General features: G+C 49.0%; 4 protein-coding genes and 1 long non-coding RNA gene across 6 annotated transcripts in view; 1 reads left to right on the top strand and 4 right to left on the bottom strand.

Moving 5' to 3' along the window:
- Positions 1-4,986, bottom strand: part of LOC149341001 (membrane metallo-endopeptidase-like 1) — a 6,384-nt gene extending 1,398 nt beyond the window's left edge. Inside the window, exon 1 of the mRNA XM_089547479.1 lies at positions 1-4,986. This exon is cut by the window's left edge and continues 1,398 nt beyond it. Within this exon, the coding sequence (XP_089403605.1) occupies positions 1,272-3,236 (1,965 nt within the window). The 5' untranslated portion in view covers positions 3,237-4,986 and the 3' untranslated portion in view covers positions 1-1,271.
- A 5,015-nt stretch (positions 4,987-10,001) lies between these two features.
- Positions 10,002-27,061, top strand: LOC149341000 (acetylcholinesterase-like). Of its 2 annotated transcripts, none has more exons than XM_089549958.1 (9): positions 10,002-10,103; positions 10,414-10,561; positions 12,489-12,630; positions 13,059-13,505; positions 16,374-16,531; positions 18,135-18,390; positions 21,838-22,001; positions 23,352-23,657; positions 25,811-27,061. In XM_089549958.1, the coding sequence occupies exons 2-9, from the start codon at positions 10,485-10,487 to the stop codon at positions 26,037-26,039; spliced, it is 1,779 nt and encodes a 592-aa protein (XP_089406084.1). In that variant the 5' UTR covers positions 10,002-10,103; positions 10,414-10,484; the 3' UTR covers positions 26,040-27,061. The 2 variants fall into 2 exon arrangements, with proteins under 2 accessions (XP_089406084.1, XP_089406085.1); XM_089549959.1 differs by having other exon boundaries at positions 10,010-10,109.
- Positions 27,062-27,128: 67 nt separating this feature from the next.
- On the bottom strand, positions 27,129-45,104 carry LOC149340999 (alpha-tocopherol transfer protein-like). Its single transcript, XM_089549955.1, has 6 exons — positions 44,746-45,104; positions 41,065-41,304; positions 31,436-31,629; positions 30,848-30,958; positions 28,663-30,148; positions 27,129-27,625 (listed from the first exon to the last, which is right to left on the bottom strand). Exons 1-5 carry the CDS (start codon positions 44,900-44,902, stop codon positions 29,918-29,920), a joined length of 933 nt encoding a protein of 310 aa, XP_089406081.1. The 5' UTR covers positions 44,903-45,104; the 3' UTR covers positions 27,129-27,625; positions 28,663-29,917.
- Positions 45,105-47,880: 2,776 nt separating this feature from the next.
- Positions 47,881-63,613, bottom strand: LOC149340998 (alpha-tocopherol transfer protein-like). Its single transcript, XM_089549957.1, has 5 exons — positions 61,732-63,613; positions 58,560-58,799; positions 55,203-55,396; positions 49,988-50,098; positions 47,881-49,297 (listed from the first exon to the last, which is right to left on the bottom strand). The coding sequence occupies exons 1-5, from the start codon at positions 61,886-61,888 to the stop codon at positions 49,067-49,069; spliced, it is 933 nt and encodes a 310-aa protein (XP_089406083.1). The 5' UTR covers positions 61,889-63,613; the 3' UTR covers positions 47,881-49,066.
- Positions 63,614-63,755: 142 nt separating this feature from the next.
- Positions 63,756-69,027, bottom strand: LOC149340997 (uncharacterized). The gene is made up of 3 exons (XR_016283686.1): positions 68,560-69,027; positions 67,987-68,139; positions 63,756-64,371 (listed from the first exon to the last, which is right to left on the bottom strand). It is a non-coding gene; the product is annotated as an uncharacterized LOC149340997 (long non-coding RNA).
- Between the last annotated feature and the right edge of the window lie 1,135 nt (positions 69,028-70,162).

Genomic DNA, 70,162 nt, shown 5'->3' with positions numbered 1-70,162 from the left:
TAAAAGAGAGATGGGAATGTATCCGACATCAGCAGTGCGCCTAGTCACAAATGCGAGTCTGCATTGTTTGTAGGGCTTCCCGACACCCCGGCCAAGCGTCATTGCAAGGCCTTCCAAGAGTGGCCTGTCCTCGAAACGCGCAAAAGAAATGGCTAGCAAAGTCTTTCGCGTACCGCAAGTAGTATACAAGTTCCGCAGTTAAAGAAGTGCAGAAAGACACCTGCAAACAGCTGTTGCATTACGACCACTTGGGGACAAACTAGCTGCGTAGCTTTATTCGCTCACAGATCACTTTTCAGAATAATAAACAAACCAAAGAAGTTAAAGACCTGGAGAACGAGCGTTCGGATAATACGAATGCACCATGTTAGGTGAAGTCAGCTACTGGCTGTTGCCACGTCCAAGCTTGTACGGCCTTGTAGCAGTCACGACCCCGGCGTGCAGGCGGTCCGACTCCACGCGTAAGCTAAAGAGCTAATTCTGTGTACGTTTTAGGCCATGAGCACCAATACGCATGTCGCATCGCCTATGCTCCGCTGTCCTCTTGTCTTCATACTCTTCATCCTTTCTTTTCCCAGCGCAACGCAGCCATATACAGAATGATGAAGGAGACGCCATTAATCTTGCCAAAGGTGAGTATGGAGACATGAGGACAAGATGCATGGCAACGGATTTAATGACGAAAACTGTTTAATTATCAATTACTTTATCCGTGCTGTATATTTCCAATAAAGTGCGTAACTGGGCAAGTTGGAATGGTTGCGAGAAGTGAAGTACAAAATACGCGACCTACTCTTTAACGAGCCCAGTTTTCTCATAAAACTTCAGTTTCTAGAAGCACCGCTGTTTGTCATCTTCACAACATTATATTGTTAATTCACGCACTGTATCACTGAGACCAATGGAGGTGCAGGACCGAGATCATGCACGTAAACGTATCTGCAAATTCTTTTCTAGACATTTATAACTCGTGTGCTCGAAGCGTCAAGCTCAGTGCTGGTCGTTTAAGTCACTTCGAGTTTCCATTATATTTGAAAGATCGCTGCGTGAGAGGGGACGAGGTCACACAACGGCGCAGGAAAACGCAGGACTTGCAGCTGCACGTTTCTGCGCCTCACCGCCTGCAGCATCATGTTCTCTTCAACTATGAACCAACCATCCTAACACCAAAGCATTACTATTGCCACTATTATAGGTTACAGTGAAGTTCATACGGGTACCACATTTGCTCATTTTATCACACGATCTATCGCGTAAATACGTCATAAACTTTACCAGAATGAACACCTGGATGGTTGCATCATGCTAGAATTCCAGAGGCAGCCGAAGGCATCCTTAAAGGCCTCCATGTTCTTGAGCGGAATCACGCAACGGTCCCTCCACGGCGCGTAATTCGCGACCGAAACGTTTCCAAGAGTGGCGCACCACTTGAGGCATGTGGAAACGAAGAACAGCCTCTGTGCGCTTTGCTCGAATCCTGCCACCATTACTTGTTCTTCCTTCTTTCGAAGCCCCACGTAGGCAGCGTGCGCCGAGACCACGCCCGCGAAGTCCGCCATGTTCTCCGAGTCTGCGACGTCCCGCGTCGAGCCGTGAGAGCTTCGAAGGCACGTCAGCTTGTTGTTGTAAAGCAGTCTAGACGACTTGGACCACCAGTCGCGCCACTTGCCACTGCCGTCCCACATGCTGCCCTGACCGTCGAATGTGTGCGTCATTTCGTGTCCGATGACGGAACCTAGACCTCCGTAGTTGTAGGCCGTGGGCGCACCCTGCACGAACACCGGGGGTCGCAGTATCGTCGCCGGTAGAATCAACTTGTTACGCATAGGGAAGTAAGCCGCGTTCGTGGTCCGCAAGGAAAACTTGAAGCTGCTGTTCCTCATCTCCCACTCGATGCTGAGCTTCATTGCGGACAGCCATGGAGTGAGGAAGTGGCCGGATACTTCGGGGTAGCGCTCGAACACTTCATCTAGCTCCCCGTCATTGCCAAAGAATTTCGGGTATCCTACGTGAGCTTGAAGCGTGCGCATCTTGTCGAGAGCTGCAGACCTAGTTGTATTGTCCAGCCAGTCAGCATGAAGAATCTCTTCGGCGACAGATCGTCGCATGTGCTCCACCATTGTCTCTGCGGAGGCAACAGTGCTCTCAGGAACGGCTTTGTACAAATAGTGCGAAATAAGCGGCATCTCCATGGCTCTCACTGCAGACCTAAGGCAGAGTAGCTGGAAATACCGCACACGTTTCGCCAAGTGAGGCGACGACAAGGGCGCTAAGGTGCGCATAAGCTCCCACGCCGTCAGTAGACTCGTGCCTGCCTCGCCGAGATTCGAGTGGACCTTGTCGAAGTATGCCAGAGCGCTGACGCTGATTTGAACCTTGTGATTCTTCTGAAAGTGGTTGTCGCTGTGTGTCGAAATGAGAGTGGCCCAGAGGCCGGGACGAACACTAGGCGTATGAATGCCTAGGTCGCCGACAGTCGAGAAAACCATTCTGGTGGCTTCTTCTAGCGTTTCTTTCGTCAGGAGGCTGATGGCTGTGTTCTCAGACATGGCTATTTCTATGGCTATTCTCAAGGATTCATCGCTATGTTGAACCAGGCCCACTGCGTCCAGGTGTGAAGGGTAGAAGCCTGTCAATAGTTCCGAATCTCGTTGACGAAACCAGGACAGCTGGTCGGTGTTAAGCGCAACTTTGATCTCCCGCATACCGTTGTCGAGTTGCGAGTCCTCCAATGACAAGCTGAGCAGAGTGAGAAGATTGTACTTGAAGAACAGCAGCAGAACCTTGTCCAAGGCCTCTACCTCTGGGCGAAGGGGCAGGGCGAGTCCGACGCTTTTGATGAACTGCCTTAGGGCCGTCGAGTCGTCGACGCGTCCTTCGCGCACTTTCAGGCAGTTGTGGTACAAGGCGGCAGCCTTCTGCGCAGCACTCTGCCCTTGCTCCGGATACTGGACAGACGACAGGATGCCGTACATCTCGTCTTGCATCTGCGCTATGGTCTGTCCAGAAGGGTTCTTGTAGGCGCCGCAGGCGTATGCGTAAAAATTGTGACATGGCTCAGCCGAGGTATCAACGAAAGAATTAATAGCGCTCCAGGTGCTGGATTCGAGGTTCGTCCCTTCGCTTGAAGCGATTGCAGAGGCCTGGCCGCTGCCTTTGGTGGAAGCTGAGATCGTTTTGATGCCCTCCTCGCTTTCACTAGGAGCTATGGGGATGAGCAAAGAGGCGACGACCATGCCGAGAAGCAAGCCGACGAGGACGCCGCAGAACAGGGTCTTTTTAACACGGTCGCTGTCAACTGCCTTCCGGTAGGACGAGCTGTCTTTGTAGTCCTGTGCAAGAAAAAGAGCACATCTGTGTATGCAGATTCCCAACTACGTCGCGTGTATTCAACGATAGTCTGGACATCATGTTTTGAACTGCTTCATTTATAACGGCACTTAGACCATTCATAACAGCGCTGAGACTAATTAGAGTCGGCCTCACTTGGTTTGCCCCTTCTGAGGCAGTTATGGCGCAGTGATTTCTGGGCGACGCGCAGGCACACTGCCTTGAGGTGAAGAAACTGTTTACATTTCGTCGTCGAGTTATAGCTGGCAGTTGAGGCGGCTAGGCCTTTACAAGGTCCGCCCGTAGTGCCAATTTATAAGACTTTCGAAACACACACAAAGTCCCACTGCGTCATTTATCACTCTTTAAAAAGGATGCAGCGAAGCTTAGCATGAATGCATGGACCTAACTAACCACACATCTTTTAAGAATATACACTTTTTTCCTCATCAATTTTATACCAATTGTTATCCAGGTACTACGATTTGAAAGTGACGCACGTAATTTTCGAGTTCTCAAGCTTCGTCCATCACTTTAGAGGGCTCAAACAGTCTGTGGGAAAGGTTAGTATGAAGTTATGCACTTATTTTAGTTTCCGAAAACAAACAAAATGTTCCCTCTTGACTATTGCCAAACAGAAGCGATTCTGGGATCTCAAACATCAAGGCTTTATGCTGCATTACGAGAATAGCAGAAATTGAAGTTACTTCCAAACACGTACAATACGAATTCAAAACGGCGGCGGCAGACATTCATTCACAGCTGTGCTTTCATAAACTTAATTGAGCATGGTTGTTGAGACGGGATCTGCCAGACGGGAGTGAAGGCGGGTAGGGTCGAGCCGGGCTATATACCCTCCGGAATGGCAAAGATTCGACACTACAGCAAAAGGTAAATTTAATGGACGAAAACTAAAGCTAACAGGCGTCCTTACCACCTCCTCGTTTTCGGTCATCTTCTTCTTCTTCCCCCTCAGTCTCTCTCCGGGTCTTCTTCTTTGCCTCTCGGGACGCGTGATTCAGGTTTGCTGCGCGTTATGCTGATGACGATTATACTTACAACCGGCGGAACCACAAAAAAGGTTTTGTGTGTGTGTGTGTGTGTGTGTGTGTGTGCGGAAGAAAAGATTACGCTGCTCTATAGCTAACTATTGCTGCAGCTCCCTTGCGTTACGCGAGGCTTGTCGCGCGACAGAGCCACTCTCTTCAATCGACTTCGCACGCATTCTGCCTACACGCCGGTATGGATGCACAAGATTCACCGCGCAACCTCACCTATGTGTGTACACTGTGAGGTTGTGGGCGATGTGAACCATTTCGTTTTAGCGTGCCCGCGTTTTTGTAGCGAGCGTGAGACACTCCTGGAAAACCTGAGGAGGCTGAACGTTCCCATGGACGACGTCTTGAGCATCGTGTACCCCGAGGGCCCCCGAACTGAGCGGCGATTGGTGTCACGATCACTATTGAAGTTTTACAGCGCAGCTCTTAAGCGCCCGTTCGTGGGATGAGCCGAGTTGGTGTCGGCGTAACCGAGCGAACGAGAGTACCGTCGCTCGATCATAGGAAGGGTAGGTCTGCCTGCGGCGGCACGCGCAACCTGAGGAACCATGCCGCGACACTGGATATCCTTAATCTGCTGTGCCGCCGCCGACGGCCAATGAGCGCTTCTTTAGAAGAACTTCTTGTTGGGCGAGTTGGTGCATTGCTTTGAAGGAACCACGTTGCGCTATAAAAAAGACAGCCACAGGAAAAAGCCAAGGAGACAGAAAGAGCGCAAACTATCAACTGGGTTTATTTGTGTGAAAGTGCCTTATATAGTCAGAATCACAGCAAAAGAAAAAGGGGAATGAGAGAGGGGGGTACAGCCAATCAACTCCTGGTCAACAACAGGTGCGCAGAAAATAGTTTTCCTTATTATACAGTTTGACAGAAGTGTCGCTTACACATTTATCACCGTTTTCTTTTATGTGATAGGCCTCCAAAAGCTCCCGCGCTATTTTATTTTTACTTCTTCCTAGAATTTTAATGTGCTTAAGCAGAGGCTCGCATCCACTGCAAGCAAGGCAATGAGCAGGCAAGTTTGCTCCTTCTTTATTCCGAATGGATCGGGCATGTTCCCCTGCGCGTTCATTCACGCATCGGCCTGTTTGGCCCACGTAGGCGCCGCCACACTTGAGTGGGATTTCATACACTACTCCAGTGGCACATTTCACATACTTTTCGGCATGTTTTATGTCGCATCCGCTGCCTCTAGCTCCTTGGTTCCCGGTTCTCGCGCACAAGGCTGCGAGTTTCCGTGGGTCAGAAAAAACAACAGGGACGCCATGCCTCTTGGCCACTTTTTTTACGTTGTGCGCCACTTTGTGTATATAAGGCACCACCACGATCTTCTTTTTTGGCAGCGGCTCATCCACACTACTCCGACTTCTTCTTTTTATCTCCCTGAGAAGATTCTCGGCCACGGCTGATATGACGTCGCAGGGGAAGCCGGCTGAAAGCAACCTTTCAATTTGATTGTTAAAACTTATATGCATTGCATGCGGGCATGACTTGGTAAGAGCGGATTCCAGGCACGAGCTTGCAATTGCTCTTTTGACTACCTTCGAATGCGCGGAATCAAATGGAAGCAACTCTTTCTTTGCTCGTGGGGCATAATGCCAGCAGGCATTATGCCTGTCTCCTTGGCTTTTTCCTGTGGCTGTCTTTTTTATAGCGCAACGTGGTTCCTTCAAAGCAATGCACCAACTCGCCCAACAAGAAGTTCTTCTAAACTACCTGATGAGCACCGTGGGCCCTTTCATTAATGTTCCTCCTTCTCCTTTACAAGTCAACGCCTGTGTCAACTTCATCGCAAGTGCTACATGTCGAGCCAGGTACATCTCCTTCTGCCTCCGGAATAGATTCATTCCCGAAGAAGTAAGTTCCTTGTTTGGTATCATCAAACCGCGAACGGCTATTCTGAAACGCATTTGCAGATACTTGAGATCAGAAATTTGGAGCCAAGTACGCAGGTTCCAAGACCTTTTGCGCTCGATATGCTTTGCGATGGACCCGGCCTGGCTAGCAGAAATTAAGCTGCGTGCTGCCAGAAAAGTTGCTGCCCAGATGACTGAATTTTGGTGGGCCCAGTGTCTTCAGCAGGCTCTGACTCACAGCAGAACCATGAGCAAGACTGCTGGCACCAGCAGCCTTGTGGTCCCGAATGACGTGGTATTGCCTGAAGATGTTGTATGTGTTCTTAGCAAAGGCCCCAAGTACAGTCTTGAGCCTTCAGTCCCAGCCCACGACCAGCTAGCAATCAACCGAAGGATTTCAAGCCAGGCTGACCAAGAAGATCAAGAAAGGTGCCTGTTGGAAGGTGTTGAAGCTTTGACCAAAACGGTCAACACGGCGTCTACCAGGCGTGCCAAAGACCCAACCAAAAGGGTGGTCTCGTTTTTGGGCAAAATGAACTGCAATTGCTTCGAGCAGACAAGAACGGAGGCTTTGTCGTACTACGTGAAAAAGATTTCAACGAGAAGGCGGGCCAAGCCATCGCAAAGAATTTCGTCCGGGTGAAACCCAGCGCTACAAGGATCAAGACCAGAGCTGCTGCTTTGTGCAAAGACCTTGATCTGTCCAGGCTCGCAAGCTCAATAACTGCGTGTAAAACAAAAGCGCTGTCTGTATTCTTCGCTGCAAAAACGCACAAGATGTCAATGCCTTTTAGAACAATTGTTAGCGAGAACGGATCATGGCAGTTCTTAATAAGCCAGTATTTACTGAGACACCTTAATGCTTTACAAATTGAAGACCCCTTTTTTACAAAGAACTCGACTGATGTTGTAACCTTCTTCAACTCCAATGACCATATCGGCTACGCCTTTTCAGTAGATGTCGAGGATTTGTTTTATTCATTGCCTCATCAAGGGTTGTTTGTCGCTGTCCGAGATTGCATTGAAAGAAGTGGGTTAATAGGCTTCCAAAACTCGGCTGGTGTATCAGCTGATTGCTTCATGTCATTGCTCGAATTTTATTTGCAAGCCACCTTCATATCTTTTAAAGACAACTTTTACATTCAGAAACAAGGAATTTGTATCGGTTCTTGCGTCGCCCCTGTTCTTAGTAACATATTTTTAGCCGCCATTGACCGTTCCCTAAATGACGAGTTTACTAGTCTGGGAGTATGTAAGTGTTTTAGATATGTGGACGATTTTTTGATTGTTTTATCCAAACAAATAACCTTGACCCACACTGATTCAGTGAGTAGGATTTTAACTGCCTTTAGACAGTATGGGCGAGGTTTGACCTTTACGCATGAACTTCCTTCTAGTGGCTCGTTGCAATTTTTAGATATTAACCTGAACCTCGGCTCACAACACGCCTGCTGGCATTATGCCCCACGAGCAAAGAAAGAGTTGCTTCCGTTTGATTCCGCGCATTCGAAGGTAGTCAAAAGAGCAATTGCAAGCTCGTGCCTGGAATCCGCTCTTACCAAGTCATGCCCGCATGCAATGCATATAAGTTTTAACAATCAAATTGAAAGGTTGCTTTCAGCCGGCTTCCCCTGCGACGTCATATCAGCCGTGGCCGAGAATCTTCTCAGGAAGACAAAAAGAAGAAGTCGGAGTAGTGTGGATGAGCCGCTGCCAAAAAAGAAGATCGTGGTGGTGCCTTATATACACAAAGTGGCGCACAACGTAAAAAAAGTGGCCAAGAGGCATGGCGTCCCTGTTGTTTTTTCTGCCCCACGGAAACTCGCAGCCTTGTGCGCGAGAACCGGGAACCAAGGAGCTAGAGGCAGCGGATGCGACATAAAACATGCCGAAAAGTATGTGAAATGTGCCACTGGAGTAGTGTATGAAATCCCACTCAAGTGTGGAGGCGCCTACGTGGGCCAAACAGGCCGATGCGTGAATGAACGCGCAGGGGAACATGCCCGATCCATTCGGAATAAAGAAGGAGCAAACTTGCCTGCTCATTGCCTTGCTTGCAGTGGATGCGAGCCTCTGCTTAAGCACATTAAAATTCTAGGAAGAAGTAAAAATAAAATAGCGCGGGAGCTTTTGGAGGCCTATCACATAAAAGAAAACGGTGATAAATGTGTAAGCGACACTTCTGTCAAACTGCATAATAAGGAAAACTATTTTCTGCGCACCTGTTGTTGACCAGGAGTTGATTGGCTGTACCCCCCTCTCTCATTCCCCTTGTTCTTTTGCTGTGATTCTGACTATATAAGGCACTTTCACACAAATAAACCCAGTTGATAGTTTGCGCTCTTTCTGTCTCCTTGGCTTTTTCCTGTGGCTGTCTTTTTTATAGCGCAACGTGGTTCCTTCAAAAAAATGAGCGCTTCTCTTGAATAGCAGCCCCCCCCCCCCCCCCCCAAAAAAAAAAATCCCATTCCCCACCCCCGCTTCAACCAGCGCCCACGGAAAAGGGCGCCAGAAGAGTGTATCCTCGCTCCCCCTCCTCCTTATACTTAGTCGCCAGCTAGCGCCCGGACGCACTTCTCGCTTACTTGTAAGCGCAGCCTGATGTCCATACCACATAGCAACTAATCGCCTCTATCAGCTATCAGCCGGTCTAACATATGGTAATGAACTAAAAGTAAACTACCAACACTAGACAGTGGTGGTCGCCGAGCGTGGTTTTGAAGGGGGGGGGGGGGGGGGGGGGCAGATTTTTGTATATAAAAAAAAGAAAAACAATAGAAACAACGTTTTTTTATTTATTTTATTTACACAAAAAAATTTTGCGCTTTGTTGTTGAAAAATAAATGGCGAACGCTATAGACGTTATACCGTTACTCAATCTTTGAATGTTAACGTTTCGCGAGGAATATTCATTGTCGATACCAGGGGAAACAAGCCGACGGCTGAGTATCCCGCCACGGCATGTCAGCGAAGGTCAAATCACCTGCCCGGACATTTCACCACTGGGATTAACGGCCTTCATTACTCAGTTCTGGGAAGTGGCTTTGCTCCGTCCTCAGTATACCCTCCGTCAAGGCGGCTGGTCAGCGCTCCTTCTCCAGCCAACAGAAGGGATGGTCCCCTCGCTGGCGTCGATGTGCCCAATGAAAGATATGAATGGGTGGCTCCTTTCCGCCCCGACGAGGTTGCTGGCCACCGCCGTCGTCGCCGCGCCGGCGGCATGACAAGACAATGGTGGGGGCACGGCAGGAACACGATCCTCGCCAATCACTACGAATTGTGTTCGTATAACTACCAACGTGTAGAACGTGGAATTGTGTGAAATAAAACAGCTGCTAACACGGTGAACGTACAACTTGACGCATCACGGAGGAAAAAGCTTTTTCCAGTTCTACGTCAAAAATTACACCTCGCCCTATGAGAGTCCGAAAACGGACGTCCGGGAAAATATGCAAAGCTTTTTTTTTGGGGGGGGGGGGGGGGGTGGGGGTGACAGCTCCCTCTGCCCCCCCCCCCCCCCCCCCCCGTTTCCTTAGGACTAACACTAACACTAGAAAAAGCCACCTCATATCTCTTTTTCGCCATCGTGAATAAATTTCACCATTATAATTATTTCTATCGATATTATTCCCTATTTAATTCTTATTCTACCATCGCTGACCGCAGCCAGCGAAATACGACAGGTAGCGCTGCATGTTCGGCGCCCGGCGGTCACGAGCCGCCGTCACGCGGTTGAGGACGACATCCGATTGATCTTGCAGCGTCGGCGTTCGTGCGTGGTGCTTATGTCGTAACCTGCCTCGGCCTCTCTCCCCGGAAGCCGCGTCTTGTGTCGCACCTCAAGCCACGTATCGCACCGGTACTGGTGATGTAAAGCGATACTTTATTGCGTGCAGAGCGATTTCGACCACTGTTGTCCAGATTCTTCTTTCTTTTCAGATATTGCTCTTAGAGTTTGCGCTTAGAGCAACTGTATGCGCAGCGATCTTGCATTACAGACTCTAGTATTAACAAATAACGCAAGCTGTATTCGCCTTCAACATTAACCGCCGACGTTTGATTCTGTCTAGACACGCACGCGTTTTCTGGACTTGCATGTTATTTCCGTAATTAGTTTGCATGGTCATTTACTTCTATCTCTGAGCGGATCTCGCAATTCTTCTTCACAGGCGTACGTATTCAAAGCGCGAGCCCCGTATCGTCGCACAAGACCCGTCCTGAGCGCTTCTGACGAGCCAGCATGCAAGGCCAGTTCATCTCGGCCAGCAAGAGTCACGCCGAACGAGTCCAGGCGGCCAAAGCCGGCTTCACATACAGGTCAGCACTGCCACATTCCGCTGGAATGCGTTTTTTGCGATTATTCTGGGTATTCATGCACAGCGATAGCATTGTTGCTCCACACACACTACAATTCGTGTCTACACACCATCCAACCTGTTCAGCGAACCGCTGTATTTTCATCAACTAACCCCAGCGATATCCTAGTTCGTACGCGGGGTTCGGTCCCCACTGCCGCCGTATACCCACCGGTTTTTAATGAATACAAGCTTTCCCCTGGCCTGGTGCTCGGATTCTCTGGCTTGAAATGCTCGGAAAATGAGTTTCCGACCCAACCTTGATTAGGTCAAAACACCTTATGCCATAGCTTGCCTTTGCCACACCTGACCTTGCGTCGTTAAAACCTCATCCTCATTACCATTTTCATTAAGTCGAGCCCACTTATAACGAACTTCATGGTCACGGGTATCGCGTTCGTTGTATCCGAGGTTCATAGTAGGTGGACTTCCCTATAGCAGGGAAATATGTAAAGTCCGTCCAAGGCGGCGGTTATTTCTTGAAAAGGTCCGCTATGGAGGTCTTCTTCTTCATGTAGGCCCTATAACGGCGCTTCCCAGGCTATCAATAGTGGTCATGTGCTTCCCGTGTAAATCATTTCTACCAACGAGCTGCTTTAGTAGGGACGCAGTGTTACTAATTAAGATGTGAGAGTTCTTATGGGAGCTATTGCTAGGTCGGCCTCTGTATCTCCGATCTTCGACAAAGTTCTAAGGATCCATTGACGAAACTAGAGCAACGCACGTGCGCGTAGAGAGAGAGAGAGAGAGAGAGAGAGAGGGAGAGAGACTTTATTGCATAAATTCTCGAGGGCTCAGGAAAGACCTAGTGCCTAGCGCACCGTACATACTGCTAAAGATGCAGTGTTAACGGCGGTGTAGATGCGGCGTAGAACGTATCAATTACACTGCCTGTTGTACGTGCGTTATTTCAGCCCGGCAGCAGCAGAGAGGTTGAAGAACCGATTGGAAAACGCACGCCACGTTACCTGCTGTGCTTTTAAGGCATACTATCAGATACCATCAGCGCCTCCTGGCTCCCTATAACCGAGTTGTGTTGTCACGGCCGCGGCGGCTATCTGAGAGGCAGTGTCATTGCTCTAATATATATTTTGACGGTACCACACCCTCGTTTGTAATAAGCGAGCGTTGTTTATAACTACAGCCGTAATAAGTGGGCTCGACTGTTTTAAACCACTCAATACCATGTAGTTACGACCATTCATAGAAAGTCTAATAAGCATCATTTTCAGTATTCTTGAATGTTCACTGGGCATCTAGAAAAACACAAAATATAAAGTTTTTGGTGTCTGCCGGACGTCCCCTTCCGACCTTGATTTGCGTTACAAATAAACCATCTTGCTAATAAACCCTCGGCTAATTTTAATCAGCTAATTTCCGTAACAATGCCATTTTATCGTCTTGGTTCTGTGGTACACGCTGCTCTTAATCTCTTCATGTTGCCCCAAACATCTCTTCTCCTTTTGGGCCGCAGAGCAATTAATTCTTGGCACATTCCAGAACAAGAATTGCCTCCCCCTTCCCTATATCTCAGTTTGTCTTGTAGAACTGTAAGCAGCCACTTAGCGCCGTTGGCTTCCCTCAACGAAAACGGTATGTTTTTTCCGGCATAATAATAAGAAAATTTCCCCACGAGAATAAAAAGAATCTCTTCTTTGCTGGCCAAATATGCGCTTCTGTTCAGTGGCGAGATTCTTGAAAAAAAAGCGGGGTGGGGGGGGTTCGACTTAACCTGTACCGCAGCAGCTGAAATTACACCGCCTAAATTTGGTCTGCAACGCGTTGGTACAGCGGTGAAGTGCGCAAGCTATTCACACGCCTCTCTCTCAAGAACCGAGGCGTGTAGCGAGGGTTAACTTTCCCCGTACTGATATGGGCAACTGCCGCAGGTGGTGGCATGGCGTGGCGGCCACCAACGCGATCGTGTTCGCCGCCTACTTCTTCTTCGTCATCTTTGTCGAGGTTCACAAGGAGCCCGAGGCCCGGCTTGACATAGGCACCGTCTACGGACGCACCTTCAAGAACTTCGAGGTGAAATACACATCTGAGCTTCAGTCGCTTTTTTTTTTTTGCTACTAATCCAGTGGGCAGGCTGTGATGACGCCACCAGGTCACGTGACCTAGGCGGCCCACCTGGGTTGCTTTTCAGGGAATTTTTCGCTCACAACGCTGACAATGGCTTATTTTCTGTAGAACAGGAGCCGTAACGCTACACTATCGTGTTGAAATTTCATTTGGCGGACAAACATCTCAACGTCACGCACTGAAGTTAACGTATACGAGTAGGTCTGTGGATCTGGTTCCTGATCTGTGAAGCACATTTTGCGGAGTTCCCGGTACACCGTGCCAGTCCCCATATATAGGAATACGTGCAGGTGACCCATCGGTAAAACTGTTGCATTATCAGCCCAAAGCTAAAGTTTTATACCTTAATAGCCCGCAACTCGCAACACACGCAGGTGCACGCGTATTACGGCGTCCCGTATGCCAGGCCTCCTGTGGGTCACCTGCGGTTCCGGCGGCCCGAGCCCATGCGCCAAGGTGCGCTGGACCTGGACGGACGCAACCCGCGCTACCCGTGCGTGCAGCACAACCTGTACTACGGGAACGTGACGATCGTGGAAGCGTCCAACACGACCGAGGACTGCCTCCACCTCGACGTGTACGCCCCGCGCGCGAGCAGCTCCTACGAGCAGCTGCCAGGCACCGGCCGCAGCGCCGTCCTGGTGGCCCTCATCGACATACACTTCGCCAACGGCGGCAACTCGTACTACTTCGCCGATCCGCGCCGTTTCGTGAACAGCACCGGCGTGCTGGTCGTGGTGCCCAACTACCGTCTCGGGGCGCTGGGCTTCATGCGAAGTGGCAAGCAGCGGTCGCCTGGCAACATGGGCCTTCTCGACCAGGTGAGTGGATTGGACGAGCTTCGGTCCAAAAGGGAACGCAGAGCGCTCCAGTTGACCATACCAGTAGCACAACTTCCCACTGCACTCTCGTGTTAAAATTCGAATTTCTCAATGGGGCCAAAATTCGGAGGTTAGGCGATCGCCATGCCACTTGAAGCATTCAGGTGAACTTCCTGTAGGCCCCGTAAAGTTATGAGAGGGTGGTGGTGGTGCAAACGTTTATTAGGCTATACAAGGGACAAGATGTATGCTTGGACCAGCCCGTAAGAGACCGGTCCCTACAAGCGCTGGTGGAGGTGTTTGGATCCCCAGTGGCGGTTGCCACCGCCCGGGCACGCTCGACCAAGGCTTGTTGGGCCTGTAAATCGTGGCAGCCGAGCAGGGTCGCCTCCCAGTCCTCCCGGGTTGAGTTTTGGATGAGGGGAATATCCGGGTTGGAGGGGCAGGCCCACACCGTGTGATAGGCGTCCGAAGACTCCGCTCTACAGTCTACAGATGGGCTACAGATGGAGGCGAAACGCAATAGGTGCCCTTGTGATGTGCGATGTCAATGCACTTAAATGTCCCCAAATGGTCAAAATTATTCCCGTACCCTCCACTACGGCACCTCTTTTCTCTTTCCCTCCCACCTTGCACCCTTCCCTCAGGGCGCGATTGGGGTGTCCACCAAGAAATGAGACAGTTACCACGCCTTCCATTTCCTGCTAACCAGCCATGAAGGCCTAGAATGCTCGTGAACGCGTAAACGATAAAACGGGCCTTTGAGACGTCGAACCGGGCAGTCGCCTATGAGACTTTAAAATGGGCCTGCCACTATAGACCTCTCGGCCGCTAACGCCAATCGGCTTTCGCTGATTAATGCCTTAAGCTGTAAGCATAGATCTAATACTTTTTTCGCATGGCCGCTCTACGCATGCACGTCTTTCCTCTTCTGCCCACTCCTGGGCTTCATTTGGCTGAAAACAAAAGGACAGCATCTACTACGCATGCGCAGTTCGCGTTAAATACAGGCGCAAGCGACAGGGGAAGGCAGCTGCAAGCACTCAACTGGCATGCGTGGTTGGCGCTTAGTAAAAGCGTGTCGCTTTTGCGTCGCCCATGCGCGTCTGTTTTGAACCAGTTTTCTGAACACACGAATTTTTGCTTATGCTCCAGAAAGCGCCAAGGCGAATTGAGAAAAAAGTTGAACTGAGAAATGCATGGAAGGGAGTACAGAACAAAAATTGAAGAAGCGTCGCGTTTCAAGGCCTCTCAAGGCTGTTCAAAACGTGGATGGGGTGAAGAAAAGCTACAGAAGCGTCGCCAACAGTTGAAGGACTGTTCATCCGCGGCACCACCAGGGTGAAACCCCCAAAAAGTGGCAGTGTTTTAAAATAGTTAAACAGAGCAGACGTGAGAAAGCATGTGTTTAGCCTGATTAGCCTGATTGGCTCATGGCTTTGCTTTGCTGTATCGTCGGCACTTCTGGCGACGATATTGGACTCAGGTCAAGCTCTGATCGAGGTGAAGCTGATCTGATCTATTCCCGCCGCTGATGGAAACTGATGAAGACGGCGGTGTGCAATGCGCAGCGCGAGAGTGTGTCACAGTTTAACACGAAATGTGACCGGCTGCGGCGATAGCATATTGTCACGCAGTGGTGACTGAAGTCCGGCGAACAGGAACACAGCGAGAATGTCTTCGAAACGAAACTCTTTATTCGGGCTGACTTGCGCCCGCAAAGAACTGAATCTCTCAGCGTAGCAACAAGCGTGCTCGGCGGTCGTCGAACAGAACGGCCGCCGCTGTCGGCCGTGCTCTTTTTAAAGCTGATAGCGAACGTTCGAGATAAAGCTTGGGAAATTACTAGAACATTCTGGCACAAAGTAGAATCCGCTCCGCCTGGATGCGATTAATCGAGATAATTCTAGGCGCGTCTTGCGTAACAAACGAAGCGATAAAGCGGCGTGCCGGCATGCAGCCTTGAAGCATGAACAAATAAACACAATAAACAAACGCTACAAAGATTCGCGGCAATATAATGCTCTGCTGCAGTGACCAGCGAAGCTGTTCTGTTTGCGTTATCGCGGTCCCGAAACCCAGTCACGCAATATTTGTTTTATTTCTGCACCTTCAAGATCAAGGAAGCCACAAGATTCTCGGTTGCATTTCATCCCATGAAATAGTGCTTTCGCACTGAACCTAGCCGCAGTTTCGTAACTCTAAGGATTAAAAAGCGAGTGCAGCCGCCCTAAACGAAGAAAAGGACGCCGAAAGAAAGCAAGGCAAGTGCTGTCCTGTCTTGTTGGTGGCGTTCTTGTTTGTTTTTTTAGCGCTGCTGCAGTGTGAAGTACGAACCAACAAGCCCAACAGCATGTTTTCTCAGGATGACAGAACTCTGACTGGGAAGGGGATGCTAATGCCGCAGGAGGAGTGAAGAGCAGGTGAAATTTACTCGCAGAAAGTGAAGCGCTAAAGTCCGTAACAAGAACTGCCAGACTTTGCACGAAGAAGTGATAGCGGCAGTTCTAATTGTAAGTAAAACGAATGTTACTAATCAAACCACGTGGAATTGCCGGTGAAACCAATAAAACTGAATGAACGATTCCTTGTAGATATGAAGCATTTCTCTATTTTTTCACTTCAGATCATCAGCTTCTGTAGCTTACTTGCTAAAGCAGCAAATAAAAGCATCTTTAGTAGGCCCGGGAAATAGTGGCTGTGCACAGTGAAGCGTCCACGAAGAAACATTGAGCCCACAAAAGGCTACTCATGCGTGATATTATGCCATCATTAAAGACTGCTTCATGATTTGTGTGTTACATTTCCGACATCTAAAATACAAAAGCCCGCCTTCTCCTATGCCGCTTCTTATTCCCTCGCCGGCAGGCCCTAATGTTGCGCTGGGTGCGAGACAACGTCTTCAGCTTCGGTGGCAACCCTCACAACATCATCCTCATGGGTGCGGGAGGCGGTGCAGTCGCCGCGGGTTACCACCTGCTGTCGCCGATCACGAGGGGCTTCACGAGACGTGCTATCTTGCACAGGTACGTTCGCGTACACGGCGACGGAAGCTGGCAGCACTCAGAAAAGAGCACTCACTCCTGCGAGATGTCACTCCCAACAGGATAGTGGCGGATCGTGACCGACCAGATGACAAGGGTCGCGAGTTTCGTGTTCAAACGTCGCACCTTCTAACCACAGGGGCTATTCTGCCCCTTGTCGGACCTAACCTAACCTAACCTAACCTAACCTAACCTAACCTAACCTAACCTAACCTAACCTAACCTAACCTAACCTAACCTAACCTAACCTAACCCTATAAGTAACGCACCTGAAAACAATGGTTGGGATGAGGTGTTAAACGTTACGTTAAATCATGTTGCTGGAAAGCGATCTTTAAGTTCACAGTAAGAATGCTAAGTGACAAAGTATTCGGCTATTTTGCTTTACACGGTGCTGGGTGTGCTTATAGTTAATTAGCATGTCCATAAATTTGCGGAGAATGCTTTCCTGTACCAAAAGAGACCTAAGAGAAAACTTCGGTCGCTAAACGAAACTTGTCTCTTAAAAATTGTTGCATGTGTAAGAAAGAGAGTTGGGGTTTGCTGCCTCAGCGGCTAGCGCTGCCGAAGGAGAGGAAGAAGACAGAAGACGAAGCTGACGAAGCTCGGGTGCGCGCTTGCGAACGCCGGCCTGCTGAGTAGCACCGCTGTGACAAGGAGTGCGGCCGTCCACACTAACTGTGCGAGTTTCCACATTACACTTGGTGGAGGTGCTGCTTGTTCTCCCCGTGGATCTACGCCACGATGCCCAGGCTTCCACATTACGAAATAAACGTGAGGAAGATCCCATTTGTGGCAGTATTGGTGTTATAGGCAGCATAAGACGGCTCTAGCACAGTTGCCATGTCCTTTCCGTTTTATCTCGCTGAACGTGGGCCCTCCGCAACAGCGGGCGGTTCCACGTCCTCCACAGCAGTGGCTGGGAGCGGCGTTGGCGAGTTAAGCTACATATATCGCGAATAAAGTAAAGTGGGAGACAGTCGCCGCCGTAGCTCAGATGGTAGGGCACTGCACGCGACGTACGGGGGTCGTGGGCTGGGATCCTACCGGCGGTGTGGTCGTCTTTTCTTCTACTTTCTGCGAAATTTTCTACTTAAACGATCACGCGACTAATTTCCACCCTGATCAACTCCACCAGAAACTTACATTCCCCTCCGCTTCCTTGGTTTCAGTAACTGCAGCCTTTTTCGTGCGTGTATAAACAGTCGAACAACGTCAGAACGAAGCGGTTTATAACAAAATAATGAATATAACTAAGGAATGCCGGTTCCCCATGGAAGCTTGGTCAACACGGGCTATAACGAAGCTACGGATATAACGAAGTAATCGCCGGGCCTCTTCAACATGGCAAACACGAGGTTAAAGTATAATAAAGAAGCCCTCTCGTCCCCTAGCCTCTGTATGAAATATTTCATACATTAGACCTCTATCAGCTGCCATTGTCATCAGTTCCGAACGGTAAAATGGTTCCCCGTTGCCGCTAAACTGACACTTCGCAAGGCGAATTCACTTGTCACCTGTCAGGCGCCAAGTGGCGCGCTAAATTACGAAAGTCCCGTAGGCTTACGCGCTACCGCGCGCGCAGCGGCTCCCCTCTGATGCCGTTCCCGGCGCGGACGACCGACGACCCGGTCGACGGCGTCGCGCTCAAGGCTCACTGCTCAAAGGACGGGGTCGGGGCCAACCTGGACCAGGCGGCCATGCTCAGCTGCCTGCACGACAGGCCCACGAACGTGCTGCGCGACGCGCTCAGCGAAGGACACTACCCGATCACGCAGGACTCTTTCCTGCCCCTGCCGTTCGAGAGCATGCTCGCGCAGTCGACGGACCAGACGGCGCAGGTGAGGTGGCCGACTCGCTCGACTAACCACTCTAGCACCCGTGTCGATAGCCTTTGAACCGATATTGTGGGTGGAATCAAAGGCTAAGGGATCGCCGGAACACGGCCGGTTTCAATGGCCATCGAATGAATTGTCAACCGGGGCGACGAAGCGCCACAAAACTCTGCCCTTTCCTACAGGCAATAATTAGGAGATACACACACAGAGACACACGCACATGCTTGGAACGCTGGGTGCAACTGCTGAAGAAATTCATTTTCAGTGACTGCCCACAGAAGCATTATACAATCTTTCGAAGCTACCTTCTTCTACAACCTCTTCGTTTTCTTATTCTTACTATCCTTCCAAGCTCACCTGCATGATATGTGTAACCTGCGTTCTCCTATCTAAGCAGTCATGCATGCAGTGTTCACCCACCATACGTGTACACGTATACTGTTTATGCTTGTAAATACAATGGTGGTATTTACTGCTATCCAGAGAGCTTGGACGTGGAATGTTATCCTAGGTAATAACAGAATGTAATAGGTCATATATCCCCATTTAGAAGTTCCAGCAATTCCCTTCGAGGAAGTAAACGCTTGTCCCATATTTCATTCCTAGCAGCATTCTTGCTAAGTAAGAGCTAGTTGGGGGAGCCACAGCAACACACTGTCTGCAGGGAAAAAAAAAAATAGTCGACTGAGCAATCCGGATGTCTACCTGTAAAAGAGCACATTCTGGGATGAAGGGCGCTACAGCTCCGCGTTGATAGCTGGACACTTACCGCAGAAGCAGTACTTCTAGCGCAAAAAAAAAATGAAAAAGGAAATATTCTCCGCTACAAAACAGCTGTAGAAAGCAGAATGTCAGCATTTCCAGATATACAAAAACTTACGGCGACTTGCGTCTCAAAAAAAGTGCGCGACCATTGGTACGCAGGGTATGCAAAACAACTGCGCTCATTTTGAAAGCAATGGAAGGCACTTATAATATATAATGGTCTGTTTTTCAACTTGTCGTGCTAAGCATGCGGACTGGTTCTTTTCGAAAGTAAAAAACCTTGGCTGCCGACGACGGCGTAGCAAGTTATCGCTGTGAGATTACGGGACCTACCTCGATGTATATAGGTCCCGGGATGCATATCAGTACGGGATATACGGGATGTATACCAATGACGCAACTTCTTCGCTTTCGATTAAGCCAGCCTGCGCCGAAGTTTGTTGTGTCGATCGATCACAGCGGTTAGATGTTCCGCTCTAACCGCAAGCTTAAAGTTTAAACCGTCAATACTGGCTTGCATTAAAATAAGCTAGCTGTCTTTACTATGTCTGTGAGGACTACGAATCTGTACAGGCCAGCAACGCTTACCAAAGGTTGAAAGCGGGATTGGGTTGAGGCTCAACGCCTTGTCTCCAGCTTTCCTGCTGATCTTACCGCAGCGGTGGCCCTAATGATTGAGCATCCGCCTCGCATGCGGGAGGTCGGGGTTCGATCCCCAGTGCCGCCGGGTATACCCACCGGTGACACAACGGGTACAAGCTTCCCCTGGCCTGGTGTTCGGCTTAATCAGGGTGAAATGCTTGGGAAATGGGTATTTGACCCCACATTGAGCAAAACGAAATACCTCGGGCTATGGCGCTCTTTAGCCGCAGATGCCCTTGCGCCATAAAAATTCATTGTCGTCATCATCATTTCTTGGTGATCAAAAGACAGCCACGCTGTGTTTCTATGAATGCACATACGTCATTGTAGAAAGAATGACGAAGTTACCGATCTTGCACGCGCTGCTTCGTAAGACGCTTTAATGCGCTAGCATTGGAAAGGGCCATTATGTGACGTCGGTCATAAAATTCGCCCATTTTCTGGGGGAGCCGACGTCATCAGACAGGAAGTGGCACTGCTTCCGATAGAGGCATAAAAAGCTTCTAATGCTATCGCATTGCCAACGTCAAAATTATTACATGTCCCTGCGAATTTTTTCTGCCTGTTTTTTTAACGATCAGCACGGGATACGCAGTGTTTTCCGCAATGCGTAAACTGATTTTTTTTCTTTTTTTTTAGTGCCTTAGCACTATATGTTTCATTCCACCACTTAGCCGTTGTCTGTGAGGTCCCTCTGCCCACCGGGATGTGGGCCACCTATAGGACACGTGACCTTGTAAGGTCGTCACAACCTGCCCACCGGATTGTGAACCAATTGCCTACCGTGGCAGGTGGCAGTTCAGTTAATGATTGGCCGCGATAGCTTGCTCCGGAAGAGCAAACTGGGTCTTATAAGCTCCACCGGTGGCAGCACCTGTCATCACAGGGAAGTGGCGCATCGCTTAACCTCTGCACCACTGTGCCAGGAGGGGTATGAGGACTCCCAGGTATCTACGAATGTAAAGTCTAGAGTTACCAATTCCGTATATATGGGCATTAACCCATTACCGCTATCGGATCACAACCTTGAGGCGGAGCTTAAGTTCGTTAAGGGTGCTTGACCTTGAAAACCGAGCCTAGAACCGAAACCGAAGCGAAAACCGAAGTGCTAGCGCACGTAATTCGCATTTGGTATACCCGAGCTAATCTTCCGCCATTTTTTTTCGAGGCACTGCCGGCACAGAATGAACAAAAGACGGGGGAACGCCTTTCGGTCCACTTACCAACGTTTCAACAAGAGCACTCGGCTCATGCAAAGTCCTCCTGTGAAAGTGTTGGTCTGAGTATTGAGACCTCGTTCCCTGCCTTTGTTCATTTTATGGTGCCAAGATTTCACCTTCCATACTCTCTATGTAAAGAAGCTGTGCCGGCACTTTTATACGAATTCTTGTTGCCATCAGTGTGCATGTCAGGGCGGAGTGAACGCGGTAGTGACGCGATGCTCTCTAAACGTTGCACTCGCACTGCTAGGACACAAAGGGAGCTGGGCTCATCAGCTTAAAGTCAAGCTAATATCAGCGCGGTGGTACACCGTGAGAACGTCGCAGGAACCAAGCTGTCATAGGCCAAACGACTTGTAGGCCAAGCTCTGCCCGAGTCCTCGCGGACCATCATTCCGTTTCGTGCAACCTTTTGCATACGCCCTGAAAAGCTTAAAAATAACGGAATAAAATAAAAACCAAGACTCACGGTCAGCACGAGTCAGAAAAAGTTCACTATATAACAACAGATTCTTGCCTTCGACGGTGACCTCTTAATTCAGAAGCCCATGGCTGGCTGCGATCATCCGTGCACGACGGACCGGGTGCCCGGCAAGGGAAAGGACAGTGTTCCCACGAGGCTTTTGTGGGGTGGCCAGGCCATATCATCATCATCATCCTGACTACGCCCACTGCAGGGCGAAGACCTCTCCCATACCTCTCCGATTAACCTTATCCTCAATAGCCATACGGAGTTGCCCATGTGCTCAGAACTAATCTCCAGCTCAGTTCCGGTCACGGCAGCCATTGCCACAAGCATTTCCTCTCCTTAACTCGGCGTCAGGTGCTGGTGGGGAACGTTATCGACGAGGGCAGCCTGACGGTGGCACACGTCTTCCGCAACCTGACCGCCAACGACTGGCGGTCCTCCGACAGGCAGTTCATCGTCGACAGGCTGCTTACGTTCCTCGAGCCGTACAAGGTGCCGCACCTGGACAAGATCATCAAGTACGACCTCCGCAATCCTCTTGGCGTCTTCGCTTACTCGCTACACAAAACAAAACCTTTCAAATAAGCTATAAATGGGAACCTGCAAATGCCGCATGAGTGTGCCGCTTGGAATCTATAAGCCTGAACCCGCTTGCAGTGGCGGCCGATGAGCCACTTGCGAAGCAGCCGTTCGATTTCATGTTCCGTTTTCGAGCGTCTAAATGGTACCTAGCGGTGTAGTTCAGCTGTGTGTCGATAGCTGACGCCACAATCTGTGCATCCAGATAATTCGGTCCAATCTGAGCGTCGTGTACTTAAAAAGAAGCCGTTTTTCACAAACCCTCGGTAACTTGTAACACTCGTTAATGCAGCATGCTGCACAGCTGGTAGCGGCGCCATGCCAGGCAGGTCATCTTTCTGTCGCGAATGCAGCCTGCAAGATGGCAGACTTCAACACCGGAAACCCAATCTTCCATGCTGTGCACCAGGGCACGCATCTCGTTTTTACAACAGGTTCCCACATCCGGCCTACCTGTTTCCACAAACACAGACGCACCCAGACAACGTCCGGACATTTCGGGACACCACGGCTTCGCTAAAAAAAACTGTTTTGACCTTCATAGCACCCATAACCTTTCGTGTCACTATCACAGGTCGAAATACTTATTCCTGTTACGAAGTCGCCCCAAAAGTATGACCTGCGTGGAGCAGTGCAACCCTGAGCTGAGTCGGCATTATTATAACGATTCCTTCCCTAAGCGAGATCACTTCTGAATTTCGCGCGTTTCACCATTTGCTCAAGTGACATCACGCCCTGGGTCCTCCTCAATTTGTATTACGGAATTACAACTTAATTCGTAGGGCTACTAACATCAAAGCGTCGCTTGGATGGGGTCTATTGAGAAATAATCCAAACTATTTTATGTTACAGATGGTTTACACAAAATTTATCATGCATAATGACAGAAAAAAAAAACAGGGAACCTTCCTTACTTCCCCGTACTTCATGTCTAACGGCGTGATCTTGAGAGTAAATCAGGGAAGTGAAATGCAGCACTAGCAAATGGCGCATTCTTTGCATTCAAAACCAACGACTGACGTTGCCTGCCTCAAAAAGTCACGAGTCATCGAGTGCCGATTTCAAATAATTTTCTGAACTTGTTATGCAGTTGTCCTTTTTTTTGTCTTTGCAGAGCTGCGCGTTTTTTATATTGTTTAATTATTACACCGGCACGCACGGGTAGCATTACTCATGCATCTTCCCCTCTTCGATAATGTCTTTGTGCGTAGCACGTGCTCACAAACAAATGCATAAATTAACGAGACACGTCAAAAGCATCTTTTCTCGGACTACATCTCGGACTGCAGGTGCTACCTGTTCAATCCGGACAAGGCGCAGCAGGTGCTGACCTTCTTCGACGTCGCCTCCGAGATGCTGGGTGACATGCTGTACGTGTGCCCGATGAAGCGCTTCGCCGACGTGTTCTCGCAGGCCGGGAACCGGGTCAGCTACTTCGTGTTCACCTACAAGCCGGCCGCGTCCACCGACCGCCTCGGCACGCACGCCACGCAGCTCGACGACGTGCTCAGCGTGTTCGGCACGCACGCGCATCCCTCCGAGCTGCGCTTCACTGAGAGGCTCATGAAGCACTGGGGGGACTTCGCAAAGTCCGGGTGAGACTCTCCTTCCTCAAATGTACAGGGTGTTTCACCTAAGTTTGTACACAATTCGTGACTTAGAAGAGCGCTTTTTTCGCCATAGCATTGTCAGCGGTGAAGTACAGTCGTGCGCAAAAGTGAAGAGACCACGCGAATCAGCATACAGGTAAGACATGCTAATTATCAGGCTACTTAACTAATATTGAATAGTTAACTTTTTAACTATTAATCTTAGTCTCCTTAATTATTGAGAGGCTGTGTAGCCCATCGTAGGTAATATATCAGTTTTTACAATTTCGAAAACGCCGTTGCTCTCTGCGCTGTGGCCGAACAAATTTTGGCCATTTCGACGAGTTACGTGCAGGGGCCGGAGAGGTTGCCTTGCCTGCAAGCTTCTCGAAAGCGCATGTATTTTGGCGTGATGTAGCTATAATTTATGGGGCCACAGTAACGGCGTTCTCGAAATTATAAAAACTGCTATTGATATCTCTAACGATGGGCTACACGCCTCTCAGTAATTAAGGAGCCTCCTAACAGCAATAGCTAAAAAGTTAATTATTCAATATTAGTTTATCATTCTGCTAGTTAGGACGTAGTAGCTGTATTCTGATGAACTACACTGCTGACAATGCTATGCCGAAAAAAGCGCCCTTCTAACACAAGCAGCCTGTTTTTAAAGATTGTGTGAAGTCTTTGGTGAAACACCCTGTATACGGGCCGCCGAGACTGCTGCTTAAGCACGTAGTAATGGGTCTTTCAGCATGTCGCAGGCAAGATAAGAACAGACATATTCAAGGGCCAAACGGAGCAAAATATAAGGACAAAAAACAAGACAGGCACCAAATTCTCTCAACTGAACTTTATTCGAACGGAATGATAACGACGTATGGCTGGGCCAAGCAACAATTACAGCCGAAAGAAACAAACAAATGTCCGTTCGAGTAAAGTTCAGCTGAGAGTTCAGCGCTCAACCTCGCACTATTTCATTCTTGATTATGGCTCCATACCAACTCTTCTAGCAGTCTTTACTCTTGTTATGAACTGTAGGCTACCAATATTCCTCACGAGGCAAATTTTGAGCAGTTATATCCAGCTAGGTCTCACCTTCGGGACTGAAACTTGGCAGTGCCAAAGGAAAGGCTCGAAATATCTTTGAGGAAATCACGAGGAAATAGACATGTGCGTGACATGTAATGTGGAAAGCAATTAACTGGTTCTCCGTTGGCGCAACAGTCTGTATCCCAAAAGGAAAAACAAAAGCATAGTCACTGGACGACAGTCATGTGCGGAGATGAGATCTGACTTGTTTAAGAGACCTCCTCTGCTTTCTTACAAAAGCCGTGAACCACCTCTCACTCGATCACAAGCGATTCCTCAGAATCCGCAGGGCGACTTGTCCCATGACGCGATCCAGAAAGAGTTTTCTTCAAACTCCCGTAACAGGAAAAGAGAAATTAAGGGTACAGGATTTAGCTTTCTCTAGCTTTCACTGTTTCCTCCGTCTAGATTTTTTCTTCCTCGACTTTCATCTTCGGCAGTGTCTCCGGCAGCAGAAACACCGTTGCCTGCGACAACACAGAGGGTTGTCTTAACGGGATCTTTGGTTTAAGTACCAGCCGTTCTAAACATTTTGAAGCCTTTCTCAGGCACTCGCTGGGCGCAGACCGAGACGTTCTACCGCCTCGTCAAACTCAGTGACACAATTCAAGAACTATGCGGCAAATGCTCCTCAAAGGAGGCCCTCCAGCTAATGGCATCGACCGGTTCTGATGACGTCGTGTTTAATCCTCTTGCGACTGGTAGCGTGACATCGCAGGGAGGCTAGCAGGTGCTAAGGGATTAACTGCACATTAACGGATCCGCTATGTCATGACAATCGTTTGCCACCACTGGCTGGAGGGTCTCCTTTGTGAGGCATTTGAGTGCCTTCTGCCCACAGACTGTCAAATTATTGGAGCCGCTACTTGGTTACAGAAGTCTTTTTCGGGACATGCAGGGACATTGACAACGTTTGTACCTGTAATAAGCCACCGTAGACATGAAACCGTGCACACAAAAAAAAATGAAAATTGGCTTTGAGGGAGTTAAAAGCAAAGGATCTGTCTCACTTCTCGGTGGAAAGCAGGATCTCTCTGACCCATCATTCCGCTCCCCTCATCCCCGTGCAGGGACCTGCCGTCGCTGAAAGGCGGGCGGCCCTGGCCTCCGTACACGCAAGAGAACCCCCGCTACGTGTTCCTGGAGAACCGCGAGGACGGCGAGCTCTCCACGGAGGAGAAGGAAGACTACCGGGACCAGCAGTGCAAGTACTGGGCCGACTACCTGAGCATGCAGAGCACGTTCCAGCAGCCCGAGGACTTCCCCTACAAGTGCGAGGAGATCAGCCCCAACGCCTAGTCATGGCTGCCTCGCCCAGCTCGGTGCTTTGGGATTTGCCCAGCGGAAGGACAGCACGGGACGCACTCATTCGCGATCCTGCAACCAACCGCACGAAACTTGTAAAGCAGTATTTCTACGTTCAATTTCGTGTTCGCCATTATAAAACGCCTGTGCGGAATTCCACGTGCAGCGCCTCACCCGTATATTATGCAGTATACATAGTTCAAGGGGCGCGATGATTACTTCGTTATAGCAAGTGATGACCCAGCTTCCAAGGGTAATTGTCATTGCTTTGTTATATGCATTATTTCGTCATAATTCGTTTCGTTATAACGAGCTTCGACTATCAGTGAAGAAGGGCGTATTGTAGGGCACGTTGGTTGGCCACGTTCAAACGGATAACAGGCAGATTTGAAAAAGCGCATTAAATTGGTAAAGTCAGATGAAAGTTGTGCGTTTTAAGTGTTGACTTTGTTACGCATGTAAACTACAGCGTGCTTGTCGTATTCCCCTCGAAAACGCGCACCTGCTGTGCATTGTATCTCCTTATCGAATTTTTAACAGTGAACAGTGTTGCTCTGCCTATATTTCTGTATAATTGGCTTGTTTTTTTTTTCATTATGTCGTCACATTGCTGTATGCGACTGTATTTATACTGTATTGGCTTTGTATTTGTAATGCTTCATTCCTCTTACATTGAAGAAAGTTGACTTCTATACGACATACCCTATGTGTGTCGATGTATTAAATGAGGCTGCATGTGTAATCTTATGTTAGTTTTTTTTTTGCTGTGCTCTCTTTTTTTCTCGGCATTACATGCTTATCAGACTGCCCTATCCCGCGCAGAAACGGTAACGCTTAAGCTGACAGGCCTTAAAAGAGTTTACAAATTATAGAATAAAAAAACATTCGAATCGATTCTATTCTATTTTGCTGTGTTTGTTTTTGTTTGAACATTAGTAGCAAATTCATTAGCCAAAAGTGAGTCAGTCACCACTAGAGTGGCGCCTATAATCCGTGGCTCCGTTTGGTCAACAAGCTACGCCACCTACACCAGCTAAATTTCACAGGTGCCAGCAGAGTGAAATGTACTCTCCTCTCTAGAGGCGGGTGTGGAGTTAGAGTACCTGCGAAGATAATGGTGGTGGTCAGCCAAACAAATACGCAACTGCAATTGATTTGCACTTGCTCGGTTGAACTTGAGAGTGCATCCATTCATACAGTGAAAGCACTTAGTGCGGTACATGGCGGTTCATGCTGAGATGGCCGGTAAGTGACCCATTTTATGCTAACGGTTTCCGCTATGAGCTTGAGTGTGGATGCGTATGTCTTTGAAAGTGGCTGCGATACATGGAATGCGCCATGTACATTGAAAAAGGAGTGAAAGACGCACGTGTCGGAAGGGGAGCTAACTACCGCGAATGAGGAGCAGTTGTCTGCGTATTACTGAGTACAGCTGAGCTACAACAACCAGAGTATGTACACGATGCCCGATTGTTCACTGAAAATGACGAGGCTGTCTGTCTCTTCTCGCGGGTGCTGTCACAAGAGCACTGCGCCGCTTCCTTTGTAGATTGCAAGATATCGAGGAGCAAGCCACAAACCTATAGGGGAGGAGGGATAACCGCAAACTTGACAGGACTGAAGATCGAGAAGAGGACAGGACGAGCGGTAACTAGCAACTGAAGTTTATTGAAAAAAGATATGTTGCAGCAAAGGTTGCATCTGCGCATAGCGTACGGTAACTAAGATAGTGACACGTGGAACACAGAAGATAATTAATGATATACATCGAAACGAACAAGAAACGAACAAAAAACAAAGAAATGCCCGTCACAGGTTTAACAGAAACCGGGTCTCTTTATCTAAAAGCGCCACGGAAGGCTCACTCACACACATATCAAGCCCAAGTTTGCGCATGTGTGCCGCTTCTAAAATCTCCCTTTCGAGCCTCGACCGGCCCCTTCCGATGATGGTGGCTTTGTTGAACTGTGGGTAGCAGCCATCGCATTCCCTGCAGTGTCTCGGCAGATTTGCGCCATTATCAGGTTTCAAGGAGCGGAAGTGCTGTCGCAGCCTATCGTTTAGACATTGACCCGTCTGGCCAACGTATACTCTGCCGCATCGCAACGGGAACTGGTATACCACATCAGTGGCACAGTTGACATATCTGTGCTCATGCTTCGTCGTGCACGCGACCCTGCGCTTACCTTCCGCCACGCGCCCGCAGAGCTGCGATAGCTTGCAAGGGGCTGAAAAAACAATCTGAATGCCTTGCCTACCTGCCACCCTCTTGAGGTTATGGGCCATCTTGTGCACATAGGGCACAACTTCAAGCGGCCTTTTGTCCAGAGGGTTCGCCTCCTCTTGGCCACGCACCTTGTTCCGCAGTTTCCACAACAGAGATTCCGCCACTGCTTGGAGAACGGGTGGTGGAAAGCCTGACTGCAGCAACTTATCCACTTGGCCCTGAAAACTACCTGCAGCTTTGTGCTGGCATGACTTCAAGAGAGCTGACCTCATACAGGTCATGGCTATGCCTCTCTTAATTAGTTTGGAGTGGCAGGAAGAGAAGGGTAACACGGCCTTTTGTCTCCCCAACATGTCTGACCAACTGGCCCAAAGCTTCCCCTTGTTAAACCTATAGGGCTACTGAAAAATGGTTCCCAGAGCCCGAATGAGTGCGCTGCGTAAGTACCGCTGCTGTGTCGGGAGTCCGGCGTCCCTTTGCCCTTAGCCGCCGAGCCGACCGCCTTAAGTACACTCACCCTTTCCGCCAGAGCTTCTTGAAGTGACGTGACAGGCCATCCACTTTTGCTGCAGTGGAAGCCAAGATGCAAGGTGTATCTCGCCTTCCTTGAAAGTGCCTGCAGCACACTGAAAAGGCTTGCAGCTGAGACTTACCCATATTACCCTAGGCGACGCTGACGTGCCTAAAGCTTCTCAGCGGCGAACATAAAAGCCAACCTAACGCAGCCGATAGGATAAGAAAACTTTTAATGTCCAACAGAAAGAGGGTAGCTAGAAGGCTACCCAGCTAGACGACGGCAAAAAGGTCTTTGCTCTCGACGGCGGCTTCGGCCAGTCGGACGAGTTGTAATTGAGTCTCCGGGTCGGAGTTCAGTAGTAAGGCCTCTCATTGGCCTTTCGACTTTGTGTGTCGTCCTCCCTGAGGGGCATGAGTACACTCCCATAGTATGTTCTCCAAGTTCGCAGTTTGCGCAGTTTTCTGAAAACTGCCCTGGGTGCATAAGACTCCGGAGGGCCGGGTTTGGAAATGTGTAATAACCGACGCCAGCTGATGGCTTAGTATGTGGCTAAGAATCTATCCGCTCGAGGAAGTCTAGTTCTTTGAAAACGATAGTGCTGTGTAATTTCTCTGTAACCTATCATGCGATACCTGTCGATACAGGTAAACCTCTCTGCCTTTCCTTTCAATAAACCCTATCTCTCTGTCTGTAAAGACCACCTCACTCGAGTCCTCCCAGAAGGAAAAGCCTCGGGCGGACTCGTTGGCCCTCTCATTACCAGGCAGGGATGTATGTGCTGCTGTCCAGACTAGCGTAATTTTTCGGTCTATTACATGATGGCTTAGCATTTTATTCGTCCGGGGGGAGACCCTACCCCTACTGAAATTTAGTACGGAAACTTTGGAGTCACTGATGATATACTTCGTTTTTGTGCCTACACAAGCCAGTGCTACGGCAATTTCCTCTGCGGTCTCAGAAGAAAGGCAAATGATGGCGACGAATTTGAAGGAACGCAGGAATTAGAGAACAGTGCGTTGCGATGCCTTCTGCAATTAATTTTCAATTCTAGGGGCACATATTGCGCTCGTAAATTTCCATACACCACCTTAGTGCATTCCTCCTCGGGGTCTGTCGTACCGTTTCTTGTCACAAGGCAGTGCATTCCTGCGGCTGCACGCTGTCTGCAGGCGGTGAGTCCGCATCGCTCGCACAACACCCGAAGCGGTTGTTTGCTTCGAAGCTGCCTTCGTTGGCTTCCACCTCCTTCCAAAAAGCATCGACGTCCAGTGGCGGTCCATGCCCTTCGTATTCTTCTGGCAGTGCCTCAGGTGGAATCTCCTCGTGAAGCCGCTCGAAATTTTCGCCGTGGAACCTCACCTACGCGAAAGGGAAACTTTAACCCCGTCAGTCACGATAATTCTAATTCTCACTAATGTCACTTATGACATCAGTGGAACTTGCCTTATGGCAAAGTACTTAACTCATACTGTCACGATAATGGCAACGCACGATACCGGCCCATCACAGTCGGACGCGCTGGTTGTGCCGACAGGCAGTGAGGGTGATCAGGAAGTGGCGACTGGCAGCAGCCGTCGATAAGCTCGCCTGGTCGAACAACCTCCTGTTTCCGTGCTCTTTTATGAAATAATGAGCAAAAAGTAGGCCCTTCCACGTACCGCACAAAAATTAGCGAGAATAGCTAATTCTCTTCTACCAGACCACCAGACTCTAACCCCCAAAATTACCGAAAAAATAAAAACCAGAAAGGAAGGTCCTTAAATATTGTATACCATACGGTAGCAAGTTTGCGCCATCATCTGGCACACAGTTCCTCCATATTCGGATGATCGTCGTGTAGTAACTGCTTTGCGCACGCTGTATTGCTGCATGAGCCGAAACAGGAAGCAGCACGGAAGGTCGCGAACAAAACCAAACAGCGGGAACTATGTTTTCAAAGCAACACACTTCCACGACGCTCCAAAGCCCAGGCTGTGTAACGTTGCCGGCTTCCTCGACAGGTAGTGGCACATGTATCCCCCTTGCCTTGTCTCCACGGAACTGTAAGCGGTCACTTACCCTTTTGATTAGCTTGGAGTTCACGAAGGGCCTGACGAGCGTAAAAAGTAAGTCGAACGCATACGACTGTCTTACGATGTGCACTGCCTTCATCCGCATCGGCATGCAGTCCTGGAATCAGAAAAAAAAAGGCGCACTGTGACATGATGTCGTCACTTGATATGCGTTCACTGAGTAATGGCTTTCGTTTCCACAGGCGACATGCTCTGCATTTAGCCCTACACTTGCCACCGCTTCATCAGCATCGTGATCATCATAATCAACCTGTCTACGCCCACTGCATGTCAAAGGCTACTCCCATCTGTCTAACTGGCCCAGTCCTGGACCACCAGCTACAGCCACCTTATTCCCGCAAGCTTCCTAATCTCCTCCATCCGCCTCATTTTCTGCCGCTTCCTGCTGCTTGTTGTTTATGAGTCCTAACTGCTACATTACACCCCTTCGCCACTCTTTCATTCACTACTCGCTGCCATTTCACTGAGATAGCAGAGGTTAGTTTCCAGTCCTTAACTCGGCACTTGAATCAGTGCAGCACATATGTCGCACTCTCACACTCACTCCCCGCAAAGAGTAGGGATCGCTGAAAACCTGGATGTATTCGAAAGCTCTCCTCAGGAGACCGATCCTGAAGCTCCAGAGCTTCTCAGCAGTGAACCCGGCGAAGTCTACAAAGAGCACGATTCCTAGAGTTTGCGCCACAGGGTCGCACGCCATGTGTTCGAGACAGATGAGGCCGGCCCGGTGGACATCCATGTAAGGCATTTCGTCAGGCATCCACATCCCTAAGAAGGAAGAGGAAAAAACTTGATACGAGGCCAGTGCGAGAGCCCACAGAAAAAGAACGCTGGCATCGCTAAGGCCCGTTGGTAGCAGAGTCCGAATGAAGCTATGCAGTGGAGAGAGAGAGAGAGAGAGAGAGAAAGGAATTTTAATGAGGAAGGATTACTCCACCCGCGTCAGAGCGGTGCAGACGTGCGTCGCATGCGCTCCCGCCAAGCAGCTGTTTTTCGGCGTTCAACTTGGGCCTGCGGGCCGGAAACTACCGCGAACAGATCCGGATTCTCCCTCCGTGCAAGGGGACACTGGATTTCGGGCAGACGGTGGACTATTTCACATTTCATGGGACTTTTCACCTCTCGGACGCGTGAGAGCTAGCTAGGCCTAACGCCCAGACCTAGCGTAGCTACCCGTGCATCGACGGGAGCCGGCCCCTGGGGCGGCCCCGTGACCACCACGATGATCAACGCCGTCGACGGAGATGAACTGGCACCCTCGGAATTTGAGAACGGTGAGTGGGAGACCGTTCTCAGCATGCACGACCGCATGAAGAAAAAAGGCGGGAAGCCTGGAAACGCCAGCGGAAACGCTGGCACGAACGCCGCCGCGAATTTCGGCGGGAACGCTGGCGATCACGGCGCCGGGGTGAAGAAATCGACTGCCACTCAGAAAAAGAGGCAAGACCCGAACATCCGAAAAAGGGCACCAATGCCGAAGCTCCCGGAGAGCGACTATAAAATAATCTTCAGGCCCAGAGGCTGGAACTTGAACGATTACGTGCCACGTCACCTACTGCAGGCCACCTGCGCGGCCGCGCAACTACCATACGGAGATGTCCTGGACGAAGACACTTCAAGAATCAACTCCGTGAACAACACGTACACGATCAGCACACCGAATCGTCAACGCGCGAGCACCTACGCGAGGATAAAGACGATAGTTATCGGGGAGAAGACCCTCGCCATGGCACCCTACGTCGCGGCTCCCGACGACGCAATTAAGGGCGTGGTATACAACGCCTATGATATCGGAACACCGGAAGAAGTCCGTCAAGGATTCATCAAACGCAACCCGGACATCGAAGTACTCAACGCCAGAAGAATTGGCAAGTCCAGATCTATTCTCATCACCTTTGGAGAGAAAAAGCTTCCCAGACAAGTCTTCTACTGGGGATCAGTGTTCATCGTCTACCCGTACCGAGAGCGGGTAGAGACCTGCTACAACTGCAGGAAGACGGGACACAGGACGGATGTGTGCTATAAGCCATGGGTAAAGCGTTGCCGCAGATGCGGCGAAGACCATCCAGACCCACCGGAGGGAGAACTGCCGACATGCAAGCCCGAATGCATCGTATGCGGGGGGCCACACAACACCGGCAGCCGGAATTGCAAGTATCGGCTGGCAAAGAAAGCACCTTTTAAAGCCAAGAACGACCTGGGGCAACTTGACTCCGGACACCAACCAAGACCGAAGACCAGGGACCACAGCGGCACCCGCCAAGGCCACCGGGGGAGAAGCAGATCGAGCTCCTTCCCACCATTACCGGGGACCGGAGGCGCCAGCTCGGGTCCTGACAGAGAAAGCAGCTCGAGCAGAGGAAGAGGCTCAAGCAAGGACAGAGACGCGGGCAAAAAGGTGAGCTGGCCAGATAAGGCCTCTTCTTGGGAAACCGCTCGAGAGAAGGAACTGGTAGAGCAGCTCGCTAAGAGGGACAGAGAGCTAGACACCTTAAAGAAGGAAATGGCGGAGCTGAGGAAACTCATTCACGCTAACACAAAACAGCCGAAGGTGGTCGAAAAACCTCCTTTGCAACAATCACAAAACGCGAGTCAGGCGCCCCCGCGTGACACATATGAAGGGGGAGACATTCAAAACGCAATGGATACAGACACCAGAGTCCCCTTGAAAAGACCTCTACCCAGAGAGGAAAACACAGACGACAGTACTCCCAAAAAGGCGGCAGAAAGTCCTAACGAGGACGCATCGGCTAAAACCCACATGAACGTTAGGCCGGACATGAACACACTATTGAAGCGGGTTGACGCTCAAGACGCTAGAATTGATGCCCTTACCGCTAGGGTAGACAAAATAGCCGAACGTGCTGACAATCTGACGGCGGAATTCGTCACGTTCAGGGAACGAACCATGGGTTGCTTCCAGCAAATTCTGGAACAACTAGCAAACATAGAAGCCAGGCTTCCCCCTGTTGCCGGCAACACCCTCCCCTCGCTGCAACCGCAGCAGCAGCCTCTATAGGACATCATGGCCCCTAGCCAACAAATTAGAATCTGGCAGTGGAACTGCAGAGGCTTCCAGTCCAAAAGATGGAACCTGCAGGCACACATTCAAAAAAACATAACCACACCGGACGTAATCACGCTGCAGGAGGCAAGCGGCATGGTCAAATTAAATGGCTACGCCGCGTACACCCCGCTAGAAGTGCAAAAAGAGCACAAACCCAAGTCGTTCACGGCCACGCTAGTGCATAGAAATCTAACGGCAACACAACACGCACTCGAAAACACAAGCGAGGACTACGTGATGTTAGAAATAATCCCAAACAGAAAGGGGGACAACAGTCTCTTTATTCTGAATATATACAACTCACCGAAAAACCGGGGCACAGGGCTGGCGGACCTATTACGTAAAGCCATTAGACTATCTTATAAGAAGGGATTAGTAATCACGGGGGACTTCAACGCCCCGCATCCGGCATGGGGATATCGAACGGCCTCCCCTAAGGGAAACAAACTATGGACAGAAATCCAAAACTTAAGGCTCACGCTACTAAACAACCCGCAAGACCCCACGAGGATAGGCAATAGCGTCAGCGTAGACACGTCCCCAGACTTGACGCTAGGCAAAGACCTCGAGGGTGAACGATGGTCAAACACAGGACACACCTTGGGTAGCGATCACTACATCATAGAGATTGAAACACAAACCAGGCCGATGAAGGGGAAGCTGCGCGAAACGAAGCTGACAGACTGGGACACCCTCCGAAAAGTCCGGGACAGAACCGCTCCGAGGGAGATATTGGATCTAAATCAATGGGTTGAGACACTCAAAAAAGACGTAAACAGTCACACTAGACAGACCCCAACCACCGAACATGACATCACAGACTCGAGGCTAGCCCACATGTGGGAAGCCCACGAGAGCCTCTTGAAGAGGTGGAAAAAACAGAAACACAATAGAAGGCTAAAGAAGAGAATATCGACACTCGAAAAACAGATAGAAGACTACACAAACGAGCTTCAGCGTCAACACTGGGGACAAATTTGCGATGAAATGAATGGAAAGCTAGGGTGCAAGAACACGTGGCATCTTCTTCGCCACTTACTAGACCCAGGACAAACAAAGTCGGCGGCACAAGGGCAGCTTAAACGATTGATTCACAAATACCAGGGAACAGCCGCGGACCTAATAGAGGAACTGAAGAGCAGGTACCTTAACACAGACAAAGGGGGTTCATCTCCAGCTTACCAAGGAGCAGAGAACACACAGCTAGATGAGGACATCTCGATAGCGGAGGTATGGAGAGCAATGAGTCAACTAAGAACCACGTCGGCAGCGGGGGCAGATGGGGTAACCAACAAAATGCTAAGGAACCTAGATCTAGTCTCGGTCACGGCAGTCACAGATTACCTAAATGAGATATGGAAACGAGGTAGTCTACCTTCACAATGGAAACATGCCAAAGTAATCTTTATTCCAAAACCCGGGAAGAAACTTGAAGTGGGCAACCTCAGGCCGATATCGCTAACGTCCTGCCTGGGGAAGCTGATGGAACATGTCATATTAAACAGACTCCAGGAATACGCAGAGGAAAGGGAGGTATTTCCTGAAACGATGCTAGGCTTCAGGAGCAAGTTGTCCACGCAGGACGTCATGCTCCAGCTCAAAGCAGACATCATAGACCCGCCCAACAAAGGGGGCGCCAAAACTATACTGGGCCTAGACCTACATAAAGCCTTCGATAACGTCAAACACGAGGTCATACTAACTAATCTGGCGGAGATTACCCCTGGAAAGCGGACCTACGATTACGTAAGGGACTTTCTAACCGGAAGAACCGCAGAAATAAATCTAGGAGATATCCAGTCAGAAACAATTAAGCTGGGAGATAGGGGAACTCCGCAGGGCTCAGTGCTCTCTCCTTTCTTATTCAACCTGGCGTTGAAGAACCTACCGCCGCTATTGAAGACTGTCGAAGGTATAAACCATACGCTATATGCGGATGACATAACAATATGGACGCATACAGGAAACGATGGGGAAATAGAACAAAATCTCCAACACGCGATCGATATTGTCCAGGAATACGCAGAATGGGCAGGACTAAAATGCTCGCCAAGCAAATCCGAACTTCTGGTGATCCGGGGGGCTAGCAAACGCGATACCAACGCAGGAGACATTCACGTACTGGTAAATGAGACTCCGGTAGCCAGAGTTGACAAAATCAGGGTCCTAGGACTTATAATACAGGACAATAGAAAGAACACAGAGACAATAAACAGGCTTAAGTCCACAATTAACATGACAACCAGGCTCATAAGGCGAATAGCTAACAAAAGACGGGGAGTCAAAGAGAAAGATCTCTGCCGAATGGTTCAGGCTTTCGTGATAAGCAAAATAGTTTACGCCGTTCCCTACCTCAAGCTAGGGCTGGCGGAACAGAACAAAATAGATGGGATCATAAGGCAGGCATATAAAGCAGCATTGGGGCTGCCCCACTGCACTCCTACGGAAAGACTTCTTAAACTGGGGATCTACAACACCACCACGGAACTATGCGAGGCACATATATTTGCGCAATTAAGGAGGCTTGCGACCTCACCCCCGGGGAGAAAGATCCTGAGCAACCTAGGATTACATGATAAAATTCCGGAAAGAAACGCGCAGGCAAAATTACAGACCAAAGTTAGAAAATTACTCACTATTAAACCACTTCCAAAAAACATGCACCCTGCTTTTCACGAAGGCAGGAGGAGAGCCAGAGCAAAGGCCCTTGAAGCCAAGCTCGAAGGCTCGGAACACACAACCTATGTAGACGCGGCGGAATACGAAGGAGGCGACTCCTTTGTGGTCGTGGCCGTGAACGACTCGGGTGAAACATTAACGGCCGGTTCGGTCAAAACAAAAAACTCAGGGACAGCGGAGGAGGCGGCTATCGCCATGGCAATGGCCAGCACCAAAGCAGTCACCATAATTAGCGACTCCAAGGTGGCTATCAACAATTTTGCGCGGGGTATGATCTCCCAGGAGGCAGAACGAATATTAAGACATAAAGACTGGGACCAAAGAGAGGTGGAACTAATATGGGTGCCGGCACACTCGGGGAACAGGGGAAACGAGTTGGCTCACAGTATAGCTCGAGGTTATGTCAGCCGAGCAGTGAGCCGGGTCGAGTCCCCAAATTTCACGAGAGATGCATTCATATCATTTCACGAATACACCAATCAGTTTAAACTGGAAAGGAGGATCTATCCGCCACCAGACAAAAAGCTCGACAAAAGCCAGGAGGTAACGTGGCGTCGGCTCCAGACGCGAGCCTTCTTTAGCCCGTCGAGACTAGCACACATGTATCCAACACAATACAACGCTACTTGCAAACAATGCGGCGAGATAGCCGGATATGACCACATTTTATGGAGCTGCAAAAAGGCGCCGCCACCGGCGGACCTACTACCAGTCCCTTCTCTAGAGCGGTGGGAGGCTATACTGGCCAGCTCAGACCCGTTGACGCAAGTCCGGGCCACTGAGTGGGCTCACAAGGTCGCCAAGAGCCATGGGCTCGAAGCCACCTAGTATAATACCCACTAGGGCTCAGTGCTGACAATAAACGTTTTCCAATCCAAAAAAAAATGAGGAAACTTGTGGAAGTAACGTTCAGTAAAGCAGAAATCTGGGCGAGTTGGTAAGTATTCATGATATTGTTCACAGCGCAACAAGAACGGCAATAAAAACTAGTTGATAGTCAGCGCTTGTTTGTGTCACTCCATCGTCTTTCGTTTTTCCCGTTCTTGTTGCGCTGTGAACAATATCATGAACTTGTGGAAAGGTCGGCCGGTGGCAACATGGCCCTGGCCTGCTACACCACACGGGGGAAAGGGAAGGGGAGGAAAAGGAAAGTGCGAATGAAGGTTGATGATGGCATAATGCAATGAGTTTCACGGATGATGTCTACACACACACACACACAACACTGGCTGGCACTCGCATCGCGGTTAGTAGACGCACATAAAACTGGTGTCTGCAACACAAACACCGTCACATGTCATTAACCATGTAGGTAGTGCACAGGCGGTCACAGACGAGTCTCCAGGCCTGTTTCACACAAAAAGTTGAGCACGCCACCAATCAGAAGATAAAGAAAACAGAAGGAGGTAATGGCGAGGAGGTAAGGAAGTAATGGAGGTAATCAGCTGGACAGCTGGCACAGTGAGCTGTCCCACGCCATCCGAAGTTGCAGAACATTAGTGAGGTGAGGAGAGCGTTAGTCTGAACTTCGCAGAGGACGTGTGTTTGTTCCGTGTTGAGTGACGGCCGCATTTCGATGGCGGCGAAATGCAAGAACGCCTGTGTGCTGTGCTATGTAAGTGCATGTCAAAGAGCCACAGCTGACCTAAGTTAATCCGAAGCCCTGCACTATACGGCGACCCTCATTATCCATATGTCGCTTCGGGACGTTAAGCTCCACGTATACACCCGACAGCAGGAAGTTAAGCGCCCAGTAGGTCGGTTGCTTGACGGACTAGAGCCATTTGACCCGCCGGTGAGGAAGACTCCAGCCAGACACGCCAAGAGGCAAGGAAAAGGTAGAATAATGAATTGATCGAACAGCGACAGGGCAAAGGAAAAAACAGTGTTTTATGTTAGCATGGAAGGAGGTAAAGTGGAGCGAAAGGGGTAGAGAGGGTAGAGGTATAGAGACGCACCGGACTGGTGGCGGTGGTGGTGGTGGTGGTGGTGAAAACATTTATTAGGAAGGGACAGGAAGTATGCTTGGATAAGCCCGTAAGGGACCGATCTTTACAAGCACTAGGTGGACGTCTGTAATAAGGAAGTAATTACTCACTGACATCCACCCAAACGCAGCCATGCAGCTACAAAGGAAAGCTATACAGCTTTCTCAGGAAAGCTATACAGCTTTCTGGGACCCCAGTGACGGTGGCCGCCGCCCGGGCGCGCCCGACTAAGGCTTGTTAGGCCTGTAATTCGTGGCAGCCAAGCAGAATCGCCTCCCAGTCCTCCCGGGTTGGGTTGGTGATGGAGGGAATAGCCGGGTTGGAGGGGCAGGCCCAGACCATGCGATAGGTGTCAGAAATCACCGCTCTACAGTGCGAGCAGCTGCCGTTAATGGAGGGGTCAAAACGTTTGAGTGCCGCCGGGCAGCGCAATGTATTGGTGTAAAGGCGGAAAAGGAGCCGCTTGAGCATCCGCCTTCTTGAGGCCTTTACACGAGCGAGGGTAAAGGCGATGACGATAAGGGCATCGGTTGGAGCCTGTCAGAGAACCACGTTCTGTTTGCGCTCTTTGCATATTACGACGACATCGGCTGACATTGAATTAAGGAGCGCAACAGATTGCGAAACATGGCACAGCAACCCATGACTTGCTGCTCGTCTTTGACCTGAAAACAAGGCCGCACCTTATGGGACCTTGAAATAATCTCGATTGTTACATTCTAATCACCGCCTAACGGCGGTGTTTGTGAGCATTCGAATCATGTTTAAAACCTCTGCGTGAAACCTATAATTTACAAATAATGTTAAAAATTGCTTTTCGCAACTGATTAGGACGACATTTCGCCGCGCGTTCTTAGCCGTCGTACCCTGCTTATGTAAAGTGTCAAATCTAGGCCCGCCTTCTACTTGGGCGTACCCAAGTGACGTGGGTGGGATAGGCTGCGGAAGAGTGCAGCCCCGACCTGTTTTCTTAATGCTTTTTTTTTCTGGTGCGTGGGAGTGTATGGCGTGTATGGATGCAGGGGGGAGAGAAGGAGCGTCATTTTTCATCGCCGATATCTTCGGTGTAATGAAGCCAGCTTAAAAATTTTTCCCACTGCGGTGATGAGTGATGGAATAACGATTGTTCGTGCGCTATTCGTAACGTCGGCAAATATCATTCCATGGTCCCCCTTAAAGAAACGAGCCGTGTCCTAAGCCAGGCGACTTGGTCGCTAAAATAAGGGCCCGCCATCCCCGTTCAGACAGCCCTCATGAAACTAGAAGACCGCTGCTTCAGGGTAATTACCCAATTCTGAGGCCACTCAACCAAGTACGTACATGCGAAGCCTGCTAGGTGAGTCGGCAGTTACGTGGATTTTTTTTGTTTGCACACTGCCCGTGTTTTACAGGAAACTCCGTTGGTTATTGACAGGCAACATATTCGATAGCTGTAGTAACTTACAGTGTTGTTTTTTTTTTCATACCGCCCCATACAACCCATGGCCCACACAATAAGCCAAATCATCGTAGCACGCAGCCTCATTGTAGCCTGACCACATTTGGATGTGATGGGAAATTCCGGAAGCGGGCTTTTCCACAAATCCGAGTTGAGGCAACTAAGAAGGCCGATCAAAAGGGTTCGAACTGTTACAACTTGACCGATCCGCACGAAATGATTTCTTCGAACTCGCAGCCCACGCCCCTAGCACACGTCCTGTATAACCTCCACATCTCTTCTAGCGTAACGAGAGCTCTGCCGTCTTGCTTTTGTCAGCTGTGATATGTGCAAAGATCCTGTTGCGAGAAAAAGATGTTTCAAAAGCCAGGCGATGGCGTACTTGGCGGATTTTTACTCTGTCTTAACTGAACTTTGTGATAAAAACAGAGACCATTTCGCTACCTATTCAGGTGGCGTCTTCAATACACTTAGCATCTGTGAGAGGTCGGGGCCAAATTAGCCGTTGATGTACACTCACGCTTCTTGTTGTGTGCATGGAATCTCCTGGAACCTTGTTTTATCCCGAGTGGACCATCCGTGTATAACGCTAACTGGTACGTACAGTCGAGGACAAAAGTCTCCGGACCACGTATTCGTCTAACGAAGCCGATAGCTCTGCTATTAGTCGGCGGCTGGAGAACATACTTGTGGAGGTAAAAGTTAATTTTTTGTTCTATCCTCTCCACAAGTGCGGTCTCTAGCTGCTGTCTGATAGTAGAGCTATAAGCTTCGTTTGAGGAACACGTGGTCCGGAGACTTTTATCCCCGACTGTACAGCAGAGTTGAAAAGCATAGCCTTCCTGCTCAATGTCTGCTTACTATGCCGCCCGCATAGGTAGTAAACTATTAACTTTTTTTTTACTTAAGTTCCGTTAAGCTAGAGTATAAATCTGCGTGTAATGTAATCCACTTGCGAGATTTCGCGCACACTTCAGCGATTACGCAAAGAAGTATAAATGATATGCGTGCACATATGGCATGCCACTTGCCCGGTCGGTGTAGCAAGATGGGGCGACCATGGACGTCTTTCTGGGGCATCACCATATAAAGGTTCTGAGCAGCCGGCAGCACTCGGCTGGGCAGGAATTCGTCGTACACGGAACCACTGGAGGCCCGGTTCCTGTAGTAGTTTCGGACACTTCGCAGAGCTGACTCAACGTCGTACTTCCGGACCCGCAGGAAGCGCAACAGGAATTCGTCGTCCTTCCTGCTGTTGAGATCCGGTTCAGCTGTGGGTCACGATGAATAAGTTACCGTTATCAGTGGTAGCACCATAGATGAATATCACTATCTGGCATCCTCCTTGAATCGGGGCGGTTGGCAAGGCATTATTATTATTAACGAATATAGAATTATTATATTATAGAATTATTATATTATAGATTATAGAATTATTAACGATCAAAGTGACTGCGAAGCATTACAACAGGATTTGTGTAAAGTGGCCCAGTGGTGTGAGAACTGGAGAATGCATATTAACTTACAAAAATCTGTACATATGTGTTTCACTAAAAAGAAGGTTCCCCATATTTTTACTTATAACATAAATAATAGCAGACTGCTTTCAGTGTTGGAATTTAAATATCTTGGTGTATATTTAACAAGTTCAATGTCTTGGCATCGTCACGTGCATTTCGTTACTGCCAAAGCCTGTCGTGTTTTAGGTTTCCTGCGACGTAACGCTAAACTTTTCCCTTTAAAGACTAAAGAACTGCTGTATAATACAAACGTTAGAAGCATACTTGAGTATGCTTGCACAGTCTGGGATCCGAAAACCTTGCTTGACGTTAAAAAGCTAGAAAGAGTTCAGAATTTGGCCGTTCGTTTTGTTTTCAATAACTATGGGCGATATTTTAGTGTAACGAGCGCGAAAAAATCTTTGGGTTGGGACTCACTTCAAAAACGTAGGAAAGTACTGCGTTTAAAATTATTTCATAATATATTTCATTCTAGAACTGGAATAGACAGAACCAAATATATAGCCAACCCTGATTACGTGTCTTTACGTAGAGATAATTCACTTAAAGTTAAAGAATACAGGTGCCGGACTGACCTTTTTAAAATGTCTTTTTTCCCCAAAACGGTTTCGGAATGGAACAAGCTGCCTGAGGAAGTAGTGTCCATATTATCAAATGATTCATTTTCTTCCATGCTGTGACATTTTTTTTGTGTATAATAATTCCGTGTTCTTTCTATCTCATTGTTATCTTTTTTTTTGTAACCACCTGCACGCGGTGGCATTTGTGTACTTTTTCTTCTACCCCCCCCCCCCCCCCCCCCCCCCCCCCCCCACTGTAATGCCAGCCAATGGCGCTGTGGGTATGATGATAAATAAATAAATAAATAAATATGCTGTTTATTACGTTTTTTTTTTTCTTTCTGACTTGTAATGATATAGTCGTCCTTTCCTATTCTGATCTATTTTCCATATTCTGAGCTATATGATTCTGATTTCTGCGATCATTCGTGCATATATTCCATTCTGCTTTCACGCCACAAGTACTTCTTCTCTTGCCCGCCTCCACTGCTTATATGTTTTCTTCGTACTCTTTCTAAAACCCAGAACTTCTGGAAGACTGACGACGACCTCGTCGATATCTGGATGTGTAGCATTACAGTCTACCAGAACATATTTAATGTTTTAAACACTGCTTCTGCACGCTACACAAATATCGTATGCCTCCTGTCCATGCTTACTTCTATACTGAATCCAATTCCAATTCCTCCTACAGCCCGCTAGGCTATACCTGCCCTAGCATCTCCATTGCTCTAACTGCACTTCCTCCTACGCCGACATGGAGCACTCCCTTCTCTTTCCCCGTCGCTCTCACCTTCCCCACTATCCCAATTCCCCTCTCCCTGCCTGGGCCATCTGGTTGGTGGACCCCAACAAGTGCTAAAGGCGAACCGTGGTCCGGCTGGCCTCCGATATTCCAGGCGTCTAGATTCAGACCGACAACAAACGTGTTTTCTTCCCCCTCCTCCTCTATATTGTCATGTTCTAAGTCAACCTGATCTAGCCTCAGAAAGCAGGGCACTGCCTCTTGAATTATTATACAATGTTTCCTGCTGAATTTCGCTTTTTTCGGGGCCTCAATTCAAGCAATGACTTTTAGTGCGATAGCGTTATAGGCCCCGTTACGCACGAAATCCGGCGTCGGCGTTGTCGGCGTTGTGGGAGATATAACTAGGATGGCGGTGGTCCAGGCAGCCACCCTCTGAGAAGCAACATAGGTAGGCTACGTAGGTCACGTGCCCTTGTGGCGCCCTCACAACCTATGCATCGGATTGTGAGCAAACTGACCACCCTGGCAGGTGGCAGTTAATGGTTGATCTTGAGAGGTTGCTCGGGAAGAGCAACTTGGGTCGCATAGGACCCACCGGTGGCAGCACCTGCCATCGCGCATCCCTTAACCGCAGCACGATTGCGCAAGGACTGGTACGAGGACTCCCAGGGGCATATCAATGTAAAGTTGAGAATGATCAATTCCGCATATATGGGCATCAACTCATCAACTCTATCGCGTCATACATATCCCTAAGGAGGAGCTTCAATTTTTTTCCGTTTGCCCTTGTCTCTATTGAGCAGTCTCGATTTTGTGAACTTTCTGTTTATGTTTATGGCAACTTCCTTTCCCGGTTGGTGTCTGTGTGCTTTATTGTAAGCTTTGTAGTCCCTTACCTCCACCGCGTGCCCATGTTTTTACAGTAAAAGTATCCGAGGACATCGGATTCTCAAACTTCAGAGGACGACTAACCAATAACCTCCTCTACAGCTTGGTTTGTTGTCTTTCCATGAGCATCTCGAGCCAATCTGCCAACCGTTCTCTGGTTTATATCTAGTTTTTGTAAGATATATCTCACTTCAAGTATAGTGTACCGTTAAGGTGAGGTTTTGGTACAAGTGGGAATTTACGGTAAGTGCTGAAGTAGTGGATGTTGCGAGGAAATGCACCTGAAGCTGGGCACAGTAGTCACGACAGGTTCGGATGCGTGTTTACCGAACACAGCCGCTTACGGCGCAGCTCGTGATTTGTGCATTCTTCTTTATTCTGAGTACCAGAGAAAACAACTCTAAGCGCGAACCCTAAAACTGTGCCAGCAGATATTAACAGGAAAATTTTCTGCAGCAACATAACGGCCATGTCGTCAAGGGGACAGTGAGACATTGACTGTACGCAATAAATAACCAAATGTAAAATAGGCTGCGTATGAAAAGGTGGAAGTCAAATTCTGGGCGTGAAATTTCATTTTGAAAATTCATGTTCACCCCAATTTTTTCAACGAATAGAGCCTTACAGAATATGCAAGGTGCATACGAAACCGCAGCTTCTCGAATGAAAGCAAGTTGCTACGAAATTTCGCAAGCTGCGCTCCATATGTTATATTGCACTGTCCGCAGCCTCAAGGACTGAAATTGCCGCAAATCACTGAAAATTATCAATTCTTGCCCGGAAGCAGCACTTAAGTTCTTTCCGTACTGTTCGCTGCCGTGAAAGATGCACTGCGCTGAACTTCTTTCAACTGAAAGTTACGTGACAACCGAAAGCTGAGCAAATTGGCTTTGCATGGAAACCTCGGCGGGAGGTTTCGCGAAAGTTGGTCTGTCTGAAAAGTTCGTTAAACTGAAGTTCGTTCGACCAGCCTACTTCACAGTCACGGCCACTCACCTTCCAGGAGGCGCCTAATTTCTTCCAGGGCATCTCGTCTCTTCTCGGGGGTTTCTCCCAGCTCTTCAACAGCTATTCGCTGCAGATGAGCAGAAAGCGCGCCCTGTGAAAGGTCGATCATGTCGTCGAAACATTTCTTCACGTAAACACCCGACATGCCGGAGATTTGAAAATAAGTGTTGCGGCCAACTTGCACAAGTGCGCCGGCGAACTTTTTGCACCGGCGTGTAGTGCTGGAAATGATCACGACTGCGCACGCTATACAAGGTAAACCAGTCGGTTTCGGACGAGGAAGTCGCGATCTAGCCAGCGCCACAACAAAACACGTCTCTCGGGCGAGCAGCGACCTTGCAGTTGACGACACAAAATCACAATATTCTGTGTGGCGCTTACCGCGCCCGCAGCGGTTCGCAATCGGTAAGACTTCCTGCACTAACACGTTGGGGGAAGGGGGGGGGGGGGGAGGGGGGGGGGGACTCTGCGGTCGCCACTCAGACCTTCGTGTTTGAAATTACGCATGTGGCGGCGAAGACACGCTCTCCCTCCACTGTTGCGCGATTTTCAAGGAGGCCACTCCTGCTTAATTTATGCCAATACATTACAGAGAACATAGCTCAGGGTTCGATGGAAGCCCGGCTGGCGTGGAAAACTCTGCATGTGCAGAAACAAACACTCGCCAAAATGAAATGAAGGAAAAAGTAAAGACATTGACGTCTCGGCTCCGCAACGGGTGCACAATGAGACAATGGCCCACGTTCTTTCCACCAAGCTCAAAAACCACCTCATACAATCGTCCACAGACCTGCTTATAACGCTCGAACTCCGAGCCGTCTGCGCTCCGCAGCGCTCAGAGCGACATCTAGCGGCAGCGCCTGGTTGGAGATAGCGCGTTTGATGTTGAGGCGATACTGAAAGTTGCGCTATCTCGAACCAGGCGCTGCCGCTAGATGTCGCTCTGCGCGATGCGGAGAGTAGACGGCTTGGAGTTCGAGCGCTCTAGACGTGTCTGTGGACGACTGTACGCGTGAAGGAACCTCTAGAGAAGACAAGTTACCCTGACGCCGTCTACGAAATTCCTTACAAAGAAAGCAACGCAACCTATGCAGGCAAGACAGGGGATTTCAGAAGGCGGTTCAAAGAACATCCAACGCCCCAGCGGAACACCATCAAAACACGGGCCACTTGATCGACTGGGATTCCGTGCAGACACTTGAAACGGCAAAATTCTTTTCTACGCGCCTACTCAAGGAGTCCCTTCACAATCAAATGACAAGCAAAGCGATATTAACAGGACGCGGGGTAATCTACGCGAGATATACATATGCTCTGTGCGCCACGTTTTTCCTTCATAAATAACGACCCATCGTTTCTGTCTAATTGTGAACAAGGCACCCGTACCGGTGCCAAAACGTCAATGTTGTTACGTTTTTCTTCATTTACCCTTGACGAGTGCTTCTTTCTTGACATATAGCACCATCCAGAACAAGAATTGCCGCCCCCTTCCCTAAGTCTCTATTTGCCTTGTAGAACATTAAGCAGCCACTAAGTGTCGTTGGCTTCCCTCAAAGGAAACGGTATGTTTTTCCAGCATAATAACATGAAAATTTCCCCAAGAGAGTAAAAAGAACCTCCGCTTTGCTGCCCAAATATGCACTTTTATTCAGTGGTAAGATTTCTGGAAAAAAAAGCGGGGGGTGGGGGTTCGACTTACCTGTACCACAGCACCTCAATTGACACCCCCTAATTTGGTCTGCAACGCGTTGGTACAGCGGGAAAGTGCGCAAGCTATTCACACGCCTTTCTCTCAAGAACCGCTGTGTGTAGCGAGGGTTAACTTTCCCCGTACTGATTTGGGCAACTGCCGCTGGTGTTGGAGTGGCGTGGCGGCCATCAACGTGCTCGTGTTCACCGCCTACTTTTCTTCGCGATCTTTGTCGAGGTACACAAGGAAACCGAGGCACGGCTTGACATCGGCACCGCCTACGGGCGCACCTTCAAGAACTTCGAGATGAAGTACACATCTAAGCCTCTGTCGCTTTCTTTTACTCCCAATCCAGTGGGAAGGTTGTGATGACGCCACCAGGTCACGTGATCTAGGCGGCACACCTGGGTTGCTGCTCAGGGGATTTTTCACTCACAACACCAACGACGGCGGACTTTCTGTACAACAGAAGCCGTAACCCTACACTATCATGTTGAAATCTCATTTTCCGGACAAACATTTAAACGTGACAACGTATACCAGTAGCTCTGTGGATCTGGTTCCTGATCTGTAAAGCACATTTTGCGGAGTTCCCTTGACACCCTATAGTAATATGTGCAGGTGACACAGCGGTAAAACTCCTGGATTATCAGCCCAAAGCTAAAGTTTTATCCGCTGCTCTCGCAAACACGCAGGTGCACGCGTATTACGGCGTCCCGTATACCAGGCCTCCCGTGGGTCGCCAGCGGTTCCGGCGGCCCGAGCCCACGCCCCAAGGCGCGCTAGACCTGGACGCCAAAAGTGAGTCAGTCACCATTAGTGTGGCGCCCAAAATCCGTGGCTCCGTTCGGTCAAGGTACGCCATCTACACCAGCTAAATTTGACAGGTGCCAGCAGAATGAAATGTACTCTCCTCTCTAGAGGTGGGCATGGGGTTAGAGTACCGGGGAAGACAATAATGGCGGTCAGCGAAACAATTAAATATACAACTGCAATCGATTTGGAGTTGCACGGTTGAACAGGAGAGTGCGTTCCATTCATACAGTGAAAGCATTTATTGCGGTATATGGCGGTTCATTCTGAGATGGACAGTAAGTGCCCCCTTTTATGCTACAGGTTTCCGCTATGAGCTTGAGTGCGGATGCGTACGTCTTTCAAAGTGGCTGCTATACATGGAATGCGCCATGTACATTGAAAAAGGTGTGAAAGGCGTACGTGTCGGAAAGGGAGCTATCTACCACGAATGACGAGTAGTTGTCTCAATGTGACTGAGTACATCTCAGCTACAAGAACCAGAGTATGTATACGGTGCCCGATTAGGCTTTCTAGTCTCTTCTCGCGGGTGCTGTCACAAGAGCACAGCTGCGCCGCTTCCTGTGTGGGTTTCAAGATGATATCGAGGAGTAAGCCACATATCTCGGGCTACTGAAAAATGCTTCCCGGAGACCGAATGAGTGCGCTGAGTAAGTACCGCCGCTGTGTCGGGAGTCCGGCGTCCCTTTTCCCTTAGCCGCCGAGCCGACCGCTTTCAGTATACTCACCCTCTCCGCCAAAGTTTCTTGAAGTGACGTGACAGGCCATCCACTTTGCTGCAGTGGAAGCCAAGATGCAAGGTGTCTCTCGCCTTCCTTGAAAGTGCCTGCAGCACACTGAAAAGGCTTGCAGCTGAGGCTTACCCATATTACCCTAGGCAACGCTATCGTGCCTAAAGCTTCTCAGCGGCGAACATAAAAGGCAACCTGACGCAGCGGATAGGATAGGAAAACTTTTAATGCCCAACAGAAAGATGGTAGCTAGAAGGCCACCCGCCTAGACGATGGCCGAAAGGTCCTTGCTCTCGACGGCGGCTTCGGCCAATCGGTCGAGTTGTAGTTGAGTCTCCGGGTCGGAGCTCAGTAGAAAGGCCTCCCAGTGATATTTCGACTTTATGTGTCGTCCCTCCTGAAGGGCATGAAGACACTGTCATAGTATGTTGTCCAAGTTCGCAGTTTGCGCATTTTTCTGAAAACTGCCCTGGGTGCATAAGACTCCAGAGGGCCGGGTTTGGAAATGTATAAGTTTGTAACCGGCGCCAGCAGATGGCTTGGTATCTAGTTAAGAATCTATTCGCTCGAGAAAGTCCAGCTGTTTGAAAACGATAGGGCTCCGTAATTTCTCTGTATACCACCATGAGATCCCTGACTGTGAAGACCACCTCGCTCGGGTCCGCCCGGAAGGAAAATCCTCGGGCGAACTCGTGGGCCGTCTCATTATTAGGCAGGGATGCATGTTCTGGCGTCCAGACTAGCGTAATATTTCGGTCTATTACATGATGGCTTAGAATTGTATTCGTCAGGGGGGAGACTCGACCCCTGCTGAAATTTGGTACGGAAATTTTGGAGTCACTGATATACTTCGCTTTTGTGCCCACACAAGCTAGTGCTACGGCAATTTCCTCTAGTCTCAACAGAAAGGCAAATGATGGCAAGCAATTCGAAGGAACTCAGGAATCAGAGAAGAGTGCGTTGCGATGCCTGCTGCAAAGAATTCTTTTTACTTCCAGGGACACATATTGCGCTAGTGAATTTCCATACACCACCCGGGTGCATTCCTCCTTGGGGTCTGTTGTCCCGTTTTTTGTCACAAGGAAGTGCATTCCTGCGGCCGCACGTTGTCTGCAGGCAGTGCGTCCGCATCGCTCGTACAACACCCGAAGCGGTTGTTTGCTTCGAAGCTGGATTCGTTGGCTTCCACCTCCTTCCAGAAAGCATCGACGTCGAGTGGCGGTCCATGACCTCCGTATTCTTCTGGCAGTGTCTCGGGTGGAATTTCTTCGTGGAGCCGCTCGAAATTTTCGCCGTGGAACCTCACCTAAGCGAAAGGGAAACGTTATCCCCGTCAGTCACGATAATCCTAATTCTCACTAATGTAACTTATGAAGTCAATGGAAATTGCCTTATGGCAATGCACGTCACGCATACTGGAACGATAGTGGCAAAGCACGATACCGGCCCATCACAGTCGGACGCGCTGGTTGTGCAGACAGGCACTGAGGGTGATCAGAAAGTAGCAGCAGCCGTCGATAAGCTGGCCTGGTCGAGCAACCTCCTGCTTCCGTACTCTTATGAAATAATGAGCGAAAAGTAGGGTCGTCTACGTATCGCACAAAGATGGGCGCCTATAGCAAATTCTCTTCTACGAGATCACCTAGCTCGAGCCCCCAAAATTACCGAGAAAATAAAACCCAGAAACGAAGGGCCTTAAATATCGTATACAGGTCGCCAGTTGTCACCATCATCTGGCGCACATTTTTTCCATATTCGAATGATCGTCGTGTAGTAACCGTTTTGGGCTCGCTGTATTGCTGCATAAGCCGAGAGAGGAAGCAGCACGGAAGGTTGCGAACAAAACCAAACAGCGGGAACTATGTTTTCAAAGCAACACAGTTCCTTCCACGACGCTCCAAAGCACAGGCTGCGTAACGTTGCCGGCTTCCTCGACAGGTCGTGGCACCTGTATCTCCCTTGCCTTGTCCCCACGGAACTGCAAGCGGTCACTTACCCTTTTGATTAGCTTGGACTTCACGAAGGGCCTGACGAGCGCAAAAAGTAAGTCGAACGCATACGACTGTCTTACGATGTGCACTGCCTTCATCCGCATCGGCATGCAGTCCTGGAATCAGAAAAAAAAAAAAAGTCGTACTGTGACATGATGCCGTCACTTAATATGCGTTCGCTGAGTAATATCTTTCATTTCGACAGGCGGCATGCTCTACATCTAGACCTACACTAGCCACCGCTTCATCATCGTTATCATAATCACCCTGTCTACGCCCACTGCAGGGCAATGGCCTCTCCCATTTCTCTAACTGGCCCAGTCCTGTGCCACCAGCTGCAGCCACCTTATTCCCACAAACTTCCTAATCTCCTCCGTCCATATCATTTTTGGCCGCTCCTTGCTATGTTTGCCTTCTCTTGGATTCCAGTCTGTTACCATTAACGACTATCGATTATCTTGTTTTCGCATTACATGCCCTGGCCATGCTCATTCCTTCATTTTGAATACGACATCATTAAGTGGCGTTTCCTCCAATACCGCGTCTGCTCATACCTATCATTTTAATTCCAATAGCTCGCTGCGTTGTGCTCAGTTAACCCTTTTCGATAGCCACCAAGTTACTGCCCCTCAAGTGAGTACTGGCAAGGAACAGCTCTTGCATATTTTTTCTCTTGAGGGATACTACTAAACTGCCATTCATGACCTGGGAGTACCTGACAAATGCGCTCCACCTCATTCTTATTCTTCTATAGTGATTTCACTCTCGTGGATCAAATCTGCGGCCACAATCTGTTTTAAGTACCTCTTACTATTGTAAGAGGTACTCGCTGCCTATTGTAAACTGTTGTTCCCTTCCGAGACTGTTGAACATTACTTCAGTTTTCCGCATATTAATTGTTAGAGCCACCGTTCTCCAATGCTTGACCAGGTCCTCGATCATGCCACCGCTTCATTTTGATCTTAATAACAGCCTTATGAGAGCAGCAGAAAATTTTCTGCAGTGAGGAATCATGTCACACCACGCAATGTCTTATTTGTGCTTTAATTTTTATCCAATGTTCATGGGAATCAACCATGTCGAGTAGGTTTGTAATAAGAGAGTAATTCATTAGCGTTTACCCAAGCGCAGCCATACGGCTTTAGAGCTTTCACAGAAACTTCGTTGTTAAAAAAATTCGTAATGGTCCGGGGATAGAATTCGGGACCACCGCTTAGCTAGGGCAGCCTCTCTACCAACTAAGTTAACCAGAGCGCCTAGCACGTGGTAGGGTGACAGCGAACTGATGAACAACCCGAAGTGGGAACGGTATTAATTCATTGTGTTAGGAGAATCCCCCAAGGAGGAATAGATTTGTAATATTGGAGTAGTTACTCATATTTACGCATTTATTGTATGTGGTAAGAGTAAGAAGTCGGTACCCATATACAAATATGAATTGCTTACACTCCAAGATATCACAGCAACCGCGCTCTTTATACGACGCGCTGAAATGTGCCTCAGAAGTAGACATGTTTAACATTCTCAGCACGTAAAACATCATTTGTTTTTTAGACCTTTAGACCCTTCGCCACTCTTTCTTTTCCTCCTCGCTCCCATTTCACTGATATAGTAGAGGTTAGTTTCCAATCCTTAACTCGTCTCTCGAATCAGTAACAAGGTAACCATGTGGGCTAGTTGGTGTACATCAGACATAACCTCACCAGCGAACGTAAGAGACACCAGGAGAAGAACACAGGACAACGCTGGACTAACAACTGAAGTTTAATCGAGAAACGGCCAACCTAGGTCACCAGAAGACGCATGCGTATCAGACACACTAAACAAAACAGACAAATACATAAGTGGCAGATCACCGAGGAGTGGATACACGCTCCAACACTGGCAAATAACAAAATCCAGATAATTTCTCTATCGATCTTGCACACGCACACTTCTGCTTAGGAAATTAACTTCCTTGCTAGTGAGATGCAAGGACGGTGCACTGACGCATGTGTCACTGCCTTGCAGCCTAACATGAAAGGCCTCAAGGATTTCCCTCTCCTCCCTGTTTTTTCCTTTTCCGATAACAGAAATGTTGTTAAAACCTGGAACACATTTTTTACAACTCCTGCAGTGACGTGGGAGAGTATTTTGATCTGACGAATTTTTCAAGGAATTATTATGTTCGCGTGCCCGGTCATTAACACATCTGCCAGTTTGGCCCGTGTACACCCTAGCACATGACAGGGGTATCTTGTAAACGACCCGAGTCGAACAAGCAACGAACTTGTTAGAATGCTTAACAGTGCAGCTCTTGGACTTCTTCCCCTCACTGGCCTTCGCAATTCGTGAACACCAAGCTACGACTATTTGCAGACGACTGTGTCATATACAGCCCCATTCGTCATCCCACTGACAGTCACCTCCTGCAAAAAGACATTGATGCAATAGCTGCATGGTGCAACCGATGGCTCATGCCCTTAAACCTTGAAAAATGTCAACTCTTGTCATTCTCTCGCAAGCGCACTGTAATCCAGCACACTTACAGTATTAACACGGTTCCGATTGCTCCAACAACATCCTACAAGTATCTTGGTTTGCATCTGACATCGACACTATCTTGGGTAACTCACGTCCAAACGATATGTTCCGATGCCTCTCGTGTCCTAGGTTATCTCCGGCGAAACCTGAAATCAGCATCTCCAGACGTTAAAAAACTGGCTTATCAAACATTCGTCCGTCCCAAACTTGAATTCGCATCATCTATCTGGCATCCATCCCAAGCATACCTTTCCGCCGAAATCGAGGCCATCCAAAATCGCGCCGTCAGGTTTATCACCTCTGAATATTCCAAAGAAGTTAGTATCACTGCACTCAAACGCTCTCTTTCCCTCCCATCACTTGAATCACGCCGCATAATTTCACGTCTTTGCCTGCTTCATAACTTCTTCCATCATCCAGCTTCAAGACACCCACTTCTAAAATCCCCGATAAGAACTTCAAGTCGCCTCAGCCATAGCCACCCCATAGCCGGTATCAAGACCCGTACATTAGCAATGAATAGTTCATTTTTTCCCAATGCAATAACACTCTGGAATGCCCTACCTAACGACATAGTTTTATGCAACGATTCAAAATCTTTTCGTACAGAACTGGCCCGTCATCTTCAGAATAAGTGAATTCCTTGTCATTTTTAACACGTGTTGATCACTGACTTTCATCTGTGCTCGCTACCGCAAGCGAATTTTTTTTTTCTTTTGTATGCTTTCACTGAACATGTAAACCCTTTATCTTTTATCTTTATTTTTTTTTCTCTTTAGCTTTGAAGTTTGTTGTGTGTGTTCATTGTGCGTGTGTTTTTTATGCTTCTTTTATATGAATTGTAGCCCCCTCCTTATGTAATGCCCTTGGGCCTTTAAGGATGAAATAAATGAAATGAAATGAAAACAAACCAGACATCTTACAAGGTGCCGAGAACACTACCGTCACTCCGTGCCGTTGTGCCACTTTCTTCAGGTTATGCGACACACCGTGAAGATAAGGCACCGCTTCAACTTTCCTCCCATCCAGTCTAGCACTTCCGGACCCCCGTGCGCTCTGGTTTTTAATCTTCTGCAGCATCGATTCACCAACTGCAGTCAGCACGTCATCCCGACAACCCGCATCGCTAAGGCGACGGACTTGCTGATGAAAGCTGTCATTCACTGCATGTGGGCAGCTCTTCTGCAAGGTATTCCCTAGGCAAAGGTTAGCTATGGCTCTTTTAATCGGCTTGGAGTGCGATGAAACATAAGGCAAAAGCGCTTTCTGAGTTCTGGGTGAGTAGCTCCAGCAGATGTGGCCTTCGTTAAAGGTTAGCAATAAGGTTTGACAACTCTGGCTAGGTTTGACAACTCTCTTCGACGCAGCCTAAATGACGACCACGTTCTACGTGTGTTCAGATATGTCCACGATTTTTTAATAATTCTTAAACTTGCACCTGGTGACTCGCTCCCAACTGTCGTCAGCAATGTGCTCAGTGTTTTTCATGACTGTGCCAATGCACTGAATTTTACGCATGAAATGCCTAGTGACAATGCCATTCGGTTCCTAGACTTATTGCTAACCTTTAACGAAGGCCACATCTGCTGGAGCTACTCACCCAGAACTCAGAAAGCGCTTTTGCCTTATGTTTCATCGCACTCCAAGCTGATTAAAAGAGCCATAGCTAACCTTTGCCTAGGGAATACCTTGCAGAAGAGCTGCCCACATGCAGTGAATGACAGCTTTCATCAGCAAGTCCGTCGCCTTAGCGATGCGGGTTATCGGGATGACGTGCTGACTGCAGTTGGTGAGTCGACGCTGCAGAAGATTAAAAACCAGGGCGCACGGCGGTCCGGAAGTGCTAGACTGGATGAGAGGAAAGTTGAAGTGGTGCCTTATCTTCACGGTGTGTCGCATAACCTGAAGAAAGTGGCACAACGGCACGGCGTGACGGTAGTGTTCTCGGCACCTTGTAAGATGTCTGGTTTGTGTTCACGAATTGCGAAGGCCAGTGAGGGGAAGAAGTCCAAGAGCTGCACTGTTAAGCATGCTAACAAGTTCGTTGCTTGTTCGACTCGGGTCGTTTACAAGATACCCCTGTCATGTGCTAGGGTGTACACGGGCCAAACTGGCAGATGTGTTAATGACCGGGCACGCGAACATAATAATTCCTTGAAAAATTCGTCAGATCAAAATACTCTCCCACGTCACTGCAGGAGTTGTAAAAACTGTGTTCCAGGTTTTAACAACATTTCTGTTATCGGAAAAGGAAAAAACAAGGAGGAGAGGGAAATCCTTGAGGCCTTTCATGTTAGGCTGCAAGGCAGTGACACATGCGTCAGTGCACCGTCCTTGCATCTAACTAGCAAGGAAGTTAATTTCCTAAGCAGAAGTGTGCGTGTGCAAGATCGATAGACAAATTATCTGTATTTTGTTGTTTGCCAGTGTTGGAGCGTGTATCCACTCCTCGGTAATCTGCCACTTATGTATTTGTCTGTTTTGTTTGGTGTGTCTGATACGCATGCGTCTTCTGGTGACCTAGGTTGGCCGTTTCTCGATTAAGCTTCAGTTGTTAGTCCAGCGTTGTCCTGTGTTCTTCTTCTCCTCGTGTCTCGTTCTTTCGCTGGTGAAGTTATGTCTCTTGAATCAGTCAGTGCAGCGCAGATGTCGCACTCTCACACTCACTCCCCGTAAAGAGTAAGGATCGCTGAAAACCTGGATGTATTCGAAAGCTTTCCTCAGGAGACCGATGTTCAAGCACCATAGTTTCTCAGCAGTGAACCCAGCGAAGTCTACGAGGAGCACGACTCCTAGAGTTTGCGCCACAGGGTCGCACGCCATGTGTTCGAGACAGATGAGGCCGGCCCGGTGGAGATCCATGTAGGGCACTTCGTCAGGCAGCCACATCCCTAAGAAGCAAGAGGAAAAAACTTTATACGAGGCCGGTACGAGAGCCCACAGAAAAAGAGCGCTTGCATTGCTAAGGCCCGCTGGTCATCAGACTTCATTTGAAGCCATGCAATGCAAGATAAAGGAAACAAGATGAGGTAATGGCAAGGAGGTACGGAGTTAATGGCGGTAATATCTCCCTTATCTCCGGACAGCTGGGATAGTAAGCGGTCCCACGCCATCCGAAGTTGCAGAGCATTAGTTGGATGAGGACAGCGTTAGTCTGAACTTCGCAGAGGACAAGCGCATGTTCCGTGTTGAGTAACGGCCGCATTTCGATGGCGGCGAAATGCAAAAACGCCCCCGTGCTGTGCGATGTAAGTGCATGTTAAAGAGCCACAGGTGGCTTAAGTTAATCCGGAGCCCTGCACTATACGGCAACCCTCGTACTCCATATGTCGCTTCGGGACGTTAAGCTCCAGTAGGAAGTTAAGCGCCCAGCAGTTCGGTTGCTTGACGGACTAGCGCCAGTTGACCGCCGGTGAGGAAGACTCCAGCCAGGCAAGCCAAGAGGCATGGGAAAGAATGGACTGAATAGTGACGGGGTGATGGGGAAAGGAAAAGAAAACGATGCTTTAGGTTAACATGGAGAAAGGGAAAGTGGGTTGAGATGGGTAGAGAGGGTAGAGGTAGAGACGCACCGGGCTGATGATGAGGGCATCGGTCTGCGCCTGTCAGAGGACCTGCTCAGTTTGCGCTCTTCGCATATTACGGCGCCATCTGCAGACGTTCCATTAAGGAGCACAACAGACTGCGAAACATGGCACAACAACTCATGACTTGCTGCTGGTCTGTGACCTGAAAACAAGGCCACACCTAAAGGGACACTGAAATGATTTCGATGGTTACAATCTAAACCTAAAAATCTGTAGAGGCGGTATTTGCGAGTATCTGAGTCATGTTTAAAAGCTCTGCGTAAACCCTATAACTTGCTAACAATGTTAAAAATTGCTTTTCGCAACCGATTAGGGCGACACTTCACCGCGCGTTCTTAGCCGTCCTTCCCTACGTAAAGTGGCCAATTTTGGCGCGCCTTCTCATTGGGCGTACCCAAGTGACGTCAGTGGCATAGCGTGCAGCGGAGTGCAACCCCGACCTGTTTCTTAATTTTTTTTTCTGGCGCGTGGTCGTGTACGAATTGAGGGGGGGGGGGGGGGGGGGGGGGGGAGAGAAGGAGCGCCATTTTTAATCGCCGATACATGGGTGTAAGGAAGGCAGCTTAAAAAAAATTCCCAGTGCGGCGACGAGCGAAGCAGTACCGATTTCTCGTGCGCTATTCCTAACGTCGGCAAATATCATTCCATGGTCCCCTTTAAAGAAACTGGCCGTGCACTAAGCCAGTCGACTTGGTCGCTAAAATAAGGGCGCCTTGGTTCCGCCATTTTCACTCAGACAGCGCTCCTGAAACTAGAAGACCACTGCTTCAGGATAATTACTCGATTCTGAGGCCGTTCAGCCTAGTACATGCGAGACCTGCTAGATTAGTCGGCAGTTACGTGATATTTTTTTTTTTCCAGGCTGCCTGTGTTTTCAGAGGAAACTCCGTTGGTTATTGACAGACAACATACTCGATGGCTGTACCAACTGATCGTGTTTTGTTTTTGTTGTTTGTAGTATAGGCATAATACCGCCCCATACAACCCATGGCCCACACCATACGCCAAATCGTCATAGCACACAGCCTTAGTATAGCCTGGCCACATGTGGATGTAACATGCCATACCGGAAGTGGGCTTTTCCACAAATCTGAATTGGCCTAAATAAGAAGGCCGATCTAAAAGGTTCGAACTGTTACAGCTTGACTGATCTACACGAAATGATTTTCCAGCCCACGCCCATAGCACTCGTCCTGTGTAACCTCTAACCCCCACAGCTCTTCTAGCGAGAGCTCTGCCGTCTTGCTTTGGACAGCTGTGATATACTTCAGCTGTGACTGAGTGACTTAGCAAGGCAATTTCATCAGCGAATCGCAGATTACTTAGGTATTCTCCATTAACTCTTATCCCCAACTGTTCCCATTTCAGGCCCCGGAATACCTCCTGTAAACAGGCAGTGAATAGCATAGGCGAGATCGTGTCTCCTTGCCGGACACCTTTCCTTATTGGAATTTTATTGCTGACTTTATGAAGAACTATGGTAGCTGTGCAATTGTTATAAATATCTTCCAATATTTTCACATAACACACTTTCTACACCTTGATTCCGCAATGCCTGCATGACTGCTGAGCTATGGAAAGAAAAATGATAGGTGTAACGTTAAGAGATCGGAAGCGGGCAGTAGGGGTGAGGGAACAAACGCGGGTTAATGACATCCTAGTCGAAATCAAGAGGAAGAAGTGGGCTTGGGCAGGGCATGTAATGCGAAGGCAATTGCGCTGGTCCTTAATGGTAACGGAGTGGATTCCAAGAGAAGGCAAGCGTAGCAGGAGGCGGCAGAAAGTTAGGTGGGCGAATGAGATTAAGAAGTTTGCGGGAATACGGTAGCCGCAACTGGCGAAGGACAGGGTCAGTTGGAGTCATGGCAGAGGCCTTTGCCCTGCAGTGGGCGTAGTCAGGCTGATGATGATGATATGTATCCTCTTGCGAGAAAAAAATGTTCCAAAAACGAGGCGATGACATTCTTAGCAGATGTTTACTCTGGCTTAACTCTGTGATAAAAACAGATAGAGACCGTTTCGCCACCTATTCGGGTGGTGTCTTCAATGCACCGGGCATCTGAGAGATGTCGGAGCCAAATTAGCCGTCGATGTCGACTCACGCCTCCTGTGGGGTCCGTGGAAACTCCTGGAACCTTGTTTTATCCCGAATGGTCCACCCGTGTATAATGCTAACTGACACGTACGGCAGTTTTGAAGAGCATAGCCTTCCTGCCGAATGTCCACTGACTATGTCGCCCGCATAGGTAGTAAACTGCTAACTTTTTTTTTATAAAGTTCCGTCAAGCCAGAGCATAAATCTGCTCGTAATCTAATTGACTTGCGAGATTTCGCGTACGGTTCAACGATGACGCTAAGAAGTATAAATTCTTAACACGCGTGCATATATGGAGAGAGAAAGAAAGGCATTTTAATGAAAGGAAAGGAGGATAGGTCGGCCGGCGGTAACATATGGCACGCCACTTGCCCGGCCGGTATAGGAAGATGGGGCGACCACGGACGTCTTTCTGGGGCATCACCATATAAAGCGTCTGAACAGCTGGCCGTAATCGGCTGGGCAGGAATTCGTCGTACACGGAACCGCTGGAGGCTCGGTTCCTGTAGTAGTTTCGGACACTTCGCAGAGCTGACTCAACGTCGTACTTCCGGACCCGCAGGAAGCGCAACAGGAACTCGTCATCCTTCCTGCTGTTGAGATCCAGTTCAGCTGCGGGCCACGATGAACATGTTACCGTGTTAGCAGTGGTAGCACCATAGCTGGATATCACTAGCTGGCATCCCCCTTGAATCGGGGCGGTTGGTACGGCATGCGTTATTTATTTAGTTTTTTTTTTCTTTTTAACTTGTAATGATATTGTTGCCATTTCCCATTCTGATCTATCTTCCATATTCTGAGCTATATTACTCTGATCACTGCGATCGTTCGTGAAATTCTTCCATTCTGCTTTCACGCCACAAGTACTTCTTTTGCTCGCCTCCGCTGCTTATGTGTTAATTTTGCTCTATTTCTAAAACCCAGAACTTCTGGAAGTCTGACGGCGACCTCGCCGACACCCGGATGTGTAGCTTTAGTGTCTACCAAAACATATTTAATGTTTTCAACACTGCTCCTGCATGCTACACAAATACCGTATGCCTTCCTGCTTATGCTTACATCTATACTGATTTCAATTCCAGTTCCTACTAAGACCCGGTATGCTATACCTATACAATGTACAGTACTGCATAATGGAAAGTTGGGCTAGTTGGAAGCTGTTCTCTCTCTGTCTCCGTTTTGTTTGCGCCGCCATTTTCATCAATATACAGTTCCCCCGTTGCTCTAACTGCACTTCCTCTTAAGCCGACATGGAGCACTCCATTCTCTTTCCCCGTCGCTCTCACCTCCCCCCACTATCCTAATTCCCCTCCCCCTGCCTGGGCCATCTGATTGGTGGACCCCAACAAGTGCTAAAGGCGAGCCGTGGTCCGGCTGGCCATCGACATTCCAGGCGTCTAGATTCAGACCGGCAATAAACGTGTTTTCTTCCTCCTCTATATTCTCATGTTCTAAGGCAACCTGATTTAACCTAAAAAAGCAGGGCACTGCCTCTTGAATGAACATACAACGTTTCTTGCTGAATTTCGCTCTTTTCGGGGCCTGAATTTTAAAAAAAAAATGATTTTTAATGTGATAGCATTATAGGCCCCGTTACGCACGAAATCCGGCGTCGGCGTTGTCGGCGTTGTGGGAGATATAACTATGGTGCGTAGGGCGGTCCAGGAAGCCACCCCCGGAGAAGCACCATAGGTAGGCTACGTAGGTCACGTGACCTTGTGGCGCCCTCACAACCTATGCATCGGATTGTGAGCAAACTAATCACCCTCGCAGATGGCAGTTAAATTAATGGTTTATCTTGAGAGGTTGCTCGGTATGAGCAACTTGGGTCGCATATAGGACCCACCGGTGGCAGCGCCTGCCATCGCGCATCCCTTAACCGCAGCACGATTGCGCAAGGACTGGTACGAGGACTCCCAGGGGCATATCAATGTAAAGTTGAGAATTATCAATTCCGCTTGTAACTCTATTAACTCTATCACGTCAAAGATATCCTTAAGGAGGATCTTAAGTGTCGCCTCCAATTTGTTTGTTTGTCTTTTGTCTCTATTTAACAGTCTCGAGTTTGTGATCTTTCTGTTTATGTTCATGGCAACTTCATTTTCCCTGTTGTTGCCTGTGTGCCCTGTATGCTTTGTAGTCCTTTACCTACACTGCATGCTCACGTTTTTACAGTACAAGTATCCGAAGACTTCGGATTCTCAAGCTTCAGAGCACGACCAACCCATAACACCCTCTACAGCTACGTTTGTTGTCTTTCCATGAGCATTTTGAGCCAATCTTCCAACCATTCTCTGGTTTATATCTAGTTTTTGTAGCGTATCTCATTTCAAGTACACTGCCATGTTCGTAAATGTCAGCACCGGAACGATTACACCTTTTCACAGTCCTCGTATTAGATTATAGCTATAGTATACCCATAGCGCTATATGTTTCATTATGGCCACGTTCCTCTCTAATTTCATTTTGAGATGTTCCTCATGGGCCTTTAAATAACCTCTTCATCCATTAATCCACACACCCAGATATCTGCACTTCTCTACGTGCCGAATTTCACGCCCCTGTATTCATGCTATTCCAATGCCACAATCATTAAATGCCACTGCTCAAAATTATTCGACACTGAATTCGAATCAAATATTTGCTGTTTCCTTAATTCTCATTGATTTCTGACCAACGCCAGCCTACACCAGGTACAAAAACTTCGAAACTAATATGTGCGACCACGTTAAAGTAAGGTTTTGGTACGAGTGGGGATTTACGGCAAGTGCTGAGGTAGTGAAAGTCGCGGGAAGTTGTGAGGAAGTGCACCTATAGCTGGGCACAGTAGTCACGACAGGTCGGATGCGTGTTTACCAAACACAGCCGCTTACGGCGCAGCTCGTGATTTGCGCATTTTTTTTTTATCCTGAGTACCAGAGAAGACAACTCTAAGCGCAAACCCTAAAATTGTGCAAGTAGACGCTAACAGGAAAATTTTCTGCAGCAATATGTGACAAAGAGCGGCCATGTCGTCAGGGAGACAATAAAATGTTGACTGTACGCAATAAACAACCGAATGTAAAAGAGGCTGGGTATGAAGAAGTACAAATCAAATTCTGGGCGATAAATTTCATTTTGAAAGATCATGTTCACCCCACTTTTTCCAACGAATAGAGCCTTAAAAGATATGCACGGTGCAAACGAAACCGCAGCTATTCAAGTGAAAGCAAGTTGCTATGAAATTTCGCGAGCTGCACTTCATTTGTTATACTGCACTGTCCGCAGCTTCACGGACTAAAATTGCTGCACATTTGTGAAAATTATCAATTCTTGCTCTGAAGCAGTACTTAAGTTATTTCTGTATTGTTCACTGAACTGAAAGAAGCAGTTTGCTGAACTTTCAACTGAAAGTTACGTGACGACAACCGAAAGCTGAGCAAGTTGGTGTCGCACGGGATACAGTCGCGTTTCGGCGGGAGGTTTCGCGAAAGTTCGTCTGTCTGAAAAGTTCGTTAAACTGATGTTCGTTCGGTTAGTCTATTTCACAGTCACGGCCACTCACCTTCCAGGAGGCGCCTAACTTCTTCCAGGGCTTCTCGCCTCTTCTCGGGTGTTTCTCCCAACTCTTCATGAGCTATTCGCTGCAGACGAGCAGAAAGCGCGCCCTGTGAAGTGTCGATCATGTCGTCGAAACATTTCTTCACGTAAACACCCGACATGCCGGAGATTCGAAAACAAGAGTTGCGGCCAACTGGCACAAGTCACCCGGCGACTTTTTGCACCGGCGTGTAGTGCTGGAAATGATCATGACTTCGCACGCTATATAAGGTAAACCAGTCGGTTCCGGACGAGAAAGTCCCTGCATAGCCAACATCACAACAAAGCAAGCCCTCGGGTGTCCCTGGCGTGCGGCGACCTTAACGACGCAAATCTTCTTCACGGTCACTTACCGCGCCCGCAGGGGTTCGCAATCGATAAGGCTTCCTGCACTAACAGGTGGGGGGGAAGGGGGGCGGGGTGGAGGGGGCTCTGCGGTCGTCACTCTGACCTTCGTGTTTGAAAGGACGCATGAGGCGGCGAAGACGCGCTCTCCTTCTCCACTGTTGGGAGATTTTCAAGCAGGCCATTCTTTGCATAAAAAGAGCGCAGCAGAAAGGACCATTCCATTCCTGCTTGACTCCATTCCTGCTTAATTTTTGCAAATAAATTATAGGTAACACAGCTCAGGGTTCGATGGAAACCCGTCTGGCGAGGAATACTCTGCATGTTAAGAAACAAACACTCGCCAAGGTGAAACGAAGAAAAACGCAAAAACATTGACGCTTCGGCACCGCTACGGGTGCACAATGAGACAGCGACCCCCGTTCCAGGCGCTGCCGCTAGACGTCACTCTGCGCGATGCAGAGCGCAGACACGGAGTTCGAGCACTCTAGACAGGTCTGCGGACGACTGTACGTGTGAAGGAACCGCTAGGGAAGACAAGTTACCCTGGCGCTGTTTACGAAATTCCTTACAAAGAATGCAACGCAACATATGCAGGCGAGACAAGGGATTTCAGAAGGCGGTTCAAAGAACATCAGCGTTAAGCCAATAACGGAAAAGTGGCTTCCATCGCCCTATCAGAACACCATCAAATCATAGGTCACTTGATCGACTGGGATTCCGCGTGCATACTTGAAAAGGCGAAATTCTTATCTACGCGCCTGTTCTAGGAGTCCCTTGACATATTCAAATGACAAGCGAAGCAGTAAACAGGACGCGGAGGAATCTACCCGAGATATACGTACATATGCTCTGTGCGCCACGTTTTTCCTTCATAAACAACGACCCATCTGTTTCTGTCTCACTGCGAGCAAGGCACCCACAGCGGTGTCGAAACGTCAATGTTTTTACGTTTTTCTTTCACCTGGGCAAGTGCTTATTTCTAGACATAAGTTAGCCGCTGATCGTGTCGTCCGTACGAAGGCATTGCAATGGCCTGTCGTGAAGTGCCCCGCCGGGTCTATTTATGACCCCTGCGCGGCGGCCGTCAAATAGTGTGGCCTTGCGTTCATATAGCAGACGCTGAACGCTAATAGCTTAAGTCATTTTTATGCAGAACAGCAAGTTTACAGATAAAATATAAATTCTCTTTTACCTGCCGCTGCGCACGCGTTTGCTAAGTGAAGGCTAACAAGGTGCTCTCGTAGAGGCCTGGCCGAGTGCATTTTGAAAGGCGCTGCATGAGAGGCAAGAGAAAAATAAAACAGCGACTTTCATTCAAATTTATACGAATTTCATATGCGCAACAATTCCGCATTGTCATGTGCAATATTGCCAGCTCACGCAGAAGCTTGTATCCCTTGAATTTATCCCTGTGCGATGTATCCCTGTGCGATGTCAGTGCACGTTAAAGATCCCCAGGTGGTCGAAATTTCCGGAGCCCTTCACTACGGCGTCTCTTATAGCCTGAGTCGCTTTGGGACGTTAAACCCCATAAACCAACCAACCAACCTTTGAATTAATTTATTTATTTATTTATTTATTTATTTATTTATTTATTTATTTATTTATTTATTTATTTATTTATTTATTTATTTATTTATTTATTTATTTATTGATGAGTACTGCAATCCCACAAGAAACTTTAGCAGGTTGGGTACATGAATACAAGAAAAGGAAATACAAGTACAAATGTCAAAATCTCAGGCAAAAAGCTCAGAGATAAAAGTCACAATAATGAACAACCGCTCAACGGCAATAAACAGAAAGGGGAAAAAAAGCTCAGACAAAGAAGCAACAGTATTACACAACCACTCATCGGCTGTAAACAAAGAAAATAATACGCAGTGCAACTATTACAACCAGTCACTAAAAAAGAATATTTAAACATGATGAGCAAGTACAACAAAATGCAACAACAAAGCAGAAATTAGGGAAAACAGAGACTTCTGATAAATGATGCCACAGATTGATGTAACATTTCGTTGTTGGTAAAGCGAGTCGAGTCCGTTACTGTTCTTGGGAAAAAAGAATATTTGAAGCAATTGTTACGAGGGCTAAAAGGGGATAATTGTCAGATTGTGTCACTGCCTAGTGTTCAATTCATTTCGATGTTTATTTGCTTGTTCACACAGCACAAAAAGGTTAAAAGAACTGTCTGGAACCGTTGCCGACATCTATAGCAAATGGGTCCAGTTCATATGTGCAAGAAAACAGGCATCTGTAATAAATGTAAGAGAACAAAACAAAACCAATAAATATGAAAAAGGAAGCAATACATGACGCATAGTGGACAATATCACATACATGAGAACAGTACAACACTATACCGTTTCGAAGTGACTGACAAGTGTCCCCATTGTGGTGTTGCATGGGTGGTGGTGGTGAAAACATTTATTACGAATGAGCAGGAGGTATGTTTGGATCAGCCCGTAAGGGATCCTTACAAACACTAGGTGGAGGTCCCTAGTATGGGACCCCAGTGGCGGTTGCCGCCGCCCGGGCGCGCCCGACTAAGGCTTGTTGGGCCTGTAAGTCGTGGCAGCCGAGCAGGGTCGCCTCCCAGTCCTCCCTGGTTGGGTTGGGGATGGGGGGAATAGCGGGGTTGGAGGGGCAGGCCCACACCATGTGATAAGTGTCAGAAGACACTGCACTACAGTGTGGGCAGCTGCCGCTAAAGGAGGGGTCAAAATGTTTTAGCGCTGCCGGGCACAGCAATGTATTGGTGAGAAGGCGAAGAAGGAGCCGCTCATCCGCCTTCTTAAGGCCTTTACATGGGCTAGGGTAAAGGCGATGACAATTTTGATAATATGTTGTAATATCTTTGAATGTATAGACCGGATTAAAATCGGGTTCCTGATCGGACGGGGAGGAGAAAACAGCCCGGTGAGAGAGCGCGCGGGCGGCTGCGTCTGCTGCCTCGTTTCCTGCCAACCCCTGATGAGCAGGGGCCCATATGAGGTAACGGTGTGCGGAGTCCGTATCCCGTATGCAATTTTGGTATATTCGATAGGCTAGGAAGGGAGTGCAGCCTTGTTCGACGTTCCGACAGGCCCCTCGCGAGTCGGTGATTATGTGTTTTGAATTGGAATGTGAGGCCGCGAGAGCAATCGCGACCTCTTCTGCTTGTGTTGCACTGCGGGCTCTGAAAGTTAGGCCGTTAACTGTGTTGCTGTTGTGAACTACCGCGGCCGTGTACCATCCCCCGTGGTGAGGGCCGGAGGCGTCCACGTAGTATGCACCTGTTTTGTTGCCATAATATCGGGCTAGCGCTTCCGCTCGTGCCAGGCGCCGACCATTATGGTCTTCATGTGACATGTCTGCTGGAAGAGGCCGCACGTGGAGGGCACGTCTCCACAGTTCCGGGATGCGAAACCTGTCTTCCATTGGAGGGGTGTGTTGGATATGGAGTCGAGCAAGAAGGCGGCGACCGACTCCGTTAGCGACAAGCGCGTGTACTGGTTTGTAAGGTGCGCCTCCCGGAGTTCCCGGAAAGTATTCACCACCCCAAGAGCCATAAGCCGGCTGTTTGAAGTAGTGATGGGGAGGTCAAGGGCACGTTTAACAATTTTGCGAAGGATGGCCTCAAGGGCGTCCTCCTCTTGTTTCCGTAGGTGGAGATAAGGAGTCGAATAGAGAATTCGACTGGTTACAAAGGCGTTTGCCAGCCGCAAGGCATCCTTACTTCGTAACCCTCCGCGTTTGTTGGAAACCCGGCGGACCATGCGGCCCACCTGGTCCCCCACCTTACGGAGTTTGTCCAATGTAGTGTCTGGCCGCCTGTGTTTGTGGATGTAGAGTCCGAGTACCCGTATCTCATCACTTTCGCGTATGGGACCACTCTCAAGAGAGAGAGATATTTTAGTTGTGCACTTCTGTGAGGGGCGGAGGTGCACAAATTCCGATTTTTGAGGGGAACATTGAAGACCGCAGCGGCGGGCGTAGCGGTCTACTATCGTCGCCGCTGTTTGCAGGCTGGTTTCAATGTCTCCTGTGCTGCCCTGCGTGGCCCACAGAGTGATGTCATCGGCGTACAGGGCGTGCTGTACGCCGGCGACACCACTCAGCTGGGCCGGCAGGTGCATCATGGCTAGATTGAAGAGCAGCGGGGAAAGTACCGCGCCTTGAGGGGTTCCCCGCGTGCCGAGTAGGTAAGGACCATGGTCTCTATCTTGAATTCGAATGTAGGATTGACGATCTATTAAAAATTGGCTTATGTATTGGAATGTATTGAGGCCACAGTCGGTGTGACTTAGGTTAGTGAGTATGATCTCATGTGTTACATTGTCAAATGCCCCTTTAAGATCCAAGGCGAGTACTACCCGGTCATTATGGGGGCATTCGAGGGGGTCAAGGACTTCCCGATTGAGTTGCAGGAGGACATCCTGTGCGGATCTGTGTGGGCGGAATCCGAACATGGTGCTCGCAAAGACTTGTTTGTTTTCAAGATATGTAGATAACCGATCCCGCACCATCGTCTCCATTAGTTTGCCCACACATGAGGTGAGAGAGATGGGGCGGAGGTTATCTGTGTCAATTGGTTTGCCAGCTTTAGGAATAAAAGTGACCAAAGCCGTTTTCCACTCGATTGGCAGGGGGGTGTCCCCGCGCCAAATCTCATTGACGTATTCCAGGAGGGACTGGTATGCCAAGTCGGGCAGGTTCGTCAAAAGCTTGACGGTGACCTTATCCCGTCCTGGCGCAGTGCCCCGTTTCATTTTGGCGAGAGCCGCCCGCAGATCATGGAGCTGGAAAGGTTGATCCAGCTCCGTGTTCTCTCTGCCTGCATAAGAGTACGCAGATCCACGGGGGTCTTGGGCTGTACACAGATACTGGTCCCGAAGTTTCTGTGCCAGTTGAGTCGTGTTGCCAGAAAAAGCGTGCAGGGTTCGGTGCAAATGTTTTTGTGTTTCGGTTCGTGTTTGTGTTGGGTCGATTAGGGCTAGAAAGAGACGCCACGTGTTTCGGCTGGACATTTGTCGCGCGGCCGTGTTGCATCTATCTACCCAGTTGGAGTCGGCGAGTTGGGCCGCGTACTCTGCCGCTTTCTGGGTAAGCTCGGCAATTCGAGCTTTAAGCTTTCTATTGTGTTTCTGGCGTCGCCAACGGCGGACGAGGCTGCGACGGGCTTCCCAGAGGTGTAGAAGGTGGTTATCCACGTCCGTGACCGCCTCTGAGAGCTGGATGTGTGTTTCATGCGAGGAAAGGTGTGCCAGCAGCTGTTGGGACCATGCTGTGTAGCCTTGCGCGGAAAAGGGTGTATTATCAAGTGAGTTAAAATTTTGCCTGAATTTCGTCCAATCTGGGATATGGGCTTGTGTTCTGGGACGCTTGAGGGGGCGTGTGCGTAGTGTAGTGTTAATGATGCAGTGGTCGCTACCGAGGGTCTCCTCGGTGTTGAGCCAGTCTGCGTGTCGTATGTTGCGAGTGAAGGTCAAGTCCGGACACGTATCCCGTGTCACGGAATTTCCTAGCCGGGTTGCATGCGCCCGACCAGTGTGACGAAAAACACTTGCTGTGGACTTGCCCGGCTACAGCTTCCGTGAGACGATGCTTCCTAAGGTAGGCCTAGCTGCGATGGGACGTTGCAGGCGACTATCGCAAATGATAATCGCTTTATCGCGAACTTTTGCCGCTTTTTAAGCGAGGCTTGTTTACACTCCTTTTTATAATTTCCTTTCCCTTTTTCATTATGCCTAATGGCAAACAGCTCGAATAAAAAAAGAACGCTTGCTTTTCCAGTTGCCTCATGCAAACACCTTCCCCATGTAAAGCCGATGCTCAGTGCAGGTGGCACAGCACTCGTTTTAAAATTCACAGAAGGCGGAGAGCTCACCCTGTGGCGCCTTAAAGCCTTTGCTGCTTCCGCATTCTATCGTCCCATTTTGTTCAGCCTCTGCGCCAGCAAGAGAACGCCGGACTCGATGCAGGAATCGGGAAGGTCCCTGCATACGAGTAAACTGCATTTCGGTTTTTCAAGCGCTGTCTTCTGAAATGAAAATAAATTTAAAAGAAGAACATGTTTACGCGCTGCAGACACCAAAGCGTAATCGCTTATCTCGCCGCAATTAGTGCCCCTGTTTCGGAAAGCGGCTCGTATGAATAAACAGCAACACAACTGTAAAATGAACCATTAAATCAGCAGTCTATACACTTTCCTATTAGCGGGGGCACAAAAATTCGGACCGCGCACAAAACTCACCGCATAAACGGTTAGTTCAACTGGACTGTTGTCAAAAGTTTCCCGCCTTTTTTTCGGGCGCACGCTAACCATGCCTGTTTTACATGACCAAAAGTTACGTTGGGCCGGGCTGACAAAAGGTACAAAAACATACTCAGCGCATATTCTCTTCTGTCGAACTGCACTGAGCTTTTGAGCAGAACTCCGGATAAAACAGACGAGTCTCACCTTTACGGCCTTTGTGTCCACTGCCGGGCAACCGGGCTCAGTGCTAGTCCTGGGTGATCTGCAAACACAAAATATTCGGGCGCAAGGAAGTTCAAAATGAAATGCCGAATGCCATATAACGGGCAATAACTCAATACATACAGTACATACATACCAAAAGACAGGAAGAATAGAGAAATTGCTCACGGGCAACACGAGCGCGCGTAGCTCCCACCGTCCGGCCAATCTCCTACTGCAAGCAATGCTCGGCTCGGCTGTAGCTCGGCTCAAACATGACCAAAATCCCTGCCTCTCCCGTAAACGAGAGTGGAGTAAGCATGAAATGTTTACGGGCCTAATGTCATCTCGGTGGACACCCGAACCGCACCGTACAGGAAGGGAGGAACGCCACCACCCGTTCAGCGCGATGCCTTGCCATTTGAACGCAAGGTTTTTTGAGGAAAGGAAATGGCGCAGTAATTCTCTGCCATCTCGGTGGACACCCGAACCGCACCGTAAAGGAAGGGAGGAACGCCACCACCCGTTCGGCGCGATGCCTTGCCCTTTGAACGCAGCGCTTCTCCCCCGGGCCCCTGTGCGCCTGCGCGGCTTTGCTTCGATGCGCGAAGCCCCTAAGAGATCACGTATGACAACGAAGTGTAACGTGGCATTTATGTGCTTTTTGCACGCGTTATTAGAAATCGGAAATTATAATTCCGTGCATTATCAAACCCACAGCTCCACTGATATCTTGATAAACATTGAGAAGGCACAGGCAGCAGTTATTTTTTGTCTCGTTTGGAGACCAACCGGCGCTTGCATACCGGTCGCGTAGGAGGGCTTAGAGAGTCTCGTTAAATCTCGTTAAGTCTCGTACGGTGCCCGGATGTTCTCGTTTCAGAGCCCGGATGACTGGAATTCAGTGCCCGGATGATGGATCTCGGTCTCGGCGTGACGTCACCACACTGCCGACAACGGGAGCTAAAAGCATTTCATGCGTAAAAAATACCAGGTATTTCAGGGAAGACAGCCACTAATTTGTAAAAAAAAAAGGGGGGGGGGGGGGGGGTTGAGGTAAATAGAACTTTTTGAGCTGTAGTAATACCAGTATTGGCAGACGTCAAAAAACGGGCGAATCATGATAACTAGTAAAGTGGTTAACCAAATTCTAATAGTTAACTTTTTAACTATTCCTGATAGGCATCCGCTTGCAATTAGCCGGCCGTTGGTAATAGCGTTATCAGTTTTTAGAATTTGAAAACGCGATTACCCTCGCCGCTGTGGCTCAACTATTTTGGGCCATATCTGGCACCATTCGAAAGCCGCCTGCCTGCTGAGAGCGCAACGCGACGTCAATCCGCAACACTCCGTGACGCTGCTGGTTTCGTGCCGAGAGAGAGAGAGAGAGAGAAAACTTTATTGTCGGAAAAGAAGGGTTCCTGGATGTTTAGCAGAAGGGCCAGGTGGCCGTTAGCTGATAGCTGGCGGCGACCTCTTCGGCGCGCTCGATGGCTCCTGCCTGGACGGCGGGGTCCGAGCTGCGCAGCACTTCTTCGCAGGCGTCTGGTGAGGGAGCTTCTATAAGAGCTTCCGGAGGAGGATCCTCCGGGCAGTCCCATAGCAT

The sequence above is a fragment of the Amblyomma mixtum genome, chromosome 6 (genome assembly GCF_055824585.1).
Source record: "Amblyomma mixtum isolate Tamu chromosome 6, ASM5582458v1, whole genome shotgun sequence".
In the NCBI taxonomy this organism is placed as follows: Eukaryota; Metazoa; Arthropoda; class Arachnida; order Ixodida; family Ixodidae; genus Amblyomma; species Amblyomma mixtum.
The sequence above is the reverse complement of the archived record's forward strand: the minus strand, read 5'-3'. Positions and strand labels throughout refer to the sequence as shown.

Bases quoted from the DNA above. Each gene is read 5' to 3' on its own strand.
- LOC149341000 (XM_089549958.1), top strand. From the start codon at position 10,485: ATGCAAGGCCAGTTCATCTCGGCCAGCAAGAGTCACGCCGAACGAGTC. The intron at 16,532-18,134 runs GTACGTTCGCGT...CCGCGCGCGCAG, and splicing joins AGACGTGCTATCTTGCACAG to CGGCTCCCCTCTGATGCCGT. The intron at 18,391-21,837 runs GTGAGGTGGCCG...ACTCGGCGTCAG, and splicing joins CGACGGACCAGACGGCGCAG to GTGCTGGTGGGGAACGTTAT.
- LOC149340999 (XM_089549955.1), bottom strand. From the start codon at position 44,902: ATGTCGGGTGTTTACGTGAAGAAATGTTTCGACGACATGATCGACCTT. The intron at 41,305-44,745 runs GTGAGTGGCCGT...CGTGACCCACAG, and splicing joins AATTAGGCGCCTCCTGGAAG to CTGAACCGGATCTCAACAGC. The intron at 30,959-31,435 runs GTTTTCAGCGAT...TTCTGATTCCAG, and splicing joins GAGCTTTCGAATACATCCAG to GACTGCATGCCGATGCGGAT.
- LOC149340998 (XM_089549957.1), bottom strand. From the start codon at position 61,888: ATGTCGGGTGTTTACGTGAAGAAATGTTTCGACGACATGATCGACACT. The intron at 58,800-61,731 runs GTGAGTGGCCGT...CGTGGCCCGCAG, and splicing joins AGTTAGGCGCCTCCTGGAAG to CTGAACTGGATCTCAACAGC. The intron at 49,298-49,987 runs GTAAGTGACCGC...CCTTTCGCTTAG, and splicing joins AGTCCAAGCTAATCAAAAGG to GTGAGGTTCCACGGCGAAAA.